The sequence below is a fragment of the Heterodontus francisci genome, chromosome 34 (assembly GCF_036365525.1).
Source record: "Heterodontus francisci isolate sHetFra1 chromosome 34, sHetFra1.hap1, whole genome shotgun sequence".
NCBI classification, from domain to species: Eukaryota; Metazoa; Chordata; class Chondrichthyes; order Heterodontiformes; family Heterodontidae; genus Heterodontus; species Heterodontus francisci.
In genome coordinates this window covers 47,515,750-47,584,233 of record NC_090404.1, presented here as the reverse complement: position 1 = coordinate 47,584,233, position 68,484 = coordinate 47,515,750, and the positions used below count along the sequence as shown (strand labels likewise).

Below are 68,484 nucleotides of genomic sequence, written 5' to 3'. Positions count from 1 at the left end.
CCCGCGTGACAAGCAGGGATACTCACCACTATACTAACGAGGAAGCACACAGAGACACTTTCTACAGTTTGCCAGAGATTGCCAGCTACCTTTGGGCTTCATAGATGTTGTGTCAGCTTGGAGGGGGGCACGTTTCCATCACCATTTAGGCTTCTACTTTGGAGCCAGGTAGCCGACGCAGTACCACCGCTAAAGCTCTTGACTCAATCAATTCAATTTTATCCCTCATCCCACATCATTGATGTTACATCGCACAGTGATTTGCCTCCTCTCTGTGATGGCATACATTCAACACTTTCATCCAGTTCAGTCCTGTGACAGCTGCAGAGATCTGGACGGCGGAATCGCACTTTTGCGGGCTTGATATTGCACATCATCGGCCACTACAGGCAAGCAGGAAACGCATATGATTTTTTTTGCTTGTTTGTTTGTTTGTTTCTTTCTTTCTTTACTTGTTTGTTTTTCTCTCTTTTCCTGGCTTTGCAACAGAAGCAAGCACGATATGCAAAGTACTTGGAGTTCAATGTTTTGGCCCACGCTGCATTATTCTTTTCCCCTTTCCCTACACCACACTTTAGAAACAAATCCTTCGTGTGGGTATCGAGAAGGATTGGCACCATGGGCTCGCCGTGGATGACTTCAGGTACACGGTGTGCAAAAGTGCAAGATGGGCGTTGTTCTCTCGTGCTCACAGAAGTTTTGATCTTGGTGTTCCAAACAAGGACTGTTTTGAGCGAGAAAGCTTTTTTGTGGCAGGAGGGAAGGGTTAACCAGAGGACAAGAAGATAAGGTGATTCGCATTCGAAGCAGACGTACAAGGCAAGAAGGATTAGTTTAGGCAGCATGTTGTTGTGTGAGCTGACTGAAAGTCGTGTGCTTTCAGATTGAATGTTAACATTCAAGAGAGAATGGCAGGATGCTGCAAGGGAATTAAAAAAAAATCAGGGCCGAGGGCTGATCACTCGAATACGTTGAGTAGCTCTTGCAAAGGGATCGCACAGGCTATGTGTATTGGGCATGTAGCATTCCCAACACTTTCTTCAGTGCCTCTGAGCACCTTGTCTCGTTGCGCTTGTTACTGAGCCATTCGAGCTTATTAACCTTTGCCACCTTTCACTTCTTTCCGTCCAGGTGGCCCTTGCTGAAGTTTGATGGCGTACAAGGTGTGTGACCTTCCTCCTCAGATTGTCTATCTGCCTTGAACAGGTGGTGGTGTGTGGCTGCTAGAGGGTTATTTTGCTGTCAGACTATGAACGCAATGGTGTTGCTGCCGCGTGAAAGATGTAGTGAAATGTGTTGCGTCGTGGCTTATAAAGCATGTTGGTTGTAGAAAGCGTCGCGGTTTAATGAAGCAATGAAATGTGCCAAGGAAAATGTGTTTAGTGCATTTTGAATGAGCCGCTTTGTGAATGCAAAGAAGAGAAAGTGGCCAGTCTGATGAGTAAAGAGCGGATGTTGTGCGGTGATTGTGATAGGCGGATGTGTGGAACATGTTTGCTGTTGATAGTTTTGATAAAACGGGTGGCGGGCTGCGGACGTGTTGTGGATGAGAGTCTCCATGCGGCAGTGCAAAGAGATTTGGAATTCAAAAAGTTTTCTTTTCCCGCTGTTAGGTGGCCTCAGCAATACGCACGCCTCCCCGTCGGGGAATTGAACCCCGGTCGCCCGCGTGACAGGCGGGGATAATCACCACTATACTAACGAGGAAGCACACAGAGACGTTTCCTACAGTTTGCCAGAGATTGCCAGCTACCTTTGGGCTTCATAGATGTTGTGTCAGCTTGGAGGGGGGCACGTTTCCATCACCATTTAGGCTTCTACTTTGGAGCCAGGCAGCCGACGCAGTACCACCGCTAAAGCTCTTGACTCAATCAATTCAATTTTATCCCTCATCCCACATCATTGATGTTACATCGCACAGTGATTTGCCTCCTCTCTGTGATGGCATACATTCAACACTTTCATCCAGTTCATTCCTGTGACAGCTGCAGAGATCTGGAGGGCGGATTCGCACTTTTGCGGGCTTGATATTGCACATCATCGGCCACTACAGGCAAGCAGGAAACGCATATGATTTTTTTTTGCTTGTTTGCTTGTTTGTTTCTTTCTTTCTTTACTTGTTTGTTTTTATCTCTTTTCCTGGCTTTGCAACAGAAGCAAGCACGATATGCAAAATACTTGGAGTTCAATGTTTTGGCCCACGCTGCATTATTCATTTCCCCTTTCCCGACACCACACTTTAGAAAGAAATCCTTCGTGTGGGTATCGAGAAGGATTGGCACCATGGGATCGCCGTGGATGACTTCAGGTACACGGTGTGCAAAAGTGCAAGATGGGCGTTGTTCTCTCGTGCCCACAGAAGTTTTGATCTTGGTGTTCCAAACAAGGACTGTTTTGAGCGAGAAAGCTTTTTTGTGGCTGGAGGGAAGGGTTAACAGAGGACAAGAAGATAAGGTGATTCGCATTCGAAGCAGACGTACAAGGAAAGAAGGAGTAGTTTAGGCAGCATGTTGTTGTGTGAGCTGACTGAAAGTCGTGTGCTTTCAGATTGAATGTTAACATTCAAGAGAGAATGGCAGGATGCTGCAAGGGAATTTAAAAAAAAATCAGGGCCGAGGGCTGATCACTCGAATACGTTGAGTAGCTCTTGCAAAGTGATCGCACAGGCTATGTGTATTGGGCATGTCGCATTCCCAACACTTTCTTCAGTGCCTCTGAGCACCTTGTCTCGTTGCGCTTGTTACTGAGCCATTCGAGGTTATTAGCCTTTGCCACCTTTCACTTCTTTCCGTCCAGGTGGCCCTTGCTGAAGTTTGATGGCGTACAAGGTGTGTGACCTTCTTCCTCAGATTGTCTATCTGCCTTGAACAGGTGGTGGTGTGTGGCTGCTAGAGGGTTATTTTGCTGTCAGACTATGAACGCAATGGTGTTGCTGCCGCGTGAAAGATGTAGTGAAATGTGTTGCGTCGTGGCTTATAAAGCATGTTGGTTGTAGAAAGCGTCGCGGTTTAATGAAGCAATGAAATGTGCCAAGGAAAATGTGTTTAGTGCATTTTGAATGAGCCGCTTTGTGAATGCAAAGAAGAGAAAGTGGCCAGTCTGATGAGTAAAGAGCGGATGTTGTGCGGTGATTGTGATAGGCGGATGTGTGGAACATGTTTGCTGTTGATAGTTTTGATAAAACGGGCGGCGGGCCGCGTATGTGTTGTGGATGAGAGTCTCCATGCGGCAGTGCAAAGCGATTTGGAATTCAAGAAGTTTTCACTTCCTGCTCTGAGGTGGCCTCAGCAACACTCACGCTTCCCCATCTGGGAATTGAACCCCAGTCGTTCGCGTGACAGGCAGGGATACTCACCACTATACTAACGAGGAAGCACACAGAGACGCTTTCTTCAGTTTGCCAGAGATTGCCAGCTACCTTTGGGCTTCATAGATGTTGTGTCAGCTTGGAGGGGGCACGTTTCCATCACCATTTAGGCTTCTACTTTGGAGCCAGGCAGCCGACGCAGTACCACCGCTAAAGCTCTTGACTCAATCAATTCAATTTTTTCCCTCATCCCACATCATTGATCTTACATCGCACAGTGATTTGCCTCCTCGCTGTGATGGCATACATTCAACACTTTCATCCAGTTCAGTCCTGTGACAGCTGCAGAGATCTGGACGGCGGATTCGTACTTTTGCGGGCTTGATATTGCACATCATCGGCCACTACAGGCAAGCAGGAAACGCATATGATTTTTTTTGCTTGTTTGTTTGTTTGTTTCTTTCTTTCTTTACTTGTTTGTTTTTCTCTCTTTTCCTGGCTTTGCAACAGAAGCAAGCACGATATGCAAAATATTTGGAGTTCAATGTTTTGGCCCACGCTGCATTATTCTTTTCCCCTTTCCCGACACCACACCTTAGAAAGAAATCCTTCGTGTGGGTATCGAGAAGGATTGGCACCATGGGCTCGCCGTGGATGACTTCAGGTACACGGTGTGCAAAAGTGCAAGATGGGCGTTGTTCTCTCGTGCTCACAGAAGTTTTGATCTTGGTGTTCCAAACAAGGACTGTTTTGAGCGAGAAAGCTTTTTTGTGGCAGGAGGGAAGGGTTAACCAGAGGACAAGAAGATAAGGTGATTCGCATTCGAAGCAGACGTACAAGGAAAGAAGGATTAGTTTAGGCAGCATGTTGTTGTGTGAGCTGACTGAAAGTCGTGTGCTTTCAGATTGAATGTTAACATTCAAGAGAGAATGGCAGGATGCTGCAAGGGAATTTAAAAAAAAATCAGGGCCGAGGGCTGATCACTCGAATACGTTGAGTAGCTCTTGCAAAGGGATCGCACAGGCTATGTGTATTGGGCATGTAGCATTCCCAACACTTTCTTCAGTGCCTCTGAGCACCTTGTCTCGTTGCGCTTGTTACTGAGCCATTCGAGGTTATTAACCTTTGCCACCTTTCACTTCTTTCCGTCCAGGTGGCCCTTGCTGAAGTTTGATGGCGTGCAAGGTGTGTGACTTTCTTCCTCAGATTGTCTATCTGCCTTGAACAGGTGGTGGTGTGTGGCTGCTAGAGGGTTATTTTGCTGTCAGACTATGAACGCAATGGTGTTGATGCCGCGTGAAAGATGTAGTGAAATGTGTTGCGTCGTGGCTTATAAAGCATGTTGGTTGTAGAAAGAGTCGCGGTTTAATGAAGCAATGACATGTGCCAAGGAAAATGTGTTTAGTGCATTTTGAATGAGCCGCTTTGTGAATGCAAAGAAGAGAAAGTGGCCAGTCTGATGAGTAAAGAGCGGATGTTGTGCGGTGATTGTGATAGGCGGATGTGTGGAACATGTTTGCTGTTGATAGTTTTGATAAAACGGGTGGCGGGCCGCGTACGTGTTGTGGATGAGAGTCCCCATGCGGCAGTGCAAAGCGATTTGGAATTCAAAAAGTTTTCCCTTCCCGCTCTCAGGTGGCCTCAGCAATACTCACGCCTCCCCGTCGGGGAATTGAATCCCGGTCGCCCGCGTGACAGGCGGGGATACTCACCACTATACTAACGAGGAAGCACACAGAGACGTTTTCTACAGTTTGCCAGAGATTGCCAGCTACCTTTGGGCTTCATAGATGTTGTGTCAGCTTGGAGGGGGCACGTTTCCATCACCATTTCGGCTTCTACTTTGGAGCCAGGCAGCCGACGCAGTACCACCGCTAAAGCTCTTGACTCAATCAATTCAATTTTATCCCTCATCCCACATCATTGATGTTACATCGAACAGTGATTTGCCTCCTCTCTGTGATGGCATACATTCAACACTTTCATCCAGTTCAGTCCTGTGACAGCTGCAGAGATCTGGACGGCGGATTCGCACTTTTGCGGGCTTGATATTGCACATCATCGGCCACTACAGGCAAGCAGGAAACGCATATGATTTTTTTTTTGCTTGTTTGCTTGTTTGTTTCTTTCTTTCTTGACTTGTTTGTTTTTCTCTCTTTTCCTGGCTTTGCAACAGAAGCAAGCACGATATGCAAAATACTTGGAGTTCAATGTTTTGGCCCACGCTGCATTATTCTTTTCCCCTTTCCCGACACCACACTTTAGAAAGAAATCCTTCGTGTGGGTATCGAGAAGGATTGGCACCATGGGCTCGCCGTGGATGACTTCAGGTACACGGTGTGCAAAAGTGCAAGATGGGCGTTGTTCTATCGTGCTCACAGACGTTTTGATCTTGGTGTTCCAAACAAGGACTGTTTTGAGCGAGAAAGCTTTTTTGTGGCAGGAAGGAAGGGTTAACCAGAGGACAAGAAGATAAGGTGATTCGCATTAGAAGCAGACGTACAAGGAAAGAAGGATTAGTTTAGGCATCATGTTGTTGTGTGAGCTGACTGAAAGTCGTGTGCTTTCAGATTGAATGTTAACATTCAAGAGAGAATGGCAGGATGCTGCAAGGGAATTTAAAAAAAAATCAGGGCCGAGGGCTGATCACTCGAATACGTTGAGTAGCTCTTGCAAAGGGATTGCGCAGGCTATGTGTATTGGGCATGTAGCATTCCCAACACTTTCTTCAGTGCCTCTGAGCACCTTGTCTCGTTGCGCTTGTTACTGAGCCATTGGAGGTTATTAACCTTTGCCACCTTTCACTTCTTTCCGTCCAGGTGGCCCTTGCTGAAGTTTGATGGCGTACAAGGTGTGTGACCTTCCTCCTCAGATTGTCTATCTGCCTTGAACAGGTGGTGGTGTGTGGCTGCTGGAGGGTCATTTTGCTGTCAGACTATGAACGCAATGGTGTTGCTGCCGCGTGAAAGATGTAGTGAAATGTGTTGCGTCGTGGCTTATAAAGCATGTTGGTTGTAGAAAGCGTCGCCGTTTAATGAAGCAATGAAATGTGCCAAGGAAAATGTGTTTAGTGCATTTTGAATGAGCCGCTTTGTGAATGCAAAGAAGAGAAAGTGGCCAGTCTGATGAGTAAAGAGCGGATGTTGTGCGGTGATTGTGATAGGCGGATGTGTGGAACATGTTTGCTGTTGATAGTTTTGATAAAACGGGTGGCGGGCCGCGTACGTGTTGTGGATGAGAGTCTCCATGCGGCAGTGCAAAGCGATTTGGAATTCAAAACGTTTTCTCTTCCCGCTCTCGGGTGGCCTCAGCAACGCTCACGCCTCCCCGTCGGGGAATTGAACCCCAGTCGCCCGCGTGATAGGCGAGGATACTCACCGCTCTGCTAACGAGGAAGCACATGAAGCCGCTCTCTCCAGTTTTCCAGAGATTGCCAGCCACCTTTGGGTTTCATAGAAGTTGTGTCAGCTTGGAGGGGGGCACGTTTCCATCACCATTTAGGCTTCTACTTTGGAGCCAGGCAGCCGACGCAGTACCACCGCTAAAGCTCTTGACTCAATCAATTCAATTTTATCCCTCATCCCACATCATTGATGTTACATCGCACAGTGATTTGCCTCCTCTCTGTGATGGCATACATTCAACACTTTCATCCAGTTCAGTCCTGTGACAGCTGCAGAGATCTGGACGGCGGATTCGCACTTTTGCGGGCTTGATATTGCACATCATCGGCCACTACAGGCAAGCAGGAAACGCATATGGTTTTTTTTTGCTTGTTTGCTTGTTTGTTTCTTTCTTTCTTTACTTGTTTGTTTTTCTCTCTTTTCCTGGCTTTGCAACAGAAGCAAGCACGATATGCAAAATACTTGGAGTTCAATGTTTTGGCCCACGCTGCATTATTCTTTTCCCCTTTCCCGACACCACACTTTAGAAAGAAATCCTTCGTGTGGGGATCGAGAAGGATTGGCACCATGGGCTCGCCGTGGATGACTTCAGGTACACGGTGTGCAAAAGTGCAAGATGGGCGTTGTTCTCTCGTGCTCACAGAAGTTTTGATCTTGGTGTTCCAAACAAGGACTGTTTTGAGCGAGAAAGCTTTTTTGTGGCAGGAGGGAAGGGTTAACCAGAGGACAAGAAGATAAGGTGATTCGCATTCGAAGCAGACGTACAAGGAAAGAAGGATTAGTTTAGGCAGCATGTTGTTGTGTGAGCTGAATGATAGTCGTGTGCTTTCAGATTGAATGTTAACATTCAAGAGGGAATGGCAGGATGCTGCAAGGGAACTAAAAAAAAAATCAGGGCCGAGGGCTGATCACTCGAATACGTTGAGTCGCTCTTGCAAAGGGATCGCACAGGCTATGTGTATTGGGCATGTAGCATTCCCAACACTTTCTTCAGTGCCTCTGAGCACCTTGTCTCGTTGTGCTTGTTACTGAGCCATTCGAGGTTATTAACCTTTGCCACCTTTCACTTCTTTCCGTCCAGGTGGCCCTTGCTGAAGTTTGATGGCGTACAAGGTGTGTGACCTTCCTCCTCAGATTGTCTATCTGCCTTGAACAGGTGGTGGTGTGTGGCTGCAAGAGGGTCATTTTGCTGTCAGACTATGAACGCAATGGTGTTGCTGCCGCGTGAAAGATGTAGTGAAATGTGTTGCGTCGTGGCTTATAAAGCATGTTGGTTGTAGAAAGCGTCGCGGTTTAATGAAGCAATGAAATGTGCCAAGGAAAATGTGTTTAGTGCATTTTGAATGAGCCGCTTTGAGAATGCAAAGAAGAGAAAGTGGCCAGTCTGATGAGTAAAGAGCGGATGTTGTGCAGTGATTGTGATAGGCGGATGTGTGGAACATGTTTGCTGTTGATAGTTTTGATAAAACGGGTGGCAGGCCGCGTACGTGTTGTGGATGAGAGTCTCCATGCGGCAGTGCAAAGCGATTTGGAATTCAAAAAGTTACCCCTAACAGCTCTCGGGTGGCCTCAGCAACGCTCACGCCTCCCCGTCGGGGAATTGAACCCCGGTCTCCCGCGTGATAGGCGGGGATACTCACTACTATACTAACGAAGAAGCACGCAGAAAATCTTCCTACAGTTTGCCAGAGATTGCCAGCCACCTTTGGGCTTCAGAGATGTTGTGTCAGCTTGGAGGGGGCACGTTTCCATCACCATTTAGGCTTCTACTTTGGAGCCAGGCAGCCGACGCAGTACCACCACTAAAGCTCTTGACTCAATCAATTCAATTTTATCCCTCATCCCACATCATTGATGTTACATCGCACAGTAATTTTCCTCCTCTCTGTGATGGCATACATTCAACACTTTCATCCAGTTCAGTCCTGTGACAGCTGCAGAGATCTGGACGGCGGATTCGCACTTTTGCGGGCTTGATATTGCGCATCATCGGCCACTACAGGCAAACAGGAAACGCATATGATTTTTTTTTTGCTTGTTTGTTTGTTTGTTTCTTTCTTTCTTTACTTGTTTGTTTTTCTCTCTTTTCCTGGCTTTGCAACAGAAGCAAGCACGATATGCAAAATACTTGGAGTTCAATCTTTTGGCCCACGCTGCATTATTCTTTTCCCCTTTCCCGACACCACACTTTAGAAAGAAATCCTTCGTGTGGGTATCGAGAAGGATTGGCACCATGGGCTCGCCGTGGATGACTTCAGGTACACGGTGTGCAAAAGTGCAAGATGGGCGTTGTTCTCTCGTGCTCACAGAAGTTTTGATCTTGGTGTTCCAAACAAGGACTGTTTTGAGCGAGAAAGCTTTTTTGTGGCAGGAGGGAAGGGTTAACCAGAGGACAAGAAGATAAGGTGATTCGCATTCGAAGCAGACGTACAAGGAAAGAAGGATTAGTTTAGGCAGCATGTTGTTGTGTGAGCTGACTGAAAGTCGTGTGCTTTCAGATTGAATGTTAACATTCAAGAGAGAATGGCAGGATGCTGCAAGGGAATTAAAAAAAAAATCAGGGCCGAGGGCTGATCACTCGAATACGTTGAGTAGCTCTTGCAAAGGGATCGCACAGGCTATGTGTATTGGGCATGTAGCATTCCCAACACTTTCTTCAGTGCCTCTGAGCACCTTGTCTCGTTGCGCTTGTTACTGAGCCATTCGAGGTTATTAACCTTTGCCACCTTTCACTTCTTTCCGTCCAGGTGGCCCTTGCTGAAGTTTGATGGCGTACAAGGTGTGTGACCTTCCTCCTCAGATTGTCTATCTGCCTTGAACAGGTGGTGGTGTGTGACTGCTAGAGGGTCATTTTGCTGTCAGACTATGAACGCAATGGTGTTGCTGCCGCGTGAAAGATGTAGTGAAATGTGTTGCGTCGTGGCTTATAAAGCATGTTGGTTGTAGAAAGCGTCGCGGTTTAATGAAGCAATGAAATGTGCCAAGGAAAATGTGTTTAGTGCATTTTGAATGAGCCGCTTTGAGAATGCAAAGAAGAGAAAGTGGCCAGTCTGATGAGTAAAGAGCGGATGTTGTGCAGTGATTGTGATAGGCGGATGTGTGGAACATGTTTGCTGTTGATAGTTTTGATAAAACGGGTGGCGGGCCGCGTACGTGTTGTGGATGAGAGTCTCCATGCGGCAGTGCAAAGCGATTTGGAATTCAAAAAGTTACCCCTAACAGCTCTTCGGGTGGCCTCAGCAACGCTCACGCCTCCCCGTCGGGGAATTGAACCCCGGTCTCCAGCGTGACAGGCGGGGATACTCACCACTATACTAACGAAGAAGCACGCAGAAAACCTTTCTACAGTTTGCCAGAGATAGCCAGCCACCTTTGGGCTTCAGAGATGTTGTGTCAGCTTGGAGGGGGCACGTTTCCATCACCATTTAGGCTTCTACTTTGGAGCCAGGCAGCCGACGCAGTACCACCACTAAAGCTCTTGACTCAATCAATTCAATTTTATCCCTCATCCCACATCATTGATGTTACATCGCACAGTAATTTTCCTCCTCTCTGTGATGGCATACATTCAACACTTTCATCCAGTTCAGTCCTGTGACAGCTGCAGAGATCTGGACGGCGGATTCGCACTTTTGCGGGCTTGATATTGCACATCATCGGCCACTACAGGCAAACAGGAAACGCATATGATTTTTTTTTTGCTTGTTTGTTTGTTTGTTTCTTTCTTTCTTTACTTGTTTGTTTTTCTCTCTTTTCCTGGCTTTGCAACAGAAGCAAGCACGATATGCAAAATACTTGGAGTTCAATGTTTTGGCCCACGCTGCATTATTCTTTTCCCCTTTCCCGACACCACACTTTAGAAAGAAATCCTTCGTGTGGGTATCGAGAAGGATTGGCACCATGGGCTCGCCGTGGATGACTTCAGGTACACGGTGTGCAAAAGTGCAAGATGGGCGTTGTTCTCTCGTGCTCACAGAAGTTTTGATCTTGGTGTTCCAAACAAGGACTGTTTTGAGCGAGAAAGCTTTTTTGTGGCAGGAGGGAAGGGTTAACCAGAGGACAAGAAGATAAGGTGATTCGCATTCGAAGCAGACGTACAAGGAAAGAAGGATTAGTTTAGGCAGCATGTTGTTGTGTGAGCTGACTGAAAGTCGTGAGCTTTCAGATTGAATGTTAACATTCAAGAGAGAATGGCAGGATGCTGCAAGGGAATTAAAAAAAAATCAGGGCCGAGGGCTGATCACTCGAATACGTTGAGTAGCTCTTGCAAAGGGATCACACAGGCTATGTGTATTGGGCATGTAGCATTCCCAACACTTTCTTCAGTGCCTCTGAGCACCTTGTCTCGTTGCGCTTGTTACTGAGCCATTCGAGGTTATTAACCTTTGCCACCTTTCACTTCTTTCCGTCCAGGTGGCCCTTGCTGAAGTTTGATGGCGTACAAGGTGTGTGACCTTCCTCCTCAGATTGTCTATCTGCCTTGAACAGGTGGTGGTGTGTGACTGCTAGAGGGTCATTTTGCTGTCAGACTATGAACGAAATGGTGTTGCTGCCGCGTGAAAGATGTAGTGAAATGTGTTGCGTCGTGGCTTATAAAGCATGTTGGTTGTAGAAAGCGTCGCGGTTTAATGAAGCAATGAAATGTGCCAAGGAAAATGTGGTTAGTGCATTTTGAATGAGCGGATTTGAGAATGCAAAGAAGAGAAAGTGGCCAGTCTGATGAGTAAAGAGCGGATGTTGTGCGGTGATTGTGATAGGCGGATGTGTGGAACATGTTTGCTGTTGATAGTTTTGATAAAACGGGTGGAGGGCCGCGTACGTGTTGTGGATGAGAGTCTCCATGCGGCAGTGCAAAGCGATTTGGAATTGAAAAAGTTTCCCCTAACAGCTCTCGGGTGGCTTCAGCAACGCTCACGCCTCCCCGTCGGGGAACTGAACCTCGGTCTCCCGCGTGACAGGCGGGGATACTCACCACTATACAAACGAAGAAGCACACAGAAAGGTTTCCTCCAGTTTGCCAGAGATTGCCAGCCACCTTTGGGCTTCAGAGATGTTGTGTCAGCTTGGAGGGGGCACGTTTCCATCACCATTTAGGCTTCTACTTTGGAGCCAGGCAGCCGACGCAGGATCTCCGCTAAAGCTCTTGACTCAATCAATTCAATTTTATCCCTCATCCCACATCATTGATGTTACATCGCACAGTGATTTGCCTCCTCTCTGTGATGGCATACATTCAACACTTTCATCCAGTTCAGTCCTGTGACAGCTGCAGAGATCTGGACGGCGGATTCGCACTTTTGCAGGCTTGATATTGCACATCATCGGCCACTACAGGCAAGCAGGAAACGCATATGTTTTTTTTTTGCTTGTTTGCTTGTTTGTTTCTTTCTATCTTTACTTGTTTGTTTTTCTCTCTTTTCCTGGCTTTGCAACAGAAGCAAGCACGATATGCAAAATACTTGGAGTTCAATGTTTTGGCCCACGCTGCATTATTCTTTTCCCCTTTCCCGACACCACACTTTAGAAAGAAATCCTTCGTGTGGGTATCGAGAAGGATTGGCACCATGGGCTCGCCGTGGATGACTTCAGGTACACGGTGTGCAAAAGTGCAAGATGGGCGTTGTTCTCTCGTGCTCACAGAAGTTTTGATCTTGGTGTTCCAAACAAGGACTGTTTTGAGCGAGAAAGCTTTTTTGTGGCAGGAGGGAAGGGTTAACCAGAGGACAAGAAGATAAGGTGATTCGCATTCGAAGCAGACGTACAAGGAAAGAAGGATTAGTTTAGGCATCATGTTGTTGTGTGAGCTGACTGAAAGTCGTGTGCTTTCAGATTGAATGTTAACATTCAAGAGAGAATGGCAGGATGCTGCAAGGGAATTAAAAAAAAAATCAGGGCCGAGGGCTGATCACTCGAATATGTTGAGTAGCTCTTGCAAAGGGATCGCACAGGCTATGTGTATTGGGCATGTAGCATTCCCAACACTTTCTTCAGTGCCTCTGAGCACCTTGTCTCGTTGTGCTTGTTACTGAGCCATTCGAGGTTATTAACCTTTGCCACCTTTCACTTCTTTCCGTCCAGGTGGCCCTTGCTGAAGTTTGATGGCTTACAAGGTGTGTGACCTTCCTCCTCAGATTGTCTATCTGCCTTGAACAGGTGGTGGTGTGTGGCTGCTAGAGGGTCATTTTGCTGTCAAACTATGAACGCAATGGTGTTGCTGCCGCGTGAAAGATGTAGTGAAATGTGTTGCGTCGTGGCTTATAAAGCATGTTGGTTGTAGAAAGCATCGCGGTTTAATGAAGCAATGAAATGTGCCAAGGAAAATGTGTTCAGTGCATTTTGAATGAGCCGCTTTGAGAATGCAAAGAAGAGAAAGTGGCCAGTCTGATGAGTAAAGAGCGGATATTGTGCGGTGATTGTGATAGGCGGATGTGTGGAACATGTTTGCTGTTGATAGTTTTGATAAAACGGGTGGCGGGCCGCGTACGTGTTGTGGATGAGAGTCTCCATGCGGCAGTGCAAAGCGATTTGGAATTCAAAAAGTTACCCCTAACAGCTCTCGGGTGGCCTCAGCAACGCTCACGCCTCCCCGTCGGGGAATTGAACCCCGGTCTCCCGCGTGACAGGCGGGGATATTCACCACTATACTAACGAAGAAGCACGCTGAAAGGCCTCTTACAGTTTGCCAGAGGTTGCCAGCCACCTTTGGGCTTCAGAGATGTTGTGTCAGATTGGAGGGGGCACGTTTCCATCACCATTTAGGCTTCTACTTTGGAGCCAGGCAGCCGACGCAGTACCACCACTAAAGCTCATGACTCAATCAATTCAATTTTATCCCTCATCCCACATCATTGATGTTACATCGCACAGTAATTTTCCTCCTCTCTGTGATGGCATACATTCAACACTTTCATCCAGTTCAGTCCTGTGACAGCTGCAGAGATCTGGACGGCGGATTCGCACTTTTGCGGGCTTGATATTGCACATCATCGGCCACTACAGGCAAACAGGAAACGCATATGATTTTTTTTTTTCTTGTTTGTTTGTTTGTTTCTTTCTTTCTTTACTTGTTTGTTTTTCTCTCTTTTCCTGGCTTTGCAACAGAAGCAAGCACGATATGCAAAATATTTGGAGTTCAATGTTTTGGCCCACGCTGCATTATTCTTTTCCCCTTTCCCGACACCACACTTTAGAAAGAAATCCTTCGTGTGGGTATCGAGAAGGATTGGCACCATGGGCTCGCCGTGGATGACTTCAGGTACACGGTGTGCAAAAGTGCAAGATGGGCGTTGTTCTCTCGTGCTCACAGAAGTTTTCATCTTGGTGTTCCAAACAAGGACTGTTTTGAGCGAGAAAGCTTTTTTGTGGCAGGAGGGAAGGGTTAACCAGAGGACAAGAAGATAAGGTGATTCGCATTCGAAGCAGACGTACAAGGAAAGAAGGATTAGTTTAGGCAGCATGTTGTTGTGTGAGCTGACTGAAAGTCGTGTGCTTTCAGATTGAATGTTAACATTCAAGAGAGAATGGCAGGATGCTGCAAGGGAATTAAAAAGAAATCAGTTCCGAGGGCTGATCACTCGAATATGTTGAGTAGCTCTTGCAAAGGGATCGCACAGGCTATGTGTATTGGGCATGTAGCATTCCCAACACTTTCTTCAGTGCCTCTGAGCACCTTGTCTCGTTGTGCTTGTTACTGAGCCATTCGAGGTTATTAACCTTTGCCACCTTTCACTTCTTTCCGTCCAGGTGGCCCTTGCTGAAGTTTGCTGGCGTACAAGGTGTGTGACCTTCCTCCTCAGATTGTCTATCTGCCTTGAACAGGTGGTGGTGTGTGGCTGCTAGAGGGCTATTTTGCTGTCAGACTATCAACGCAATGGTGTTGCTGCCGCGTGAAAGATGTAGTGAAATGTGTTGCGTCGTGGCTTATAAAGCATGTTGGTTGTGGAAAGCGTCGCGGTTTAATGAAGCAATGAAATGTGCCAAGGAAAATGTGTTTAGTGCATTTTGAATGAGCCGCTTTGTGAATGCAAAGAAGAGAAAGTGGCCAGTCTGATGAGTAAAGAGCGGATGTTGTGCGGTGATTGTGATAGGCGGATGTGTGGAACATGTTTGCTGTTGATAGTTTTGATAAAACGGGTGGCGGGCCGCGTACGTGTTGTGCATGAGAGTCTCCATGCGGCAGTGCAAAGCGATTTGGAATTCAAAAAGTTTCCCCTAACAGCTCTCGGGTGGCCTCAGCAACGCTCACGCCTCCCCGTCGGGGAATTGAACAGCGGTCCCCCGCGTGACAGGCGGGGATACTCACCACTATATTAACGAGGAAGCACACAGAAAGACTTCCGACAGTTTTCCAGAGATTGCCAGCCACCTTTGGGCTTCAGAGGTGTTGTGTCAGCTTGCAGGGGGCACGTTTCCATCACCATTTAGGCTTCTACTTTGGAGCCAGGCAGCCGACGCAGTACCACCGCTAAAGCTCTTGACTCAATCAATTCAATTTTATCCCTCATCCCACATCATTGATGTTACATCGCACAGTGATTTGCCTCCTCTCTGTGATGGCATACATTCAACACTTTCATCCAGTTCAGTCCTGTGACAGCTGCAGAGATCTGGACGGCGGATTCGCACTATTGCGGGCTTGATATTGCACATCATCGGCCACTACAGGCAAGCAGGAAACGCATATGGTTTTTTTTTTGCTTGTTTGCCTGTTTGTTTCTTTCTTTCTTTACTTGTTTGTTTTTCTCTCTTTTCCTGGCTTTGCAACAGAAGCAAGCACGATATGCAAAATACTTGGAGTTCAATGTTTTGGCCCACGCTGCATTATTCTTTTCCCCTTTCCCGACACCACACTTTAGGAAGAAATCCTTCGTGTGGGTATCGAGAAGTATTGGCACCATGGGCTCGCCGTGGATGACTTCAGGTACACGGTGTGCAAAAGTGCAAGATGGGCGTTGTTCTCTCGTGCTCACAGAACTTTTGATCTTGGTGTTCCAAACAAGGACTGTTTTGAGCGAGAAAGCTTTTTTGTGGCAGGAGGGAAGGGTTAACCAGAGGACAAGAAGATAAGGTGATTCGCATTCGAAGCAGACGTACAAGGAAAGAAGGATTAGTTTAGGCAGCATGTTGTTGTGTGAGCTGACTGAAAGTCGTGTGCTTTCAGATTGAATGTTAACATTCAAGAGAGAATGGCAGGATGCTGCAAGGGAATTAAAAAAAAAATCAGGGCCGAGGGCTGATCACTCGAATACGTTGAGTCGCTCTTGCAAAGGGATCGCACAGGCTATGTGTATTGGGCATGTAGCATTCCCAACACTTTCTTCAGTGCCTCTGAGCACCTTGTCTCGTTGCGCTTGTTACTGAGCCATTCGAGGTTATTAACCTTTGCCACCTTTCACTTCTTTCCGTCCAGGTGGCCCTTGCTGAAGTTTGATGGCGTACAAGGTGTGTGACCTTCCTCCTCAGATTGTCTATCTGCCATGAACAGGTGGTGGTGTGTGGCTGCTAGAGGGCTATTTTGCTGTCAGACTATGAACGCAATGGTGTTGCTGCCGCGTGAAAGATGTAGTGAAATGTGTTGCGTCGTGGCTTATAAAGCATGTTGGTTGTAGAAAGCGTCGCGGTTTAATGAAGCAATGAAAGGTGCCAAGGAAAATGTGTTTAGTGCATTTTGAATGAGCCGCTTTGTGAATGCAAAGAAGGGAAAGTGGCCAATCTGATGAGTAAAGAGCGGATGTTGTGCGGTGATTGTGATAGGCGGATGTGTGGAACATGTTTGCTGTTGATAGTTTTGATAAAACGGGTGGCGGGCCGCGTACGTGTTGTGGATGAGAGTCTCCATGCGGCAGTGCAAAGCGATTTGGAATTCAAAAAGTTTCCCCTAACAGCTCTCGGGTGGCCTCAGCAACGCTCACGCCTCCCCGTCGGGGAACTAAACCCCGGTCTCCCGCGTGACAGTTGGGGATACTCACCACTATACTAACGAGGAAGCAGACAGAAAGGCTTACTACAGTTTGCCAGAGATTGCCAGCCACCATTGGGCTTCAGAGATGTTGTGTCAGCTTGGAGGGGGCACGTTTCCATCACCATTTAGGCTTCTACTTTGGAGCCAGGCAGCCGACGCAGTATCTCCGCTAAAGCTCTTGACTCAATCAATTCAATTTTATCCCTCATCCCACATCATTGATGTTACATCGCACAGTGATTTGCCTCCTCTCTGTGATGGCATACATTCAACACTTTCATCCAGTTCAGTCCTGTGACAGCTGCAGAGATCTGGACGGCGGATTCGCACTTTTGCGGGCTTGATATTGCACATCATCGGCCACTACAGGCAAGCAGGAAACGCATATGATTTTTTTTTGCTTGTTTGCTTGTTTGTTTCTTTCTTTCTTTACTTGTTTGTTTTTCTCTCTTTTCCTGGATTTGCAACAGAAGCAAGCACGATATGCAAAATACTTGGAGTTCAATGTTTTGGCCCACGCTGCATTATTCTTTTCCCCTTTCCCGACACCACACTTTAGAAAGAAATCCTTCGTGTGGGTATCGAGAAGGATTGGCACCATGGGCTCGCCGTGGATGACTTCAGGTACACGGTGTGCAAAAGTGCAAGATGGGCGTTGTTCTCTCGTGCTCACAGAAGTTTTGATCTTGGTGTTCCAAACAAGGACTGTTTTGAGCGAGAAAGCTTTTTTGTGGCAGGAGGGAAGGGTTAACCAGAGGACAAGAAGATAAGGTGATTCGCATTCGAAGCAGACGTACAAGGAAAGAAGGATTAGTTACGGCAGCATGTTGTTGTGTGAGCTGACTGAAAGTCGTGTGCTTTCAGATTGAATGTTAACATTCAAGAGAGAATGGCAGGATGCTGCAAGGGAATTAAAAAAAAATCAGGGCCGAGGGCTGATCACTCGAATACGTTGAGTAGCTCTTGCAAAGGGATCGCACAGGCTATGTGTATTGGGCATGTAGCATTCCCAACACTTTCTTCAGTGCCTCTGAGCACGTTGTCTCATTGTGCTTGTTACTGAGCCATTCGAGGTTATTAACCTTTGCCACCTTTCACTTCTTTCCGTCCAGGTGGCCCTTGCTGAAGTTTGATGGCGTACAAGGTGTGTGACCTTCCTCCTCAGATTGTCTATCTGCCTTGAAAAGGTGGTGATGTGTGGCTGCTAGAGGGTTATTTTGCTGTCAGACTATGAACGCAATGGTGTTGCTGCCGCGTGAAAGATGTAGTGAAATGTGTTGCGTCGTGGCTTACAAAGCATGTTGGTTGTGGAAAGCGTCGCGGTTTAATGAAGCAATGAAATGTGCCAAGGAAAATGTGTTTAGTGCATTTTGAATGAGCCGCTTTGTGAATGCAAAGAAGAGAAAGTGGCCAGTCTGATGAGTAAAGAGCGGATGTTGTGCGGTGATTGTGATAGGCGGATGTGTGGAACATGTTTGCTGTTGATAGTTTTGATAAAACGGGTGGCGGGCCGCGTACGTGTTGTGGATGAGAGTCTCCATGCGGCAGTGCAAAGCGATTTGGAATTCAAAAAGTTTTCTATTCCCGCTCTGGGGTGGCCTCAGCAACGCTCACTCCTCCCCGTCGGGGAATTGAATCCCGGTCTCCCGCGTGACATGCAGGGATACTCACCACTATACTAACGAAGAAGCACACAGAACGGCTTTCTACAGTTTGCCAGAGATTGCCAGCCACCTTTGGGCTTCATAGATGTTGTGTCAGCTTGGAGGGGGCACGTTTCCATCACCATTTAAGCTTCTACTTTGGAGCCAGGCAGCCGACGCAGTACCACCGCTAAAGCTCTTGACTCAATCAATTCAATTTTATCCCTCATCCCACATCATTGATGTTACATCGCACAGTGATTTGCCTCCTCTCTGTGATGGCATACATTCAACACATTCATCCAGTTCAGTCCTGTGACCACTGCAGAGATCTGGACGGCGTTTTCGCACTTTTGCGGGCTTGATATTGCACATTATCGGCCACTACAGGCAAGCAGGAAACGCATATGATTTTTTTTTGCTTGTTTGCTTGTTTGTTTCTTTCTTTCTTTACTTGTTTGTTTTTCTCTCTTTTCCTGGCTTTGCAACAGAAGCAAGCACGATATGCAAAATACTTGGAGTTCAATGTTTTGGCCCACGCTGCATTATTCTTTTCCCCTTTCCCAACACCACACTTTAGAAAGAAATCCTTCGTGTGGGTATCGAGAAGGATTGGCACCATGGGCACGCCGTGGATGACTTCAGGTACACGGTGTGCAAAAGTGCAAGATGGGCGTTGTTCTCTCGTGCTCACAGAAGTTTTGATCTTGGTGTTCCAAACAAGGACTGTTTTGAGCGAGAAAGCTTTTTTGTGGCAGGAGGGAAGGGTTAACCAGAGGACAAGAAGATAAGGTGATTCGCATTCGAAGCAGACGTACAAGGAAAGAAGGATTAGTTTAGGCAGCATGTTGTTGTGTGAGCTGACTGAAAGTCGTGTGCTTTCAGATTGAATGTTAACATTCAAGAGAGAATGGCAGGATGCTGCAAGGGAATTAAAAAAAAATCAGGGCCGAGGGCTGATCACTCGAATACGTTGAGTAGCTCTTGCAAAGGGATCGCACAGGCTATGTGTATTGGGCATGTAGCATTCCCAACACTTTCTTCAGTGCCTCTGAGCACCTAGTCTCGTTGCGCTTGTTACTGAGCCATTCGAGGTTATTAACCTTTGCCACCTTTCACTTCTTTCCGTCCAGGTGGCCCTTGCTGAAGTTTGATGGCGTACAAGGTGTGTGACCTTCCTCCTCAGATTGTCTATCTGCCTTGAACAGGTGGTGGTGTGTGGCTGCTAGAGGGTTATTTTGCTGTCAGACTATGAACGCAATGGTGTTGCTGCCGCGTGAAAGATGTAGTGAAATGTGTTGCGTCGTGGCTTATAAAGCATGTTGGTTGTGGAAAGCGTCGCGGTTTAATGAAGCAATGAAATGTGCCAAGGAAAATGTGTTTAGTGCATTTTGAATGAGCCGCTTTGAGAATGCAAAGAAGAGAAAGTGGCCAGTCTGATGAGCAAAGAGCGGATGTTGTGCGGTGATTGTGATAGGCGGATGTGTGGAACATGTTTGCTGTTGATAGTTTTGATAAAACGGGTGGCGGGCCGCGTACGTGTTGTGGATGAGAGTCTCCATGCGGCAGTGCAAAGCGATTTGGAATTCAAAAAGTTTTCATTTCCCGCTTTCGGGTGGCCTCAGCAACGCTCACGCCTCCCCGTCGGAGAATTGAACCCCAGTGTCTCGCGTGACAGGCGGGGATACTCACCACTATACTAACGAGGAAGCACTCAGAGACGCTTTCTGCAGTTTGCCAGAGATTGCCAGCCACCTTTGGGCTTCATAGATGTTGTGTCAGCTTGGAGGGGGCACGTTTCCATCACCATTTAGGCTTCTACTTTGGAGCCAGGCATCCGACGCAGTACCACCGCTAAAGCTCTTGGCTCAATCAATTCAATTTTATCCCTCATCCCACATCATTGATGTTACATCGCACAGTGATTTGCCTCCTCTCTGTGATGGCATACATTCAACACTTTCATCCAGTTCAGTCCTGTGACAGCTGCAGAGATCTGGACGGCGGATTCGCACTTTTGCGGGCTTGATATTGCACATCATCGGCCACTACAGGCAAGCAGGAAACGCATATGATTTTTTTTTGCTTGTTTGTTTGTTTGTTTATTTCTTTCTTTACTTGTTTGTTTTTCTCTCTTTTCCTGGCTTTGCAACAGAAGCAAGCACGATATGCAAAATACTTGGAGTTCAATGTTTTGGCCCACGCTGCATTATTCTTTTCCCCTTTCCCGACACCACACTTTAGAAAGAAATCCTTCGTGTGGGTATCGAGAAGGATTGGCACCATGGGCTCGCCGTGGATGACTTCAGGTACACGGTGTGCAAAAGTGCAAGATGGGCGTTGTTCTCTCGTGCTCACAGAAGGTTTGATCTTGGAGTTCCAAACAAGGACTGTTTTGAGCGAGAAAGCCTTTTTGTGGCAGGAGGGAAGGGTTAACCAGAGGACAAGAAGATAAGGTGATTCGCATTCGAAGCAGACGTACAAGGAAAGAAGGATTAGTTTAGGCAGCATGTTGTTGTGTGAGCTGACTGAAAGTCGTGTGCTTTCAGATTGAATGTTAACATTCAAGAGAGAATGGCAGGATGCTGCAAGGGAATTAAAAAAAAATCAGGGCCGATGGCTGATCACTCGAATACGTTGAGTAGCTCTTGCAAAGGGATCGCACAGGCTATGTGTATTGGGCATGTAGCATTCCCAACACTTTCTTCAGTGCCTCTGAGCACCTTGTCTCGTTGCGCTTGTTACTGAGCCATTCGAGGTTATTAACCTTTGCCACCTTTCACTTCTTTCCGTCCAGGTGGCCCTTGCTGAAGTTTGATGGCGTACAAGGTGTGTGACCTTCCTCCTCAGATTGTCTATCTGCCATGAACAGGTGGTGGTGTGTGGCTGCTAGAGGGTTATTTTGCTGTCAGACTATGAACGCAATGGTGTTGCTGCCGCGTGAAAGATGTAGTGAAATGTGTTGCGTCGTGGCTTATAAAGCATGTTGGTTGTGGAAAGCGTCGCGGTTTAATGTAGCAATGAAATGTGCCAAGGAAAATGTGTTTAGTGCATTTTGAATGAGCCGCTTTGTGAATGCAAAGAAGAGAAAGTGGCCAGTCTGATGAGTAAAGAGCGGATGTTGTGCGGTGATTGTGATAGGCGGATGTGTGGAACATGTTTGCTGTTGATAGTTTTGATAAAACGGGTGGCGGGCCGCGTACGTGTTGTGGATGAGAGTCTCCATGCGGCAGTGCAAAGCGATTTGGAATTCAAAAAGTTTTCTCTTGCCGCTCTCGGGTGGCCTCAGCAACGCTCACGCCTCCCCGTCGGAGAATTGAACCCCAGTGTCCCGCGTGACAGGCGGGGATACTCACCACTATACTAACGAGGAAGCACACAGAGACGCTTTCCACAGTTTGCCAGAGATTGCCAGCCACCTTTGGGCTTCATAGATGTTGTGTCAGCTTGGAGGGGGCACGTTTCCATCACTATTTAGGCTTCTACTTTGGAGCCAGGCAGCCGACGCAGTACCACCGCTAAAGCTCTTGACTCAATCAATTCAATTTTATCCCTCATCCCACATCATTGATGTTACATCGCACAGTGATTTGCCTCCTCTCTGTGATGGCATACATTCAACACTTTCATCCAGTTCAGTCCTGTGACAGCTGCAGAGATCTGGACGGCGGATTCGCACTTTTGCGGGCTTGATATTGCACATCATCGGCCACTACAGGCAAGCAGGAAACCCATATGATTTTTTTTTGCTTGTTTGTTTGTTTGTTTGTTTCCTTCTTTACTTGTTTGTTTTTCTCTCTTTTCCTGGCTTTGCAACAGAAGCAAGCACGATATGCAAAATATTTGGAGTTCAATGTTTTGGCCCACGCTGCATTATTCTTTTCCCCTTTCCCGACACCACACTTTAGAAAGAAATCCTTCGTGTGGGTATCGAGAAGGATTGGCACCATGGGCTCGCCGTGGATGACTTCAGGTACACGGTGTGCAAAAGTGCAAGATGGGCGTTGTTCTCTCGTGCTCACAGAAGGTTTGATCTTGGTGTTCCAAACAAGGACTGTTTTGAGCGAGAAAGCCTTTTTGTGGCAGGAGGGAAGGGTTAACCAGAGGACAAGAAGATAAGGTGATTCGCATTCGAAGCAGACGTACAAGGAAAGAAGGATTAGTTTAGGCAGCATGTTGTTGTGTGAGCTGACTGAAAGTCGTGTGCTTTCAGATTGAATGTTAACATTCAAGAGAGAATGGCAGGATGCTGCAAGGGAATTAAAAAAAAATCAGGGCCGATGGCTGATCACTCGAATACGTTGAGTAGCTCTTGCAAAGGGATCGCACAGGCTATGTGTATTGGGCATGTAGCATTCCCAACACTTTCTTCAGTGCCTCTGAGCACCTTGTCTCGTTGCGCTTGTTACTGAGCCATTCGAGGTTATTAACCTTTGCCACCTTTCACTTCTTTCCGTCCAGGTGGCCCTTGCTGAAGTTTGATGGCGTACAAGGTGTGTGACCTTCCTCCTCAGATTGTCTATCTGCCATGAACAGGTGGTGGTGTGTGGCTGCTAGAGGGTTATTTTGCTGTCAGACTATGAACGCAATGGTGTTGCTGCCGCGTGAAAGATGTAGTGAAATGTGTTGCGTCGTGGCTTATAAAGCATGTTGGTTGTAGAAAGCGTCGCGGTTTAATGAAGCAATGAAATGTGCCAAGGAAAATGTGTTTAGTGCATTTTGAATGAGCCGCTTTGTGAATGCAAAGAAGAGAAAGTGGCCAGTCTGATGAGTAAAGAGCGGATGTTGTGCGGTGATTGTGATAGGCGGATGTGTGGAACATGTTTGCTGTTGATAGTTTTGATAAAACGGGTGGCGGGCCGCGTACGTGTTGTGGATGAGAGTCTCCATGCGGCAGTGCAAAGCGATTTGGAATTCAAAAAGTTTTCTCTTGCCGCTCTCGGGTGGCCTCAGCAACGCTCACGCCTCCCCGTCGGAGAATTGAACCCCAGTGTCCCGCGTGACAGGCGGGGATACTCACCACTATACTAACGAGGAAGCACACAGAGACGCTTTCTACAGTTTGCCAGAGATTGCCAGCCACCTTTGGGCTTCATAGATGTTGTGTCAGCTTGGAGGGGGCACGTTTCCATCACTATTTAGGCTTCTACTTTGGAGCCAGGCAGCCGACGCAGTACCACCGCTAAAGCTCTTGACTCAATCAATTCAATTTTATCCCTCATCCCACATCATTGATGTTACATCGCACAGTGATTTGCCTCCTCTCTGTGATGGCATACATTCAACACTTTCATCCAGTTCAGTCCTGTGACAGCTGCAGAGATCTGGACGGCGGATTCGCACTTTTGCGGGCTTGATATTGCACATCATCGGCCACTACAGGCAAGCAGGAAACACATATGATTTTTTTTTGCTTGTTTGTTTGTTTGTTTGTTTCCTTCTTTACTTGTTTGTTTTTCTCTCTTTTCCTGGCTTTGCAACAGAAGCAAGCACGATATGCAAAATATTTGGAGTTCAATGTTTTGGCCCACGCTGCATTATTCTTTTCCCCTTTCCCGACACCACACTTTAGAAAGAAATCCTTCGTGTGGGTATCGAGAAGGATTGGCACCATGGGCTCGCCGTGGATGACTTCAGGTACACGGTGTGCAAAAGTGCAAGATGGGCGTTGTTCTATCGTGCTCACAGACGTTTTGATCTTGGTGTTCCAAACAAGGACTGTTTTGAGCGAGAAAGCTTTTTTGTGGCAGGAGGGAAGGGTTAACCAGAGGACAAGAAGATAAGGTGATTCGCATTCGAAGCAGACGTACAAGGAAAGAAGGATTAGTTTAGGCAGCATGTTGTTGTGTGAGCAGACTGAAAGTCGTGTGCTTTCAGATTGAATGTTAACATTCAAGAGAGAATGGCAGGATGCTGCAAGGGAATTAAAAAAAATATCAGGGCCGAGGGCTGATCTCTCGAATACGTTGAGTAGCTTTTGCAAAGGGATCGCACAGGCTATGTGTATTGGGCATGTAGCATTCCCAACACTTTCTTCAGTGCCTCTGAGCACCTTGTCTCGTTGCGCTTGTTACTGAGCCATTCGAGGTTATTAACCTTTGCCACCTTTCACTTCTTTCCGTCCAGGTGGCCCTTGCTGAGGTTTGATGGCGTACAAGGTGTGTGACCTTCCTCCTCAGATTGTCTATCTGCCTTGAACAGGTGGTGGTGTGTGGCTGCTAGAGGGTCATTTTGCTGTCAGACTATGAACGCAATGGTGTTGCTGCCGCGTGAAAGATGTAGTGAAAAGTGTTGCGTCGTGGCTTATAAAGCATGTTGGTTGTCGAAAGCGCCGCGGTTTAATGAAGCAATGAAATGTGCCAAGGAAAATGTGTTTAGTGCATTTTGAATGAGCCGCTTTGTGAATGCAAAGAAGAGAAAGTGGTCAGTCTGATGAGTAAAGAGCGGATGTTGTGCGGTGATTGTGATAGGCGGATGTGTGGAACATGTTTGCTGTTGATAGTTTTGATAAAACGGGTGCCGGGCCGCGTCCCTGTTGTGGATGAGAGTCTCCATGCGGCAGTGCAAAGCGATTTGGAATTCAAAAAGTTTTCCCTAACAGCTCTCGGGTGGCCTCAGCAACGCTCACGCCTCCCCGTCGAGGAATTGAACCCCTTCTCCCGCGTGACAGGCGGGGATACTCACCACTATACTAACGAGGAAGCACACAGATACGCTTTCTACAGTTTGCCAGAGATTGCCAGCCACCTTTGGGCTTCATAGATGTTGTGTCAGCTTGGAGGGGGCACATTTCCATCACCATTTAGGCTTCTACTTTGGAGCCAGGCAGCCGACACAGTACCACCGCTAAAGCTCTTGACTCAATCAATTCAATTTTATCCCTCATCCCACATCATTGATGTTACATCGCACAGTGATTTGCCTCCTCTCTGTGATGGCATACATTCAACACTTTCATCCTGTTCAGTCCTGAGACAGCTGCAGAGATCTGGACGGCGGATTCGCACTTTTGCGGGCTTGATATTGCACATCATCGGCCACTACAGGCAAGCAGGAAACGCATATGATTTTTTTTTGCTTGTTTGCTTGTTTCTTTCTTTCTTTCTTTACTTGTTTGTTTTTCTCTCTTTTCCTGGCTTTGCAACAGAAGCAAGCACGATATGCAAAATACTTGGAGTTCAATGTTTTGGCCCACGCTGCATTATTCTTTTCCCCTTTCCCGACACCACACTTTAGAAAGAAATCCTTCGTGTGGGTATCGAGAAGGATTGGCACCATGGGCTCGCCGTGGATGACTTCAGGTGCACGGTGTGCAAAAGTGCAAGTTGGGCGTTGTTCCATCGTGCTCACAGAAGGTTTGGTCTTGGTGTTCCAAACAAGGACTGTTTTGAGCGAGAAAGCTTTTTTGTGGCAGGAGGGAAGGGTTAACCAGAGGACAAGAAGATAAGGTGATTCGCATTCGAAGCAGACGTACAAGGAAAGAAGGATTAGTTTAGGCAGCATGTTGTTGTGTGAGCTGACTGAAAGTCGTGTGCTTTCAGATTGAATGTTAAAATTCAAGAGAGAATGGCAGGATGCTGCAAGGGATTTTAAAAAAAAAATCAGGGCCGAGGGCTGATCACTCGAATACGTTGAGTAGCTCTTGCAAAGGGATCGCACAGGCTATGTGTATTGGGCATGTAGCATTCCCAACACTTTCTTCAGTGCCTCTGAGCACCTTGTCTCGTTGTGCTTGTTACTGAGCCATTCGAGGTTATTAACCTTTGCCACCTTTCACTTCTTTCCGTCCAGGTGGCCCTTGCTGAAGTTTGATGGCGTACAAGGTGTGTGACCTTCCTCCTCAGATTGTCTATCTGCCATGAACAGGTGGTGGTGTGTGGCTGCTAGAGGGTTATTTTGCTGTCAGACTATGAACGCAATGGTGTTGCTGCCGCGTGAAAGATGTAGTGAAATGTGTTGCGTCGTGGCTTATAAAGCATGTTGGTTGTAGAAAGCGTCGCGGTTTAATGAAGCAATGAAATGTGCCAAGGAAAATGTGTTTAGTGCATTTTGAATGAGCCGCTTTGTGAATGCAAAGAAGAGAAAGTGGCCAGTCTGATGAGTAAAGAGCGGATGTTGTGCGGTGATTGTGATAGGCGGATGTGTGGAACATGTTTGCTGTTGATAGTTTTGATAAAACGGGTGGCGGGCCGCGTACGTGTTGTGGATGAGAGTCTCCATGCGGCAGTGCAAAGCGATTTGGAATTCAAAAAGTTTTCTCTTGCCGCTCTCGGGTGGCCTCAGCAACGCTCACGCCTCCCCGTCGGAGAATTGAACCCCAGTGTCCCGCGTGACAGGCGGGGATACTCACCACTATACTAACGAGGAAGCACACAGAGACGCTTTCTACAGTTTGCCAGAGATTGCCAGCCACCTTTGGGCTTCATAGATGTTGTGTCAGCTTGGAGGGGGCACGTTTCCATCACTATTTAGGCTTCTACTTTGGAGCCAGGCAGCCGACGCAGTACCACCGCTAAAGCTCTTGACTCAATCAATTCAATTTTATCCCTCATCCCACATCATTGATGTTACATCGCACAGTGATTTGCCTCCTCTCTGTGATGGCATACATTCAACACTTTCATCCAGTTCAGTCCTGTGACAGCTGCAGAGATCTGGACGGCGGATTCGCACTTTTGCGGGCTTGATATTGCACATCATCGGCCACTACAGGCAAGCAGGAAACACATATGATTTTTTTTTGCTTGTTTGTTTGTTTGTTTGTTTCCTTCTTTACTTGTTTGTTTTTCTCTCTTTTCCTGGCTTTGCAACAGAAGCAAGCACGATATGCAAAATATTTGGAGTTCAATGTTTTGGCCCACGCTGCATTATTCTTTTCCCCTTTCCCGACACCACACTTTAGAAAGAAATCCTTCGTGTGGGTATCGAGAAGGATTGGCACCATGGGCTCGCCGTGGATGACTTCAGGTACACGGTGTGCAAAAGTGCAAGATGGGCGTTGTTCTATCGTGCTCACAGACGTTTTGATCTTGGTGTTCCAAACAAGGACTGTTTTGAGCGAGAAAGCTTTTTTGTGGCAGGAGGGAAGGGTTAACCAGAGGACAAGAAGATAAGGTGATTCGCATTCGAAGCAGACGTACAAGGAAAGAAGGATTAGTTTAGGCAGCATGTTGTTGTGTGAGCAGACTGAAAGTCGTGTGCTTTCAGATTGAATGTTAACATTCAAGAGAGAATGGCAGGATGCTGCAAGGGAATTAAAAAAAATATCAGGGCCGAGGGCTGATCTCTCGAATACGTTGAGTAGCTTTTGCAAAGGGATCGCACAGGCTATGTGTATTGGGCATGTAGCATTCCCAACACTTTCTTCAGTGCCTCTGAGCACCTTGTCTCGTTGCGCTTGTTACTGAGCCATTCGAGGTTATTAACCTTTGCCACCTTTCACTTCTTTCCGTCCAGGTGGCCCTTGCTGAGGTTTGATGGCGTACAAGGTGTGTGACCTTCCTCCTCAGATTGTCTATCTGCCTTGAACAGGTGGTGGTGTGTGGCTGCTAGAGGGTCATTTTGCTGTCAGACTATGAACGCAATGGTGTTGCTGCCGCGTGAAAGATGTAGTGAAAAGTGTTGCGTCGTGGCTTATAAAGCATGTTGGTTGTCGAAAGCGCCGCGGTTTAATGAAGCAATGAAATGTGCCAAGGAAAATGTGTTTAGTGCATTTTGAATGAGCCGCTTTGTGAATGCAAAGAAGAGAAAGTGGTCAGTCTGATGAGTAAAGAGCGGATGTTGTGCGGTGATTGTGATAGGCGGATGTGTGGAACATGTTTGCTGTTGATAGTTTTGATAAAACGGGTGCCGGGCCGCGTCCCTGTTGTGGATGAGAGTCTCCATGCGGCAGTGCAAAGCGATTTGGAATTCAAAAAGTTTTCCCTAACAGCTCTCGGGTGGCCTCAGCAACGCTCACGCCTCCCCGTCGAGGAATTGAACCCCTTCTCCCGCGTGACAGGCGGGGATACTCACCACTATACTAACGAGGAAGCACACAGAGACGCTTTCTACAGTTTGCCAGAGATTGCCAGCCACCTTTGGGCTTCATAGATGTTGTGTCAGCTTGGAGGGGGCACATTTCCATCACCATTTAGGCTTCTACTTTGGAGCCAGGCAGCCGACACAGTACCACCGCTAAAGCTCTTGACTCAATCAATTCAATTTTATCCCTCATCCCACATCATTGATGTTACATCGCACAGTGATTTGCCTCCTCTCTGTGATGGCATACATTCAACACTTTCATCCTGTTCAGTCCTGAGACAGCTGCAGAGATCTGGACGGCGGATTCGCACTTTTGCGGGCTTGATATTGCACATCATCGGCCACTACAGGCAAGCAGGAAACGCATATGATTTTTTTTTGCTTGTTTGCTTGTTTCTTTCTTTCTTTCTTTACTTGTTTGTTTTTCTCTCTTTTCCTGGCTTTGCAACAGAAGCAAGCACGATATGCAAAATACTTGGAGTTCAATGTTTTGGCCCACGCTGCATTATTCTTTTCCCCTTTCCCGACACCACACTTTAGAAAGAAATCCTTCGTGTGGGTATCGAGAAGGATTGGCACCATGGGCTCGCCGTGGATGACTTCAGGTGCACGGTGTGCAAAAGTGCAAGTTGGGCGTTGTTCCATCGTGCTCACAGAAGGTTTGGTCTTGGTGTTCCAAACAAGGACTGTTTTGAGCGAGAAAGCTTTTTTGTGGCAGGAGGGAAGGGTTAACCAGAGGACAAGAAGATAAGGTGATTCGCATTCGAAGCAGACGTACAAGGAAAGAAGGATTAGTTTAGGCAGCATGTTGTTGTGTGAGCTGACTGAAAGTCGTGTGCTTTCAGATTGAATGTTAAAATTCAAGAGAGAATGGCAGGATGCTGCAAGGGATTTTAAAAAAAAAATCAGGGCCGAGGGCTGATCACTCGAATACGTTGAGTAGCTCTTGCAAAGGGATCGCACAGGCTATGTGTATTGGGCATGTAGCATTCCCAACACTTTCTTCAGTGCCTCTGAGCACCTTGTCTCGTTGTGCTTGTTACTGAGCCATTCGAGGTTATTAACCTTTGCCACCTTTCACTTCTTTCCGTCCAGGTGGCCCTTGCTGAAGTTTGATGGCGTACAAGGTGTGTGACCTTCCTCCTCAGATTGTCTATCTGCCTTGAACAGGTGGTGGTGTGTGGCTGCTATAGGGTTGTTTTGCTGTCAGACTATGAACGCAATGGTTTTGCTGCCGCGTGAAAGATGTAGTGAAATCTGTTGCGTCGTGGCTTATAAAGCATGTTGGTTGTAGAAAGCGTCGCGGTTTAATGAAGCAATGAAATGTGCCAAGGAAAATGTGTTTAGTGCATTTTGAATGAGCCGCTTTGTGAATGCAAAGAAGAGAAAGTGGCCAGTCTGATGAGTAAAGAGCGGATGTTGTGCGGTGATTGTGATAGGCGGATGTGTGGAACATGTTTGCTGTTGATAGTTTTGATAAAACGGGTGGCGGGCCAAGTACGTGTTGAGGATGAGAGTCTCCATGCGGCAGTGCAAAGCGATTTGGAATTCAAAAAGTTTCCCCGAACAGCTCTCGGGTGGCATCAGCAACGCTCACGCCTCCCCGTCGGGGAATTGAACCCGGGTCTCCCGCGTGACAGGCGGGGATATTCACCACTATAATAACGAGGAAGCACACAGACACGCTTCCTACAGTTTGCCAGAGATTGCCAGCCACCTTTGGGCTTCATAGATGTTGTGTCAGCTTGGAGGGGGCACGTTTCCATCACCATTTAGGCTTCTACTTTGGAGCCAGGCAGCCGACACAGTACCACCGCTAAAGCTCTTGACTCAATCAATTCAATTTTATCCCTCATCCCACATCATTGATGTTACATCGCACAGTGATTTGCCTCCTCTCTGTGATGGCATACATTCAACACTTTCATCCTGTTCAGTCCTGTGACAGCTGCAGAGATCTGGACGGCGGATTCGCACTTTTGCGGGCTTGATATTGCACATCATCGGCCACTACAGGCAAGCAGGAAACGCATATGATTTTTTTTTGCTTGTTTGCTTGTTTCTTTCTTTCTTTCTTTACTTGTTTGTTTTTTTCTCTTTTCCTGGCTTTGCAACAGAAGCAAGCACGATATGCAAAATACTTGGAGTTCAATGTTTTGGCCCACGCTGCATTATTCTTTTCCCCTTTCCCGACACCACACTTTAGAAAGAAATCCTTCGTGTGGGTATCGAGAAGGATTGGCACCATGGGCTCGCCGTGGATGACTTCAGGTGCACGGTGTGCGAAAGTGCAAGTTGGGCGTTGTTCCATCGTGCTCACAGAAGGTTTGATCTTGGTGTTCCAAACAAGGACTGTTTTGAGCGAGAAAGCTTTTTTGTGGCAGGAGGGAAGGGTTAACCAGAGGACAAGAAGATAAGGTGATTCGCATTCGAAGCAGACGTACAAGGAAAGAAGGATTAGTTTAGGCAGCATGTTGTTGTGTGAGCTGACTGAAAGTCGTGTGCTTTCAGATTGAATGTTAACATTCAAGAGAGAATGGCAGGATGCTGCAAGGGATTTAAAAAAAAAAATCAGGGCCGAGGGCTGATCACTCGAATACGTTGAGTAGCTCTTGCAAAGGGATCGCACAGGCTATGTGTATTGGGCATGTAGCATTCCCAACACTTTCTTCAGTGCCTCTGAGCACCTTGTCTCGTTGTGCTTGTTACTGAGCCATTCGAGGTTATTAACCTTTGCCACCTTTCACTTCTTTCCGTCCAGGTGGCCCTTGCTGAAGTTTGATGGCGTACAAGGTGTGTGACCTTCCTCCTCAGATTGTCTATCTGCCTTGAACAGGTGGTGGTGTGTGGCTGCTATAGGGTTGTTTTGCTGTCAGACTATGAACGCAATGGTTTTGCTGCCGCGTGAAAGATGTAGTGAAATGTGTTGCGTCGTGGCTTATAAAGCATGTTGGTCGTAGAAAGCGTCGCGGTTTAATGAAGCAATGAAATGAGCCAAGGAAAATGTGTTTAGTGCATTTTGAATGTGCCGCTTTGTGAATGCAAAGAAGAGAAAGTGGCCAGTCTGATGAGTAAAGAGCGGATGTTGTGCGGTGATTGTGATAGGCGGATGTGTGGAACATGTTTGCTGTTGATAGTTTTGATAAAACGGGTGGCGGGCCGCGTACGTGTTGTGGATGAGAGTCTCCATGCGGCAGTGCAAAGCGATTTGGAATTCAAAAAGTTTTCTTTTCCTGCTCTCGGGTGGCCTCAGCAACGCTCACGCCTCCCCGTCGGGAAATTGAACCCCGGTCTCCCGCGTGACAGGCGGGGATACTCACCACTATACTAACGAGGAAGCACACAGAGACGCTTTCTACAGTTTGCCAGAGATTGCCAGGCACCTTTGGGCTTCATAGATGTTGTGTCAGCTTGGAGGGGGCACGTTTCCATCACCATTTAGGCTTCTACTTTGGAGCCAGGCAGCCGACACAGTACCACCGCTAAAGCTCTTGACTCAATCAATTCAATTTTATCCCTCATCCCACATCATTGATGTTACATCGCACAGTGATTTGCTCCTCTCTGTGATGGCATACATGCAACACTTTCATCCAGTTCAGTCCTGTGACAGCTGCAGAGATCTGGACGGCGGATTCGCACTTTAGCGGGCTTGATATTGCACATCATCGGCCACTACAGGCAAGCAGGAAACGCATATGATTTGTTTTTGCTTGTTTGCTTGTTTGTTTCTTTCTTTCTTTACTTGTTTGTTTTTCTCTCTTTTCCTGGCTTTGCAACAGAAGCAAGCACGATATGCAAAATACTTGGAGTTCAATGTTTTGGCCCACGCTGCATTATTCTTTTCCCCATTCCCGACACCACACTTTGGAAAGAAATCCTTCGTGTGGGTATCGAGAAGGATTGGCACCATGGGCTCGCCGTGGATGACTTCAGGTACACGGTGTGCAAAAGTGCAAGATGGGCGTTGTTCACTCGTGCTCACAGAAGTTTTGATCTTGGTGTTCCAAACAAGGACTGTTTTGAGCGAGAAAGCTTTTTTGTGGCAGGAGGGAAGGGTTAACTAGAGGACAAGAAGATAAGGTGATTCGCATTCGAAGCAGACGTACAAGGAAAGAAGGATTAGTTTAGGCAGCATGTTGTTGTGTGAGCTGACTGAAAGTCGTGTGCTTTCAGATTGAATGTTAACATTCAAGAGAGAATGGCAGGATGCTGCAAGGGAATTAAAAAAAAATCAGGGCCGAGGGCTGATCACTCGAATACGTTGAGTAGCTCTTGCAAAGGGATCGCACAGGCTATGTGTATTGGGCATGTAGCATTCCCAACACTTTCTTCAGTGCCTCTGAGCACCTTGTCTCGTTGCGCTTGTTACTGAGCCATTCGAGGTTATTAACCTTTGCCACCTTTCACTTCTTTCCGTCCAGGTGGCCCTTGCTGAAGTTTGATGGCGTACAAGGTGTGTGACCTTCCTCCTCAGATTGTCTATCTGCCTTGAACAGGTGGTGGTGTGTGGCTGCTAGAGGGTTATTTTGCTGTCAGACTATGAACGCAATGGTGTTGCTGCCGCGTGAAAGAAGTAGTGAAATGTGTTGCGTCGTGGCTTATAAAGCATGTTGGTTGTAGAAAGCGTCGCGGTTTAATGAAGCAATGAAATGTGCCAAGGAAAATGTGTTTAGTGCATTTTGAATGAGCCGCTTTGTGAATGCAAAGAAGAGAAAGTGGCCAGTCTGATGAGTAAAGAGCGGATGTTGTGCGGTGATTGTGATAGGCGGATGTGTGGAACATGTTTGCTGTTGATAGTTTTGATAAAACGGGTGGAGGGCCGCGTCCGTGTTGTGGATGAGAGTCTCCATGCGGCAGTGCAAAGCGATTTGGAATTCAATAAGGTTTTCTCTTCCCGCTCTCGGGTGGTCACAGCAACGCTTACGCCTCCCCGTCGGGGAATTGAACCCCGGTCTCCCGCGTGACAGGCGGGGATACTCACCACTATACTAACGAGGAAGCACATGCAACTGTTCCTTCCAGTTTTCCAGAGATTGCCAGCCACCTTTGGGCTTCATAGATGTTGTGTCAGCTTGGAGGGGGGCACGTTTCCATCACCATTTAGGCTTCTACTTTGGAGCCAGGCAGCCGACGCAGTACCACCGCTAAAGCTCTTGACACAATCAATTCAATTTTATCCCTCATCCCACATCATTGATGTTACATCGCACAGTGATTTGCCTCCTCTCTGTGATGGCATACATTCAACACTTTCATCCAGTTCAGTCCTGTGACAGCTGCAGAGATCTGGACGGCGGATTCGCACTTTTGTGGGCTTGATATTGCACATCATCGGCCACTACAGGCAAGCAGGAAAAGCATATGATTTTTTTTGCTTGTTTGTTTGTTTGTTTCTTTCTTTCTTTACTTGTTTGTTTTTCTCTCTTTTCCTGGCTTTGCAACAGAAGCAAGCACGATATGCAAAATGTTTGGAGTTCAATGTTTTGGCCCACGCTGCATTATTCTTTTCCCCTTTCCCGACACCACACTTTAGAAAGAAATCCTTCGTGTGGGTATCGAGAAGGATTGGCACCATGGGCTCGCCGTGGATGACTTCAGCTGCACGGTGTGTAAAAGTGCAAGATGGGCGTTGTTCTATCGTGCTCACAGACGTTTTGATCTTGGTGTTCCAAACAAGGACTGTTTTGAGCGAGAAAGCTTTTTGTAGCAGGAGGGAAGGGTGAACCAGAGGACAAGAAGATAAGGTGATTCGCATTCGAAGCAGACGTACAAGGAAAGAAGGATTAGTTTAGGCAGCATGTTGTTGTGTGAGCTGACTGAAAGTCGTGTGCTTTCAGATTGAATGTTAACATTCAAGAGAGAATGGCAGGATGCTGCAAGGGAATTAAAAAAAAAATCAGGGCCGAGGGCTGATCACTCGAATACGTTGAGTAGCTCTTGCAAAGGGATCGCACAGGCTATGTAGCATTCCCAACACTTTCTTCAGTGCCTCTGAGCACCTTGTCTCGTTGCGCTTGTTACTGAGCCATTCGAGGTTATTAACCTTTGCCACCTTTCACTTCTTTCCGTCCAGGTGGCCCTTGCTGAAGTTTGATGGCGTACAAGGTGTGTGACCTTCCTCCTCAGATTGTCTATCTGCCTTGAACAGGTGGTGGTGTGTGGCTGCTCGAGGGCTATTTTGCTGTCAGACTATGAACGCAATGGTGTTGCTGCCGCGTGAAAGATGTAGTGAAATGTGTTGCGTCGTGGCTTATAAAGCATGTTGGTTGTAGAAAGCGTCGCGGTTTAATGAAGCAATGAAATGTGCCAAGGAAAATGTGTTTAGTGCATTTTGAATGAGCCGCTTTGTGAATGCAATGAGGAGAAAGTGGCCAGTCTGATGAGTAAAGAGCGGATGTTGTGCGGTGGTTGTGATAGGCGGATGTGTGGAACATGTTTGCTGTTGATAGTTTTGATAAAACGGGTGGCGGGCCACGTACGTGTTGTGGATGAGAGTCTCCATGCGGCAGTGCAAAGCGATTTGAAATTCAAAATGTTTTCCCTTCCCGCTCTCGGGTGGCCTCAGCAACGCTCACGCCTCCCCGTCGGGGAGTTGAACCCTGGTCTCCCGCGTAACAGGCGGATGTACTCATCACTATACTAACGAGAAAGCACACAGAAAAGCTTCCTACAGTTTGCCAGAGATTGCCAGCCACCTTTGGGCTTCAGAGATGTTGTGTCAGCTTGGAGGGGGCACGTTTCCATCACCATTTTGGCTTCTACTTTGGAGCCAGGCAGCCGACGCAGTACCACCGCTAAAGCTCTTGACTCAATCAATTCAATTTTATCCCTCATCCCACATCATTGATGTTACATCGCACAGTGATTTGCCTCCTCTCTGTGATGGCATACATTCAAGACTTTCATCCAGTTCAGTCCTGTGACAGCTGCAGAGATCTGGACGGCAATTCGCACTTTTGCGGGCTTGATATTGCACATCATCGGCCACTACAGGCAAGCAGGAAACGCATATGGTTTTTTTTTGCTTGTTTGCTTGTTTGTTTCTTTCTTTCTTTACTTGTTTGTTTTTCTCTCTTTTCCTGGCTTTGCAACAGAAGCAAGCACGATATGCAAAATACTTGGAGTTCAATGTTTTGGCCCACGCTGCATTATTCTTTTCCCCTTTCCCGACACCACACTTTAGAAAGAAATCCTTCGTGTGGGTATCGAGAAAGATTGGCACCATGGGCTCGCCGTGGATGACTTCAGGTACACGGTGTGCAAAAGTGCAAGATGGGCGTTGTTCTCTCGTGCTCACAGAAGTTTTGATCTTGGTGTTCCAAACAAGGACTGTTTTGAGAGAGAAAGCTTTTTTGTGGCAGGAGGGAAGGGTTAACCAGAGGACAAGAAGATAAGGTGATTCGCATTCGAAGCAGACATACAAGGCAAGAAGCATTAGTTTAGGCAGCATGTTGTTGTGTGAGCTGACTGATAGTCGTGTGCTTTCAGATTGAATGTTAACATTCAAGAGAGAATGGCAGGATGCTGCAAGGGAATTAAAAAGAAAACAGGGCCGAGGGCTGATCACTCGAATACGTTGAGTAGCTCTTGCAAAGGGATCGCACAGGCTATGTGTATTGGGCATGTAGCATTCCCAACACTTTCTTCAGTGCCTCTGAGCACCTTGTCTGGTTGCGCTTGTTACTGAGCCATTCGAGGTTATTAACCTTTGCCACCTTTCACTTCTTTCCGTCCAGGTGGCCCTTGCTGAAGTTTGATGGCGTACAAGGTGTGTGACCTTCCTCCTCAGATTGTCTATCTGCCTTGAACAGGTGGTGGTGTGTGGCTGCTAGAGGGTCATTTTGCTGTCAGACTATGAACGCAATGGTGTTGCTGCCGCGTGAAAGATGTAGTGAAATGTGTTGCGTCGTGGCTTATAAAGCATGTTGGTTGCAGAAAGCGTCGCGGTTTAATGAAGCAATGAAATGTGCCAAGGAAAATGTGTTTAGTGCATTTTGAATGAGCCGCTTTGAGAATGCAAAGAAGAGAAAGTGGCCTGTCTGATGAGTAAAGAGCGGATGTTGTGCGGTGATTGTGATAGGCGGATGTGTGGAACATGTTTGCTGTTGATAGTTTTGATAAAACGGGTGGCGGGCCGCGTACGTGTTGTGGATGTGAGTCTCCATGCGGCAGTGCAAAGCGATTTGGAATTCAAAAAGTTTCCCCTAACAGCTCTCGGGTGGCCTCAGCAACGCACACGCCTCCCCGTCGGGGAATTGAACCCCGGTCTCCCGCGTGACAGGCGGGGATACTCACCACTATAATAGCGAGGAAGCACACAGCGTCGCTTTCTACAGTTTGCCAGAGATTGCCAGCCACCTTTGGGCATCATAGATGTTGTGTCAGCTTGGAGGGGGGCACGTTTCCATCACCATTTAGGCTTCTACTTTGGAGCCAGGCAGCCGACGCAGTACCACCGCTAAAGCTCTTGACTCAATCAATTCAATTTTATCCCTCATCCCACATCATTGATGTTACATCGCACAGTGATTTGCCTCCTCTCTGTGATGGCATACATTCAACACTTTCATCCAGTTCAGTCCTGTGACAGCTGCAGAGATCTGGACGGCGGATTCGCACTTTTGCGGGCTTGATATTGCACATCATCGGCCACTACAGGCAAGCAGGAAACGCATATGATTTTTTTTGCTTGTTTGTTTGTTTGTTTCTTTCTTTCTTTACTTGTTTGTTTTTCTCTCTTTTCCTGGCTTTGCAACAGAAGCAAGCACGATATGAAAAATACTTGGAGTTCAATGTTTTGGCCCACGCTGCATTATTCTTTTCCCCTTTCCCGACACCACACTTTAGAAAGAAATCCTTCGTGTGGGTATCGAGAAGGATTGGCACCATGGGCTCGCCGTGGATGACTTCAGGTACACGGTGTGCAAAAGTGCAAGATGGGCGTTGTTCTCTCGTGCTCACAGAAGTTTTGATCTTGGTGTTCCAAACAAGGACTGTTTTGAGCGAGAAAGCTTTTTTGTGGCAGGAGGGAAGGGTTAACCAGAGGACAAGAAGATAAGGTGATTCGCATTCGAAGCAGACGTACAAGGCAAGAAGGATTAGTTTAGGCAGCATGTTGTTGTGTGAGCTGACTGAAAGTCGTGTGCTTTCAGATTGAATGTTAACATTCAAGAGAGAATGGCAGGATGCTGCAAGGGAATTAAAAAAAAATCAGGGCCGAGGGCTGATCACTCGAATACGTTGAGTAGCTCTTGCAAAGGGATCGCACAGGCTATGTGTATTGGGCATGTAGCATTCCCAACACTTTCTTCAGTGCCTCTGAGCACCTTGTCTCTTTGCGCTTGTTACTGAGCCATTCGAGGTTATTAACCTTTGCCACCTTTCACTTCTTTCCGTCCAGGTGGCCCTTGCTGAAGTTTGATGGCGTACAAGGTGTGTGAGCTTCCTCCTCAGATTGTCTATCTGCCTTGAACAGGTGGTGGTGTGTGGCTGCTAGAGGGTTATTTTGCTGTCAGACTATGAACGCAATGGTGTTGCTGTCGCGTGAAAGATGTAGTGAAATGTGTTGCGTCGTGGCTTATAAAGCATGTTGGTTGTAGAAAGCGTCGCGGTTTAATGAAGCAATGAAATGTGCCAAGGAAAATGTGTTTAGTGCATTTTGAATGAGCCGCTTTGTGAATGCAAAGAAGAGAAAGTGGCCAGTCTGATGAGTAAAGAGCGGATGTTGTGCGGTGATTATGATAGCCGGATGTGTGGAACATGTTTGCTGTTGATAGTTTTGATAAAACGGGTGGCGGGCCGCGTACGTGTTGTGGATGAGAGTCTCCATGCGGCAGTGCAAAGCGATTTGGAATTCAAAAAGTTTCCCTTAACAGCTCTCGGGTGGCCTCAGCAACGCTCACGCCTCCCCGTCGGGGAATTGTACCCCGTTCTCCCGCGAGATAGGCGGGGCTACTCACCACTATACTAACGAGGAAGCGCATGGATCCGCTCCCTACAGTTTGCCAGAGATTGCCAGCCACCTTTGTGCTTCAAAGATTTTTTGTCAGCTTGGAGGGGGGCACGTTTCCATCACCATTTGGGCTTCTACTTTGGAGCCAGGCAGCCGACGCAGTACCACCGCTAAAGCTCTTGACTCAATCAATTCAATTTTATCCCTCATCCCACATCACTGATGTTACATTGCACAGTGATTTGCCTCCTCTCTGTGATGGCATACATTCAACACTTTCATCCAGTTCAGTCCTGTGACAGCTGCAGAGATCTGGACGGCGGATTCGCACTTTTGTGGGCTTGATATTGCACATCATCAGCCACTACAGGCAAGCAGGAAACGCATATGATTTTTTTTTGCTTGTTTGTTTGTTTCTTTCTTTCTTTCTTTACTTGTTTGTTTTTCTCTCTTTTCCTGGCTTTGCAACAGAAGCAAGCACGATATGCAAAATAATTGGAGTTCAATGTTTTGGCCCACGCTGCATTATTCTTTTCCCCTTTCCCGACACCACACTTTAGAAAGAAATCCTTCGAGTGGGTATCGAGAAGGATTGGCACCATGGGCTCGCCGTGGATGACTTCAGGTACACGGTGTGCAAAAGTGCAAGATGGGCGTTGTTCTATCGTGCTCACAGAAGTTTTGATCTTGGTGTTCCAAACACGGACTGTTTTGAGCGAGCAAGCTTTTTTGTGGCAGGAGGGAAGGGTTAACCAGAGGACAAGAAGATAAGGTGATTCGCATTCGAAGCAGACGTACAAGGCAAGAAGGATTAGTTACGGCAGCATGTTGTTGTGTGAGCTGACTGAAAGTCGTGTGCTTTCAGATTGAATGTTAACATTCAAGAGAGAATGGCAGGATGCTGCAAGGGAATTAAAAAAAAAATCAGGGCCGAGGGCTGATCACTCGAATACGTTGAGTAGCTCTTGCAAAGGGATCGCACAGGCTATGTAGCATTCCCAACACTTTCTTCAGTGCCTCTGAGCACCTTGTCTCGTTGCGCTTGTTACTGAGCCATTCGAGGTTATTAACCTTTGCCACCTTTCACTTCTTTCCGTCCAGGTGGCCCTTGCTGAAGTTTGATGGCGTACAAGGTGTGTGACCTTCCTCCTCAGATTGTCTATCTGCCTTGAACAGGTGGTGGTGTGTGGCTGCTAGAGGGTCATTTTGCTGTCAGACTATGAACGCAATGGTGTTGCTGCCGCGTGAAAGATGTAGTGAAATGTGTTGCGTCGTGGCTTATAAAGCATGTTGGTTGCAGAAAGCGTCGCGGTTTAATGAAGCAATGAAATGTGCCAAGGAAAATGTGTTTAGTGCATTTTGAATGAGCCGCTTTGAGAATGCAAAGAAGAGAAAGTGGCCTGTCTGATGAGTAAAGAGCGGATGTTGTGCGGTGATTGTGATAGGCGGATGTGTGGAACATGTTTGCTGTTGATAGTTTTGATAAAACGGGTGGCGGGCCGCGTACGTGTTGTGGATGTGAGTCTCCATGCGGCAGTGCAAAGCGATTTGGAATTCAAAAAGTTTCCCCTAACAGCTCTCGGGTGGCCTCAGCAACGCACACGCCTCCCCGTCGGGGAATTGAACCCCGGTCTCCCGCGTGATAGGTGGGGATACTCACCACTATAATAGCGAGGAAGCACACAGCGTCGCTTTCTACAGTTTGCCAGAGATTGCCAGCCACCTTTGGGCTTCATAGATGTTGTGTCAGCTTGGAGGGGGGCACGTTTCCATCACCATTTAGGCTTCTACTTTGGAGCCAGGCAGCCGACGCAGTACCACCGCTAAAGCTCTTGACTCAATCAATTCAATTTTATCCCTCATCCCACATCATTGATGTTACATCGCACAGTGATTTGCCTCCTCTCTGTGATGGCATACATTCAACACTTTCATCCAGTTCAGTCCTGTGACAGCTGCAGAGATCTGGACGGCGGATTCGCACTTTTGCGGGCTTGATATTGCACATCATCGGCCACTACAGGCAAGCAGGAAACGCATATGATTTTTTTTGCTTGTTTGTTTGTTTGTTTCTTTCTTTCTTTACTTGTTTGTTTTTCTCTCTTTTTCTGGCTTTGCAACAGAAGCAAGCACGATATGCAAAATATTTGGAGTTCAATGTTTTGGCCCACGCTGCATTATTCTTTTCCCCTTTCCCGACACCACACTTTAGAAAGAAATCCTTCGTGTGGGTATCGAGAAGGATTGGCACCATGGGCTCGCCGTGGATGACTTCAGGTACACGGTGTGCAAAAGTGCAAGATGGGCGTTGTTCTATCGTGCTCACAGACTTTTTGATCTTGGTGTTCCAAACAAGGACTGTTTTGAGCGAGAAAGCTTTTTTGTGGCAGGAGGGAAGGGTTAACCAGAGGACAAGAAGATCAGGTGATTCGCATTCGAAGCAGACGTACAAGGAAAGAAGGATTAGTTTAGGCAGCATGTTGTTGCGTGAGCTGACTGAAAGTCGTGTGCTTTCAGATTGAATGTTAACATTCAAGAGAGAATGGCAGGATGCTGCAAGGGAATTAAAAAAAAAGTCAGGGCCGAGGGCTGATCACTCGTATACGTTGAGTAGCTCTTGCAAAGGGATCGCACAGGCTATGTGTATTGGGCATGTAGCATTCCCAACACTTTCTTCAGTGCCTCTGAGCACCTTGTCTCGTTGCGCTTGTTCCTGAGCCATTCGAGGTTATTAACCTTTGCCACCTTTCACTTCTTTCCGTCCAGGTGGCCCTTGCTGAAGTTTGATGGCGTACAAGGTGTGTGACCTTCCTCCTCAGATTGTCTATCTGCCTTGAACAGGTGTTGGTGTGTGGCTGCTAGAGGGTTATTTTGCTGTCAGACTATGAACGCAATGGTGTTGCTGCTGCGTGAAAGATGTAGTGAAATGTGTTGCGTCGTGGCTTATAAAGCATGTTGGTTGTAGAAAGCGTCGCGGTTTAATGAAGCAATGAAATGTGCCAAGGAAAATGTGTTTAGTGCATTTTGAATGAGCCGCTTTGTGAATGCAAAGAAGAGAAAGTGGCCAGTCTGATGAGTAAAGAGCGGATGTTGTGCGGTGATTGTGATAGGCGGATGTGTGGAACATGTTTGCTGTTGATAGTTTTGATAAAACGGCTGGCGGGCCGCGTACGTGTTGTGGATGAGAGTCTCCCTGCGGCAGTGCAAAGCGATTTGTAATTCAAAAAGTTTTTCCTTCCCGATCTGGGTGGCCTCAGCAACACTCACGCCTCCCCGTCGGGGAATTGAACAGCGGTCTCCCGCGTGACAGGCGAGGTACTCACCACTATACTAACGAGGAAGCACACGGAAACGCTTTCTACAGTTTGCCAGAGATTGCCAGCTACCTTTGGGCTTCATAGATGTTGTGTCAGCTTGGAGGGGGGCTCGTTTCCATCACCATTTAGGCTTCTACTTTGGAGCCAGGCAGCCGACGCAGTACCACCGCTAAAGCTCTTGACTCAATCAATTCAATTTTATCCCTCATCCCACATCATTGATGTTACATTGCACAGTGATTTGCCTCCTCTCTGTGATGGCAGACATTCAACACTTTCATCCAGTTCAGTCCTGTGACAGCTGCAGAGATCTGGATGGCGGATTCGCACTTTTGCGGGCTTGATATTGCACATCATCGGCCACTACAGGCAAGCAGGAAACGCATATGATTTTTTTTGCTTGTTTGTTTGTTTGTTTCTTTCTTTCTTTACTTGTTTGTTTTTCTCTCTTTTCCTGGCTTTGCAACAGAAGCAAGCACGATATGCAAAATATTTGGAGTTCAATGTTTTGGCCCACGCTGCATTATTCTTTTCCCCTTTCCCGAACCACACTTTAGAAAGAAATCCTTCGTGTGGGTATCGAGAAGGATTGGCACCATGGGCTCGCCGTGGATGACTTCAGGTACACGGTGTGCAAAAGTGCAAGATGGGCGTTGTTCTCTCGTGCTCACAGACGTTTTGATCTTGGTGTTCCAAACAAGGACTGTTTTGAGCGAGAAAGCTTTTTTGTGGCAGGAGGGAAGGGTTAACCAGAGGACAAGAAGATAAGGTGATTCGCATTCGAAGCAGACGTACAAGGAAGGAAGGATTAGTTTAGGCAGCATGTTGCTGTGTGAGCTGACTGAAAGTCGTGTGCTTTCAGATTGAATGTTAACATTCAAGAGAGAATGGCAGGATGCTGCAAGGGAATGAAAAAAAAAATCAGGGCCGAGGGCTGATCACTCGAATACGTTGAGTAGCTCTTGCAAAGGGATCGCACAGGCTATGTGTATTGGGCATGTAGCATTCCCAACACTTTCTTCAGTGCCTCTGAGCACCTTGTCTCGTTGCGCTTGTTACTGAGCCATTCGAGGTTATCAACCTTTGCCACCTTTCACTTCTTTCCGTCCAGGTGGCCCTTGCTGAAGTTTGATGGCGTACAAGGTGTGTGACCTTCCTCCTCAGATTGTCTATCTGCCTTGAACAGGTGGTGGTGTGTGGCTGCTAGAGGGTTATTTTGCTGTCAGACTATGAACGCAATGGTGTTGCTGCCGCGTGAAAGATGTAATGAAAAGTGTTGCGTCGTGGCTTATAAAGCATGTTGGTTGTCGAAAGCGCCGCGGTTTAATGAAGCAATGAAATGTGCCAAGGAAAATGTGTTTAGTGCATTTTGAATGAGCCGCTTTGTGAATGCAAAGAAGAGAAAGTGGCCAGTCTGATGAGTCAAGAGCGGATGTTGTGCGGTGATTGTGATAGGCGTATGTGTGGAACATGTTTGCTGTTGATAGTTTTGATAAAACGGGTGGCGGGCCGCGTACGTGTTGTGGATGAGAGTCGCCATGCGGCAGTGCAAAGCGATTTGGAATTCAAAAAGTTTCCTGTAACAGCTTTCGGGTGGCCTGAGCAACGCTCACACCTCCCCGTTGGGGAATTGAACCCCGGTCTCCCGCGTGATGGGCGGGGATACTCACCGCTACACTAGCGAGGAAGCACACAGAAACGCTTTTTACAGTTTGCCAGAGATTGCCAGCCACCTTTGGGCTTCATAGATGTTGTGTCAGCTTGGAGGGGGCACGTTTCCGTCACCATTTGGGCTTCTACTTTGGAGCCAGGCAGCCGACGCAGTACCACCGCTAAAGCTCTTGGCTCAATCAATTCAATTTTATCCCTCATCCCACATCATTGATGTTACATCGCACAGTGATTTGCCTCCTCTCTGTGATGGCATACATTCAACACTTTCATCCAGTTCTGTCCTGTGACAGCTGCAGAGATCTGGACGGCGGATTCGCACTTTTGCGGGCTTGATATTGCACATCATCGGCCACTACAGGCAAGCAGGAAACGCATATGATTTTTTTTTGCTTTTTTGCTTGTTTGTTTCTTTCTTTCTTTACTTGTTTGTTTTTCTCTCCTTTCCTGGCTTTGCAACAGAAGCAAGCTCGATATGCAAAATACTTGGAGTTCAATGTTTTGGCCCACGCTGTATTATTCTTTTCCCCTTTCCCGACACCACACTTTAGAAAGAAATCCTTCGTGTGGGTATCGAGAAGGATTGGCACCATGGGCTCGCCGTGGATGACTTCAGGTACACGGTGTGCAAAAGTGCAAGATGGGCGTTGTTCTCTCGTGCTCACAGAAGTTTTGATCCTGGTGTTCCAAACAAGGACTGTTTTGAGCGAGAAAGCTTTTTTGTGGCAGGAGGGAAGGGTTAACCAGAGGACAAGAAGATAAGGTGATTCGCATTCGAAGCAGACGGACAAGGAAAGAAGGATTAGTTTAGGCAGCATGTTGTTGTGTGAGCTGACTGAAAGTCGTGTGCTTTCAGATTGAATGTTAACATTCAAGAGAGAATGGCAGGATGCTGCAAGGGAATTAAAAAAAAATCAGGGCCGAGGGCTGATCACTCGAATACGTTGAGTAGCTCTTGCAAAGGGATCGCACAGGCTATGTGTATTGGGCATGTAGCATTCCCAACACTTTCTTCAGTGCCTCTGAGCACCTTGTCTCGTTGCACTTGTTACTGAGCCATTCGAGGTTATTAACCTTTGCCACCTTTCACTTCTTTCCGTCCAGGTGTCCCTTGCTAAAGTTTGATGGCGTACAAGGTGTGTGACCTTCCTCCTCAGATTGTCTATCTGCCTTGAACAGGTGGTGGTGTGTGGCTGCTCGAGGGTTATTTTGCTGTCAGACTATGAACGCAATGGTGTTGCTGCCGCGTAAAAGATGTAGTGAAATGTGTTGCGTCGTGGCTTATAAAGCATGTTGGTTGTCGAAAGCGTCGCGGTTTAATGAAGCAGTGAAATGTGCCAAGGAAAATGTGTTTAGTGCATTTTGAATGAGCCGCTTTGTGAATGCAAAGAAGAGAAAGTGGCCAGTCTGATGAGTAAAGAGCGGATGTTGTGCGGTGATTGTGATAGGCGGATGTGTGGAACATGTTTGCTGTTGATAGTTTTGATAAAACGGGTGGCGGGCCGCGTACGTGTTGTGGATGAGAGTCTCCATGCGGCAGTGCAAAGCGATTTGGAATTCAAAAAGTTTTCCCTAACAGCTCTAAGGTGGCCTCAGCAAGGCTTACGCCTCCCTGTCGGGGAATTGAACCCCGGTCTCCCGCGTGACAGGCGGGGATACTCACCACTATACTAACGAGGAAGCACACAGAAAGGATTCCTACAGTTTGCCAGAGATTGCCACCCACCTTTGGGCTTCAGAGATGTTGTGTCAGCTTGGAGGGGGCACGTTTCCATCACCATTTAGGCTTCTACTTTGGAGCCAGGCAGGCGACGCAGTACCACCGCTAAAGCTCTTGACTCAATCAATTCAATTTTATCCCTCATCCCACATCATTGATGTTACATCGCACAGTGATTTGCCTCCTCTCTGTGATGGCATACATTCAACACTTTCATCCAGTTCAGTCCTGTGACAGCTGCAGAGATCTGGACGGCGGATTCGCACTTTTGCGGGCTTGATATTGTACATCATCGGCCACTGCAGGCAAGCAGGAAACGCATATGGTTTTTTTTTGCTTGTTTGCTTGTTTGTTTCTTTCTTTCTTTACTTGTTTGTTTTTCTCTCTTTTCCTGGCTTTGCAACAGAAGCAAGCACGATATGCAAAATACTTGGAGTTCAATGTTTTGGCCCACGCTGCATTATTCTTTTCCCCATTCCCGACACCACACTTTGGAAAGAAATCCTTCGTGTGGGTATCGAGAAGGATTGGCACCATGGGCTCGCCGTGGATGTCTTCAGGTACACGGTGTGCAAAAGTGCAAGATGGGCGTTGTTCTCTCGTGCTCACAGAAGTTTTGATCTTGGTGTTCCAAACAAGGACTGTTTTGAGCGAGAAAGCTTTTTTGTGGCAGGAGGGAAGGGTTAACCAGAGGACAAGAAGATAAGGTGATTCGCATTCGAAGCAGACGTAAAAGGAAAGAAGGATTAGTTCAGGCAGCATGTTGTTGTGTGAGCTGACTGAAAGTCGTGTGCTTTCAGATTGAATGTTAACATTCAAGAGAGAATGGCAGGATGCTGCAAGGGAATTAAAAAAAAAGTCAGGGCCGAGGGCTGATCACTCGTATACGTTGAGTAGCTCTTGCAAAGGGATCGCACAGGCTATGTGTATTGGGCATGTAGCATTCCCAACACTTTCTTCAGTGCCTCTGAGCACCTTGTCTCGTTGCGCTTGTTCCTGAGCCATTCGAGGTTATTAACCTTTGCCACCTTTCACTTCTTTCCGTCCAGGTGGCCCTTGCTGAAGTTTGATGGCGTACAAGGTGTGTGACCTTCCTCCTCAGATTGTCTATCTGCCTTGAACAGGTGTTGGTGTGTGGCTGCTAGAGGGTTATTTTGCTGTCAGACTATGAACGCAATGGTGTTGCTGCTGCGTGAAAGATGTAGTGAAATGTGTTGCGTCGTGGCTTATAAAGCATGTTGGTTGTAGAAAGCGTCGCGGTTTAATGAAGCAATGAAATGTGCCAAGGAAAATGTGTTTAGTGCATTTTGAATGAGCCGCTTTGTGAATGCAAAGAAGAGAAAGTGGCCAGTCTGATGAGTAAAGAGCGGATGTTGTGCGGTGATTGTGATAGGCGGATGTGTGGAACATGTTTGCTGTTGATAGTTTTGATAAAACGGGTGGCGGGCCGCGTACGTGTTGTGGATGAGAGTCTCCCTGCGGCAGTGCAAAGCGATTTGGAATTCAAAAAGTTTTCCCTTCCCGATCTGGGTGGCCTCAGCAACACTCACGCTTCCCCGTCGGGGAATTGAACAGCGGTCTCCCGCGTGACAGGCGAGGTACTCACCACTATACTAACGAGGAAGCTCACGGAAACGCTTTCTACAGTTTGCCAGAGATTGCCAGCTACCTTTGGGCTTCATAGATGTTGTGTCAGCTTGGAGGGGGGCTCGTTTCCATCACCATTTAGGCTTCTACTTTGGAGCCAGGCAGCCGACGCAGTACCACCGCTAAAGCTCTTGACTCAATCAATTCAATTTTATCCCTCATCCCACATCATTGATGTTACATTGCACAGTGATTTGCCTCCTCTCTGTGATGGCAGACATTCAACACTTTCATCCAGTTCAGTCCTGTGACAGCTGCAGAGATCTGGATGGCGGATTCGCACTTTTGCGGGCTTGATATTGCACATCATCGGCCACTACAGGCAAGCAGGAAACGCATATGATTTTTTTTGCTTGTTTGTTTGTTTGTTTCTTTCTTTCTTTACTTGTTTGTTTTTCTCTCTTTTCCTGGCTTTGCAACAGAAGCAAGCACGATATGCAAAATATTTGGAGTTCAATGTTTTGGCCCACGCTGCATTATTCTTTTCCCCTTTCCCGAACCACACTTTAGAAAGAAATCCTTCGTGTGGGTATCGAGAAGGATTGGCACCATGGGCTCGCCGTGGATGACTTCAGGTACACGGTGTGCAAAAGTGCAAGATGGGCGTTGTTCTCTCGTGCTCACAGACGTTTTGATCTTGGTGTTCCAAACAAGGACTGTTTTGAGCGAGAAAGCTTTTTTGTGGCAGGAGGGAAGGGTTAACCAGAGGACAAGAAGATAAGGTGATTCGCATTCGAAGCAGACGTACAAGGAAGGAAGGATTAGTTTAGGCAGCATGTTGCTGTGTGAGCTGACTGAAAGTCGTGTGCTTTCAGATTGAATGTTAACATTCAAGAGAGAATGGCAGGATGCTGCAAGGGAATGAAAAAAAAATCAGGGCCGAGGGCTGATCACTCGAATACGTTGAGTAGCTCTTGCAAAGGGATCGCACAGGCTATGTGTATTGGGCATGTAGCATTCCCAACACTTTCTTCAGTGCCTCTGAGCACCTTGTCTCGTTGCGCTTGTTACTGAGCCATTCGAGGTTATCAACCTTTGCCACCTTTCACTTCTTTCCGTCCAGGTGGCCCTTGCTGAAGTTTGATGGCGTACAAGGTGTGTGACCTTCCTCCTCAGATTGTCTATCTGCCTTGAACAGGTGTTGGTGTGTGGCTGCTAGAGGGTTATTTTGCTGTCAGACTATGAACGCAATGGTGTTGCTGCCGCGTGAAAGATGTAATGAAAAGTGTTGCGTCGTGGCTTATAAAGCATGTTGGTTGTCGAAAGCGCCGCGGTTTAATGAAGCAATGAAATGTGCCAAGGAAAATGTGTTTAGTGCATTTTGAATGAGCCGCTTTGTGAATGCAAAGAAGAGAAAGTGGCCAGTCTGATGAGTCAAGAGCGGATGTTGTGCGGTGATTGTGATAGGCGTATGTGTGGAACATGTTTGCTGTTGATAGTTTTGATAAAACGGGTGGCGGGCCGCGTACGTGTTGTGGATGAGAGTCGCCATGCGGCAGTGCAAAGCGATTTGGAATTCAAAAAGTTTCCTGTATCAGCTTTCGGGTGGCCTGAGCAACGCTCACACCTCCCCGTTGGGGAATTGAACCCCGGTCTCCCGCGTGATGGGCGGGGATACTCACCGCTACACTAGCGAGGAAGCACACAGAAACGCTTTTTACAGTTTGCCAGAGATTGCCAGCCACCTTTGGGCTTCATAGATGTTGTGTCAGCTTGGAGGGGGCACGTTTCCGTCACCATTTGGGCTTCTACTTTGGAGCCAGGCAGCCGACGCAGTACCACCGCTAAAGCTCTTGGCTCAATCAATTCAATTTTATCCCTCATCCCACATCATTGATGTTACATCGCACAGTGATTTGCCTCCTCTCTGTGATGGCATACATTCAACACTTTCATCCAGTTCTGTCCTGTGACAGCTGCAGAGATCTGGACGGCGGATTCGCACTTTTGCGGGCTTGATATTGCACATCATCGGCCACTACAGGCAAGCAGGAAACGCATATGATTTTTTTTTGCTTTTTTGCTTGTTTGTTTCTTTCTTTCTTTACTTGTTTGTTTTTCTCTCCTTTCCTGGCTTTGCAACAGAAGCAAGCTCGATATGCAAAATACTTGGAGTTCAATGTTTTGGCCCACGCTGTATTATTCTTTTCCCCTTTCCCGACACCACACTTTAGAAAGAAATCCTTCGTGTGGGTATCGAGAAGGATTGGCACCATGGGCTCGCCGTGGATGACTTCAGGTACACGGTGTGCAAAAGTGCAAGATGGGCGTTGTTCTCTCGTGCTCACAGAAGTTTTGATCCTGGTGTTCCAAACAAGGACTGTTTTGAGCGAGAAAGCTTTTTTGTGGCAGGAGGGAAGGGTTAACCAGAGGACAAGAAGATAAGGTGATTCGCATTCGAAGCAGACGTAAAAGGAAAGAAGGATTAGTTCAGGCAGCATGTTGTTGTGTGAGCTGACTGAAAGTCGTGTGCTTTCAGATTGAATGTTAACATTCAAGAGAGAATGGCAGGATGCTGCAAGGGAATTAAAAAAAAAGTCAGGGCCGAGGGCTGATCACTCGTATACGTTGAGTAGCTCTTGCAAAGGGATCGCACAGGCTATGTGTATTGGGCATGTAGCATTCCCAACACTTTCTTCAGTGCCTCTGAGCACCTTGTCTCGTTGCGCTTGTTCCTGAGCCATTCGAGGTTATTAACCTTTGCCACCTTTCACTTCTTTCCGTCCAGGTGGCCCTTGCTGAAGTTTGATGGCGTACAAGGTGTGTGACCTTCCTCCTCAGATTGTCTATCTGCCTTGAACAGGTGTTGGTGTGTGGCTGCTAGAGGGTTATTTTGCTGTCAGACTATGAACGCAATGGTGTTGCTGCTGCGTGAAAGATGTAGTGAAATGTGTTGCGTCGTGGCTTATAAAGCATGTTGGTTGTAGAAAGCATCGCGGTTTAATGAAGCAATGAAATGTGCCAAGGAAAATGTGTTTAGTGCATTTTGAATGAGCCGCTTTGTGAATGCAAAGAAGAGAAAGTGGCCAGTCTGATGAGTAAAGAGCGGATGTTGTGCGGTGATTGTGATAGGCGGATGTGTGGAACATGTTTGCTGTTGATAGTTTTGATAAAACGGGTGGCGGGCCGCGTACGTGTTGTGGATGAGAGTCTCCCTGCGGCAGTGCAAAGCGATTTGGAATTCAAAAAGTTTTCCTTTCCCGATCTGGGTGGCCTCAGCAACACTCACGCCTCCCCGTCGGGGAATTGAACAGCGGTCTCCCGCGTGACAGGCGAGGTACTCACCACTATACTAACGAGGAAGCACACGGAAACGCTTTCTACAGTTTGCCAGAGATTGCCAGCTACCTTTGGGCTTCATAGATGTTGTGTCAGCTTGGAGGGGGGCTCGTTTCCATCACCATTTAGGCTTCTACTTTGGAGCCAGGCAGCCGACGCAGTACCACCGCTAAAGCTCTTGACTCAATCAATTCAATTTTATCCCTCATCCCACATCATTGATGTTACATTGCACAGTGATTTGCCTCCTCTCTGTGATGGCAGACATTCAACACTTTCATCCAGTTCAGTCCTGTGACAGCTGCAGAGATCTGGATGGCGGATTCGCACTTTTGCGGGCTTGATATTGCACATCATCGGCCACTACAGGCAAGCAGGAAACGCATATGATTTTTTTTGCTTGTTTGTTTGTTTGTTTCTTTCTTTCTTTACTTGTTTGTTTTTCTCTCTTTTCCTGGCTTTGCAACAGAAGCAAGTACGATATGCAAAATATTTGGAGTTCAATGTTTTGGCCCACGCTGCATTATTCTTTTCCCCTTTCCCGAACCACACTTTAGAAAGAAATCCTTCGTGTGGGTATCGAGAAGGATTGGCACCATGGGCTCGCCGTGGATGACTTCAGGTACACGGTGTGCAAAAGTGCAAGATGGGCGTTGTTCTCTCGTGCTCACAGACGTTTTGATCTTGGTGTTCCAAACAAGGACTGTTTTGAGCGAGAAAGCTTTTTTGTGGCAGGAGGGAAGGGTTAACCAGAGGACAAGAAGATAAGGTGATTCGCATTCGAAGCAGACGTACAAGGAAGGAAGGATTAGTTTAGGCAGCATGTTGCTGTGTGAGCTGACTGAAAGTCGTGTGCTTTCAGATTGAATGTTAACATTCAAGAGAGAATGGCAGGATGCTGCAAGGGAATGAAAAAAAAAATCAGGGCCGAGGGCTGATCACTCGAATACGTTGAGTAGCTCTTGCAAAGGGATCGCACAGGCTATGTGTATTGGGCATGTAGCATTCCCAACACTTTCTTCAGTGCCTCTGAGCACCTTGTCTCGTTGCGCTTGTTACTGAGCCATTCGAGGTTATCAACCTTTGCCACCTTTCACTTCTTTCCGTCCAGGTGGCCCTTGCTGAAGTTTGATGGCGTACAAGGTGTGTGACCTTCCTCCTCAGATTGTCTATCTGCCTTGAACAGGTGGTGGTGTGTGGCTGCTAGAGGGTTATTTTGCTGTCAGACTATGAACGCAATGGTGTTGCTGCCGCGTGAAAGATGTAATGAAAAGTGTTGCGTCGTGGCTTATAAAGCATGTTGGTTGTCGAAAGCGCCGCGGTTTAATGAAGCAATGAAATGTGCCAAGGAAAATGTGTTTAGTGCATTTTGAATGAGCCGCTTTGTGAATGCAAAGAAGAGAAAGTGGCCAGTCTGATGAGTCAAGAGCGGATGTTGTGCGGTGATTGTGATAGGCGTATGTGTGGAACATGTTTGCTGTTGATAGTTTTGATAAAACGGGTGGCGGGCCGCGTACGTGTTGTGGATGAGAGTCGCCATGCGGCAGTGCAAAGCGATTTGGAATTCAAAAAGTTTCCTGTATCAGCTTTCGGGTGGCCTGAGCAACGCTCACACCTCCCCGTTGGGGAATTGAACCCCGGTCTCCCGCGTGATGGGCGGGGATACTCACCGCTACACTAGCGAGGAAGCACACAGAAACGCTTTTTACAGTTTGCCAGAGATTGCCAGCCACCTTTGGGCTTCATAGATGTTGTGTCAGCTTGGAGGGGGCACGTTTCCGTCACCATTTGGGCTTCTACTTTGGAGCCAGGCAGCCGACGCAGTACCACCGCTAAAGCTCTTGGCTCAATCAATTCAATTTTATCCCTCATCCCACATCATTGATGTTACATCGCACAGTGATTTGCCTCCTCTCTGTGATGGCATACATTCAACACTTTCATCCAGTTCTGTCCTGTGACAGCTGCAGAGATCTGGACGGCGGATTCGCACTTTTGCGGGCTTGATATTGCACATCATCGGCCACTACAGGCAAGCAGGAAACGCATATGATTTTTTTTTGCTTTTTTGCTTGTTTGTTTCTTTCTTTCTTTACTTGTTTGTTTTTCTCTCCTTTCCTGGCTTTGCAACAGAAGCAAGCTCGATATGCAAAATACTTGGAGTTCAATGTTTTGGCCCACGCTGTATTATTCTTTTCCCCTTTCCCGACACCACACTTTAGAAAGAAATCCTTCGTGTGGGTATCGAGAAGGATTGGCACCATGGGCTCGCCGTGGATGACTTCAGGTACACGGTGTGCAAAAGTGCAAGATGGGCGTTGTTCTCTCGTGCTCACAGAAGTTTTGATCCTGGTGTTCCAAACAAGGACTGTTTTGAGCGAGAAAGCTTTTTTGTGGCAGGAGGGAAGGGTTAACCAGAGGACAAGAAGATAAGGTGATTCGTATTCGAAGCAGACGGACAAGGAAAGAAGGATTAGTTTAGGCAGCATGTTGTTGTGTGAGCTGACTGAAAGTCGTGTGCTTTCAGATTGAATGTTAACATTCAAGAGAGAATGGCAGGATGCTGCAAGGGAATTAAAAAAAAATCAGGGCCGAGGGCTGATCACTCGAATACGTTGAGTAGCTCTTGCAAAGGGATCGCACAGGCTATGTGTATTGGGCATGTAGCATTCCCAACACTTTCTTCAGTGCCTCTGAGCACCTTGTCTCGTTGCACTTGTTACTGAGCCATTCGAGGTTATTAACCTTTGCCACCTTTCACTTCTTTCCATCCAGGTGTCCCTTGCTAAAGTTTGATGGCGTACAAGGTGTGTGACCTTCCTCCTCAGATTGTCTATCTGCCTTGAACAGGTGGTGGTGTGTGGCTGCTCGAGGGTTATTTTGCTGTCAGACTATGAACGCAATGGTGTTGCTGCCGCGTGAAAGATGTAGTGAAATGTGTTGCGTCGTGGCTTATAAAGCATGTTGGTTGTCGAAAGCGTCGCGGTTTAATGATGCAGTGAAATGTGCCAAGGAAAATGTGTTTAGTGCATTTTGAATAAGCCGCTTTGTGAATGCAAAGAAGAGAAAGTGGCCAGTCTGATGAGTAAAGAGCGGATGTTGTGCGGTGATTGTGATAGGCGGATGTGTGGAACATGTTTGCTGTTGATAGTTTTGATAAAACGGGTGGCGGGCCGCGTACGTGTTGTGGATGAGAGTCTCCATGCGGCAGTGCAAAGCGATTTGGAATTCAAAAAGTTTCCCCTAACAGCTCTCGGGTGGCCTCAGCAAGGCTTACGCCTCCCTGTCGGGGAATTGAACCCCGGTCTCCCGCGTGACAGGCGGGGATACTCACCACTATACTAACGAGGAAGCACACTGAAAGGATTCCTACAGTTTGCCAGAGATTGCCACCCACCTTTGGGCTTCAGAGATGTTGTGTCAGCTTGGAGGGGGCACGTTTCCATCACCATTTAGGCTTCTACTTTGGAGCCAGGCAGGCGACGCAGTACCACCGCTAAAGCTCTTGACTCAATCAATTCAATTTTATCCCTCATCCCACATCATTGATGTTACATCGCACAGTGATTTGCCTCCTCTCTGTGATGGCATACATTCAAAACTTTCATCCAGTTCAGTCCTGTGACAGCTGCAGAGATCTGGACGGCGGATTCGCACTTTTGCGGGCTTGATATTGTACATCATCGGCCACTGCAGGCAAGCAGGAAACGCATATGGTTTTTTTTTGCTTGTTTGCTTGTTTGTTTCTTTCTTTCTTTACTTGTTTGTTTTTCTCTCTTTTCCTGGCTTTGCAACAGAAGCAAGCACGATATGCAAAATACTTGGAGTTCAATGTTTTGGCCCATGCTGCATTATTCTTTTCCCCTTTCCCGATACCACACTTTAGAAAGAAATCCTTCGTGTGGGTATCGAGAAGGATTGGCACCATGGGCTCGCCGTGGATGTCTTCAGGTACACGGTGTGCAAAAGTGCAAGATGGGCGTTGTTCTCTCGTGCTCACAGAAGTTTTGATCTTGGTGTTCCAAACAAGGACTGTTTTGAGCGAGAAAGCTTTTTTGTGGCAGGAGGGAAGGGTTAACCAGAGGACAAGAAGATAAGGTGATTCGCATTCGAAGCAGACGTAAAAGGAAAGAAGGATTAGTTCAGGCAGCATGTTGTTGTGTGAGCTGACTGAAAGTCGTGTGCTTTCAGATTGAATGTTAACATTCAAGAGAGAATGGCAGGATGCTGCAAGGGAATTAAAAAAAAATCAGGGCCGAGGGCTGATCACTCGAATACGTTGAGTAGCTCTTGCAAAGGGATCGCACAGGCTATGTGTATTGGGCATGTAGCATTCCCAACACTTTCTTCAGTGCCTCTGAGCACCTTGTCTCGTTGCGCTTGTTACTGAGCCATTCGAGGTTATTAACCTTTGCCACCTTTCACTTCTTTCCGTCCAGGTGGCCCTTGCTGAAGTTTGATGGCGTACAAGGTGTGTGACCTTCCTCCTCAGATTGTCTATCTGCCTTGAACAGGTGGTGGTGTGTGGCTGCTAGAGGGTTATTTTGCTGTCAGACTATGAACGCAATGGTGTTGCTGCCGCGTGAAAGATGTAATGAAAAGTGTTGCGTCGTGGCTTATAAAGCATGTTGGTTGTCGAAAGCGCCGCGGTTTAATGAAGCAATGAAATGTGCCAAGGAAAATGTGTTTAGTGCATTTTGAATGAGCCGCTTTGTGAATGCAAAGAAGAGAAAGTGGCCAGTCTGATGAGTCAAGAGCGGATGTTGTGCGGTGATTGTGATAGGCGTATGTGTGGAACATGTTTGCTGTTGATAGTTTTGATAAAACGGGTGGCGGGTCGCGTACGTGTTGTGGATGAGAGTCGCCATGCGGCAGTGCAAAGCGATTTGGAATTCAAAAAGTTTCCTGTAACAGCTTTCGGGTGTCCTGAGCAACGCTCGCACCTCCCCGTTGGGGAATTGAACCCCGGTCTCCCGCGTGATGGGCGGGGATACTCACCGCTACACTTGCGAGGAAGCACACAGAAACGCTTTTTACAGTTTGCCAGAGATTGCCAGCCACCTTTGGGCTTCATAGATGTTGTGTCAGCTTGGAGGGGGCACGTTTCCGTCACCATTTGGGCTTCTACTTTGGAGCCAGGCAGCCGACGCAGTACCACCGCTAAAGCTCTTGGCTCAATCAATTCAATTTTATCCCTCATCCCACATCATTGATGTTACATCGCACAGTGATTTGCCTCCTCTCTGTGATGGCATACATTCAACACTTTCATCCAGTTCTGTCCTGTGACAGCTGCAGAGATCTGGACGGCGGATTCGCACTTTTGCGGGCTTGATATTGCACATCATCGGCCACTACAGGCAAGCAGGAAACGCATATGATTTTTTTTTGCTTTTTTGCTTGTTTGTTTCTTTCTTTCTTTACTTGTTTGTTTTTCTCTCCTTTCCTGGCTTTGCAACAGAAGCAAGCTCGATATGCAAAATACTTGGAGTTCAATGTTTTGGCCCACGCTGTATTATTCTTTTCCCCTTTCCCGACACCACACTTTAGAAAGAAATCCTTCGTGTGGGTATCGAGAAGGATTGGCACCATGGGCTCGCCGTGGATGACTTCAGGTACACGGTGTGCAAAAGTGCAAGATGGGCGTTGTTCTCTCGTGCTCACAGAAGTTTTGATCCTGGTGTTCCAAACAAGGACTGTTTTGAGCGAGAAAGCTTTTTTGTGGCAGGAGGGAAGGGTTAACCAGAGGACAAGAAGATAAGGTGATTCGCATTCGAAGCAGACGGACAAGGAAAGAAGGATTAGTTGAGGCAGCATGTTGTTGTGTGAGCTGACTGAAAGTCGTGTGCTTTCAGATTGAATGTTAACATTCAAGAGAGAATGGCAGGATGCTGCAAGGGAATTAAAAAAAAATCAGGGCCGAGGGCTGATCACTCGAATACGTTGAGTAGCTCTTGCAAAGGGATCGCACAGGCTATGTGTATTGGGCATGTAGCATTCCCAACACTTTCTTCAGTGCCTCTGAGCACCTTGTCTCGTTGCACTTGTTACTGAGCCATTCGAGGTTATTAACCTTTGCCACCTTTCACTTCTTTCCATCCAGGTGTCCCTTGCTAAAGTTTGATGGCGTACAAGGTGTGTGACCTTCCTCCTCAGATTGTCTATCTGCCTTGAACAGGTGGTGGTGTGTGGCTGCTCGAGGGTTATTTTGCTGTCAGACTATGAACGCAATGGTGTTGCTGCCGCGTGAAAGATGTAGTGAAATGTGTTGCGTCGTGGCTTATAAAGCATGTTGGTTGTCGAAAGCGTCGCGGTTTAATGAAGCAGTGAAATGTGCCAAGGAAAATGTGTTTAGTGCATTTTGAATGAGCCGCTTTGTGAATGCAAACAAGAGAAAGTGGCCAGTCTGATGAGTAAAGAGCGGATGTTGTGCGGTGATTGTGATAGGCGGATGTGTGGAACATGTTTGCTGTTGATAGTTTTGATAAAACGGGTGGCGGGCCGCGTACGTGTTGTGGATGAGAGTCTCCATGCGGCAGTGCAAAGCGATTTGGAATTCAAAAAGTTTCCCCTAACAGCTCTCGGGTGGCCTCAGCAAGGCTTACGCCTCCCTGTCGGGGAATTGAACCCCGGTCTCCCGCGTGACAGGCGGGGATACTCACCACTATACTAACGAGGAAGCACACAGAAAGGATTCCTACAGTTTGCCAGAGATTGCCACCCACCTTTGGGCTTCAGAGATGTTGTGTCAGCTTGGAGGGGGCACGTTTCCATCACCATTTAGGCTTCTACTTTGGAGCCAGGCAGGCGACGCAGTACCACCGCTAAAGCTCTTGACTCAATCAATTCAATTTTATCCCTCATCCCACATCATTGATGTTACATCGCACAGTGATTTGCCTCCTCTCTGTGATGGCATACATTCAACACTTTCATCCAGTTCAGTCCTGTGACAGCTGCAGAGATCTGGACGGCGGATTCGCACTTTTGCGGGCTTGATATTGTACATCATCGGCCACTGCAGGCAAGCAGGAAACGCATATGGTTTTTTTTTGCTTGTTTGCTTGTTTGTTTCTTTCTTTCTTTACTTGTTTGTTTTTCTCTCTTTTCCTGGCTTTGCAACAGAAGCAAGCACGATATGCAAAATACTTGGAGTTCAATGTTTTGGCCCACGCTGCATTATTCTTTTCCCCTTTCCCGATACCACACTTTAGAAAGAAATCCTTCGTGTGGGTATCGAGAAGGATTGGCACCATGGGCACGCCGTGGATGTCTTCAGGTACACGGTGTGCAAAAGTGCAAGATGGGCGTTGTTCTCTCGTGCTCACAGAAGTTTTGATCTTGGTGTTCCAAACAAGGACTGTTTTGAGCGAGAAAGCTTTTTTGTGGCAGGAGGGAAGGGTTAACCAGAGGACAAGAAGATAAGGTGATTCGCATTCGAAGCAGACGTAAAAGGAAAGAAGGATTAGTTCAGGCAGCATGTTGTTGTGTGAGCTGACTGAAAGTCGTGTGCTTTCAGATTGAATGTTAACATTCAAGAGAGAATGGCAGGATGCTGCAAGGGAATTAAAAAAAAATCAGGGCCGAGGGCTGATCACTCGAATACGTTGAGTAGCTCTTGCAAAGGGATCGCACAGGCTATGTGTATTGGGCATGTAGCATTCCCAACACTTTCTTCAGTGCCTCTGAGCACCTTGTCTCGTTGCGCTTGTTACTGAGCCATTCGAGGTTATTAACCTTTGCCACCTTTCACTTCTTTCCGTCCAGGTGGCCCTTGCTGAAGTTTGATGGCGTACAAGGTGTGTGACCTTCCTCCTCAGATTGTCTATCTGCCTTGAACAGGTGGTGGTGTGTGGCAGCCAGAGGGTCATTTTGCTGTCAGACTATGAACGCAATGGTGATGCTGCCGCGTGAAAGATGTAGTGAAATGTGTTGCGTCGTGGCTTATAAAGCATGTAGGTTGTAGAAAGCATCGCGGTTTAATGAAGCAATGAAATGTGCCAAGGAAAATGTGTTTAGTGCATTTTGAATGAGCCGCTTTGAGAATGCAAAGAAGAGAAAGTGGCCAGTCTGATGAGTAAAGAGCGGATGTTGTGCGGTGATTGTGATAGGCGGATGTGCGGAACATGTTTGCTGTTGATAGTTTTGATAAAACGGGTGGCGGGCCGCGTACGTGTTGTGGATGAGAGTCTCCATGCGGCAGTGCAAAGCGATTTGGAATTCAAAAAGTTTCCCTTAACAGCTCTCGGGTGGCCTCAGCAAGGCTTACGCCTCCCCGTCGGGGAATTGAACCCCGGTCTCCCGCGTGACAGGCGGGGACACTCACCACTATACTAACGAGGAAGCACACAGAAAGGATTCCTACAGTTTGCCAGAGATTGCCACCCACCTTTGGGCTTCAGAGATGTTGTGTCAGCTTGGAGGGGGCACGTTTCCATCACCATTTAGGCTTCTACTTTGGAGCCAGGCAGCCGACGCAGTACCACCGCTAAAGCTCTTGACTCAATCAATTCAATTTTATCCCTCATCCCACATCATTGATGTTACATCGCACAGTGATTTGCCTCCTCTCTGTGATGGCATACATTCAACACTTTCATCCAGTTCAGTCCTGTGACAGCTGCAGAGATCTGGACGGCGGATTCGCACTTTTGCGGGCTTGATATTGCACATCATCGGCCACTACAGGCAAGCAGGAAACGCATATGTTTTTTTTTTGCTTGTTTGCTTGTTTGTTTCTGTCTTTCTTTACTTGTTTGTTTTTCTCTCTTTTCCTGGCTTTGTAACAGAAGCAAGCACGATATGCAAAATACTTGGAGTTCAATGTTTTGGCCCACGCTGCATTATTCTTTTCCCCTTTCCCGACACCACACTTTAGAAAGAAATCCTTCGTGTGGGTATCGAGAAGGATTGGCACCATGGGCTCGCCGTGGATGACTTCAGGTACACGGTGTGCAAAAGAGCAAGATGTGCGTTGTTCTCTCGTGCTCACAGAAGTTTTGATCTTGGTGTTCCAAACAAGGACTGTTTTGAGCGAGAAAGCTTTTTTGTGGCAGGAGGGAAGGGTTAACCAGAGGACAAGAAGATAAGGTGATTCGCATTCGAAGCAGACGTACAAGGAAAGAAGGATTAGTTTAGGCAGCATGTTGTTGTGTGAGCTGACTGAAAGTCGTGTGCTTTCAGATTGAATGTTAACATTCAAGAGAGAATGGCAGGATGCTGCAAGGGAATTAAAAAAAAAGTCAGGGCCGAGGGCTGATCACTCGAATACGTTGAGTAGCTCTTGCAAAGGGATCGCACAGGCTATGTGTATTGGGCATGTAGCATTCCCAACACTTTCTTCAGTGCCTCTGAGCACCTTGTCTCGTTGCGCTTGTTACGGAGCCATTCGAGGTTATTAACCTTTGCCACCTTTCACTTCTTTCCGTCCAGGTGGCCCTTGCTGAAGTTTGATGGCGTACAAGGTGTGTGACCTTCCTCCTCAGATTATCTATCTGCCTTGAACAGGTGGTGGTGTGTGGCTGCTGGAGGGTCATTTTGCTGTCAGACTATGAACGCAATGGTGTTGCTGCCGCGTGAAAGATGTAGTGAAATGTGTTGCGTCGTGGCTTATAAAGCATGTTGGTTGTAGAAATCGTCGCGGTTTAATGAAGCAATGAAATGTGCCAAGGAAAATGTGTTTAGTGCATTTTGAATGAGCCGCTTTGAGAATGCAAAGAAGAGAAAGTGGCCAGTCTGATGAGTAAAGAGCGGATGTTGTGCGGTGATTGTGATATGCGGATGTGTGGAACATGTTTGCTGTTGATAGTTTTGATAAAACGGGTGGCGGGCCGCGTACGTGTTGTGGATGAGAGTCTCCATGCGGCAGTGCAAAGCGATTTGGAATTCAAAAAGTTTCCCCGAACAGCTCTCGGGTGGCCTCATCAACGCTCACGCCTCCCCGTCGGGGAATTGAACCCCGGTCTCCCGCGTGACAGGCGGGGATACTCACCACTATACTAACGAGGAAGCACACAGAAAGGTTTCCGACAGTTTGCCAGAGATTGCCAGCCACCTTTGGGCTTCAGAGATGTTGTGTCAGCTTGGAGGGGGCACGTTTCCATCACCATTTAGGCTTCTCCTTTGGAGCCAGGCAGCCGACGCAGTACCACCGCTAAAGCTCTTGACTCAATCAATTCAATTTTATCCCTCATCCCACATCATTGATGTTACATCGCACAGTGATTTGCCTCCTCTCTGTGATGGCATACATTCAACACTTTCATCCAGTTCAGTCCTGTGACAGCTGCAGAGATCTGGACGGCGGATTCGCACTTTTGCGGGCTTGATATTGCACATCATCGGCCACTACAGGCAAGCAGGAAACGCATATGTTTTTTTTTTGCTTGTTTGCTTGTTTGTTTCTGTCTTTCTTTACTTGTTTGTTTTTCTCTCTTTTCCTGGCTTTGTAACAGAAGCAAGCACGATATGCAAAATACTTGGAGTTCAATGTTTTGGCCCACGCTGCATTATTCTTTTCCCCTTTCCCGACACCACACTTTAGAAAGAAATCCTTCGTGTGGGTATCGAGAAGGATTGGCACCATGGGCTCGCCGTGGATGACTTCAGGTACACGGTGTGCAAAAGAGCAAGATGTGCGTTGTTCTCTCGTGCTCACAGAAGTTTTGATCTTGGTGTTCCAAACAAGGACTGTTTTGAGCGAGAAAGCTTTTTTGTGGCAGGAGGGAAGGGTTAACCAGAGGACAAGAAGATAAGGTGATTCGCATTCGAAGCAGACGTACAAGGAAAGAAGGATTAGTTTAGGCAGCATGTTGTTGTGTGAGCTGACTGAAAGTCGTGTGCTTTCAGATTGAATGTTAACATTCAAGAGAGAATGGCAGGATGCTGCAAGGGAATTAAAAAAAAAATCAGGGCCGAGGGCTGATCACTCGAATACGTTGAGTAGCTCTTGCAAAGGGATCGCACAGGCTATGTGTATTGGGCATGTAGCATTCCCAACACTTTCTTCAGTGCCTCTGAGCACCTTGTCTCGTTGCGCTTGTTACGGAGCCATTCGAGGTTATTAACCTTTGCCACCTTTCACTTCTTTCCGTCCAGGTGGCCCTTGCTGAAGTTTGATGGCGTACAAGGTGTGTGACCTTCCTCCTCAGATTATCTATCTGCCTTGAACAGGTGGTGGTGTGTGGCTGCTGGAGGGTCATTTTGCTGTCAGACTATGAACGCAATGGTGTTGCTGCCGCGTGAAAGATGTAGTGAAATGTGTTGCGTCGTGGCTTATAAAGCATGTTGGTTGTAGAAATCGTCGCGGTTTAATGAAGCAATGAAATGTGCCAAGGAAAATGTGTTTAGTGCATTTTGAATGAGCCGCTTTGAGAATGCAAAGAAGAGAAAGTGGCCAGTCTGATGAGTAAAGAGCGGATGTTGTGCGGTGATTGTGATATGCGGATGTGTGGAACATGTTTGCTGTTGATAGTTTTGATAAAACGGGTGGCGGGCCGCGTACGTGTTGTGGATGAGAGTCTCCATGCGGCAGTGCAAAGCGATTTGGAATTCAAACAGTTTCCCCGAACAGCTCTCGGGTGGCCTCATCAACGCTCACGCCTCCCCGTCGGGGAATTGAACCCCGGTCTCCCGCGTGACAGGCGGGGATACTCACCACAATACTAACGAGGAAGCACACAGAAAGGTTTCCGACAGTTTGCCAGAGATTGCCAGCCACCTTTGGGCTTCAGAGATGTTGTGTCAGCTTGGAGGGGGCACGTTTCCATCACCATTTAGGCTTCTCCTTTGGAGCCAGGCAGCCGACGCAGTACCACCGCTAAAGCTCTTGACTCAATCAATTCAATTTTATCCCTCATCCCACATCATTGATGTTACATCGCACAGTGATTTGCCTCCTCTCTGTGATGGCATACATTCAACACTTTCATCCAGTTCAGTCCTGTGACAGCTGCAGAGATCTGGACGGCGGATTCGCACTTTTGCGGGCTTGATATTGCACATCATCGGCCACTACAGGCAAGCAGGAAACGCATATGTTTTTTTTTTGCTTGTTTGCTTGTTTGTTTCTTTCTTTCTTTCTTTACTTGTTTGTTTTTCTCTCTTTTCCTGACTTTGCAACAGAAGCAAGCACGATATGCTAAATACTTGGAGTTCAATGTTTTGGCCCACGCTGCATTATTCTTTTCCCCTTTCCCGACACCACACTTTAGAAAGAAATCCTTCGTGTGGGTATCGAGAAGGATTGGCACCATGGGCTCGCCGTGGATGACTTCAGGTACACGTTGTGCAAAAGTGCAAGATGGGCGTTGTTCTCTCGTGCTCACAGAAGTTTTGATCTTGGTGTTCCAAACAAGGACTGTTTTGAGCGAGAAAGCTTTTTTGTGGCAGGAGGGAAGGGTTAACCAGAGGACAAGAAGATAAGGTGATTCGCATTCGAAGCAGACGTACAAGGAAAGAAGGATTAGTTTAGGCAGCATGTTGTTGTGTGAGCTGACTGAAAGTCGTGTGCTTTCAGATTGAATGTTAACATTCAAGAGAGAATGGCAGGATGCTGCAAGGGAATTAAAAAAAAATCAGGGCCGAGGGCTGATCACTCGAATACGTTGAGCAGCTCTTGCAAAGGGATCGCACAGGCTATGTGTATTGGGCATGTAGCATTCCCAACACTTTCTTCAGTGCCTCTGAGCACCTTGTCTCGTTGCGCTTGTTACTGAGCCATTCGAGGTTATTAACCTTTGCCACCTTTCACTTCTTTCCGTCCAGGTGGCCCTTGCTGAAGTTTGATGGCGTACCAGGTGTGTGACCTTCCTCCTCAGATTGTCTATCTGCCTTGAACAGGTGGTGGTGTGTGGCTGCTAGAGGGTCATTTTGCTGTCAGACTATGAACGCAATGGTGTTGCTGCCGCGTGAAAGATGTAGTGAAATGTGTTGCGTCGTGGCTTATAAAGCATGTTGGTTGCAGAAAGCGTCGCGGTTTAATGAAGCAATGAAATGTGCCAAGGAAAATGAGTTTAGTGCATTTTGAATGAGCCGCTTTGAGAATGCAAAGAAGAGAAAGTGGCCAGTCTGATGAGTCAAGAGCGGATGTTGTGCGGTGATTGTGATAGGCGGATGTGTGGAACATGTTTGCTGTTGATAGTTTTGATAAAACGGGAGGCGGGCCGCGGACGTGTTGTGGATGAGAGTCTCCATGCGGCAGTGCAAAGCGATTTGGAATTCAAAAAGTTTCCCCTAACAGCTCTCGGGTGGCCTCAGCAACGCTCACGCCTCCCCGTCGGGGAATTGAACCCCGGTCACCCGCGTGACAGGCGGGGATATTCACCACTATACTAACGAGGAATCACACAGAAATGCTTCCGACAGTTTGCCAGAGATTGCCAGCCACCTTTGGGCTTCAGAGATGTTGTGTCAGCTTGGAGGGGGCACGTTTCCATCACCATTTAGGCTTCTCCTTTGGAGCCAGGCAGCCGACGCAGTACCACCGCTAAAGCTCTTGACTCAATCAATTCAATTTTATCCCTCATCCCACATCATTGATGTTACATCGCACAGTGATTTGCCTCCTCTCTGTGATGGCATACATTCAACACTTTCATCCAGTTCAGTCCTGTGACAGCTGCAGAGATCTGGACGGCGGATTCGCACTTTTGCGGGCTTGATATTGCACATCATCGGCCACTACAGGCAAGCAGGAAACGCATATGTTTTTATTTTGCTTGTTTGCTTGTTTGTTTCTTTCTTTCTTTACTTGTTTGTTTTTCTCTCTTTTCCTGACTTTGCAACAGAAGCAAGCACGATATGCTAAATACTTGGAGTTCAATGTTTTGGCCCACGCTGCATTATTCTTTTCCCCTTTCCCGACACCACACTTTAGAAAGAAATCCTTCGTGTGGGTATCGAGAAGGATTGGCACCATGGGCTCGCCGTGGATGACTTCAGGTACACGGTGTGCAAAAGAGCAAGATGGGCGTTGCTCTCTCGTGCTCACAGAAGTTTTGATCTTGGTGTTCCAAACAAGGACTGTTTTGAGCGAGAAAGCTTTTTTGTGGCAGGAGGGAAGGGTTAACCAGAGGACAAGAAGATAAGGTGATTCGCATTCGAAGCAGACGGACAAGGAAAGAAGGATTAGTTTAGGCAGCATGTTGTTGTGTGAGCTGACTGAAAGTCGTGTGCTTTCAGATTGAATGTGTTAACATTCAAGAGAGAATGGCAGGATGCTGCAAGGGAATTAAAAAGAAATCAGGGCCGAGGGCTGATCACTCGAATACGTTGAGTAGCTCTTGCAAAGGGATCGCACTGGCTATGTGTATTGGGCATGTAGCATTCCCAACACTTTCTTCAGTGCCTCTGAGCACCTTGTCTCGTTGCGCTTGTTACTGAGCCATTCGAGGTTATTAACCTTTGCCACCTTTCACTTCTTTCCGTCCAGGTGGCCCTTGCTGAAGTTTGATGGCGTACAAGGTGTGTGACCTTCCTCCTCAGATTATCTATCTGCCTTGAACAGGTGGTGGTGTGTGGCTGCTGGAGGGTCATTTTGCTGTCAGACTATGAACGCAATGGTGTTGCTGCCGCGTGAAAGATGTAGTGAAATGTGTTGCGTCGTGGCTTATAAAGCATGTTGGTTGTAGAAAGCGTCGCGGTTTAATGAAGCAATGAAATGTGCCAAGGAAAATGTGTTTAGTGCATTTTGAATGAGCCGCTTTGAGAATGCAAAGAAGAGAAAGTGGCCAGTCTGATGAGTAAAGAGCGGATGTTGTGCGGTGATTGTGATAGGCGGATGTGTGGAACATGTTTGCTGTTGATAGTTTTGATAAAACGGGTGGCGGGCCGCGTACGTGTTGTGGATGAGAGTCTCCATGCGGCAGTGCAAAGCGATTTGGAATTCAAAAAGTTTCCCCTAACAGCTCTCGGGTGGCCTCAGCAACGCTCACGCCTCCCCGTCCGGGAATTGAATCCCCAGTCTTCCGCGTGACAGGCGGGGATACTCACCACTATACTAACGAGGAAGCACACAGAAAAGCTTCCTACAGTTTGCCAGAGATTGCCAGCCACCTTTGGGCTTCAGAGATGTTGTGTCAGCTTGGAGGGGGCACGTTTCCATCACCATTTAGGCTTCTACTTTGGAGCCAGGCAGCCGACGCAGTACCACCGCTAAAGCTCTTGACTCAATCAATTCAATTTTATCCCTCATCCCACATCATTGATGTTACATCGCACAGTGATTTGCCTCCTCTCTGTGATGGCATACATTCAACACTTTCATCCAGTTCAGTCCTGTGACAGCTGCAGAGATCTGGACGGCGGATTCGCACTTTTGCGGGCTTGATATTGCACATCATCGGCCACTGCAGGCAAGCAGGAAACGCATATGGTTTTTTTTTTGCTTGTTTGCTTGTTTGTTTCTTTCTTTCTTAACTTGTTTGTTTTTCTCTCTTTTCCTGGCTTTGCAACAGAAGCAAGCACGATATGCAAAATACTTGGAGTTCAATGTTTTGGCCCACGCTGCATTATTCTTTTCCCCTTTCTCGCCACCACACTTTAGAAAGAAATCCTTCGTGTGGGTATCGAGAAGGATTGGCACCATGGGCTCGCCGTGGATGACTTCAGGTACACGGTGTGCAAAAGAGCAAGACGTGCGTTGTTCTCTCGTGCTCACAGAAGTTTTGATCTTGGTGTTCCAAACAAGGACTGTTTTGAGCGAGAAAGCTTTTTTGTGGCAGGAGGGAAGGGTTAACCAGAGGAAAAGAAGATAAGGTGATTCGCATTCGAAGCAGACGTACAAGGAAAGAAGGATTAGTTTAGGCAGCATGTTGTTGTGTGAGCTGACTGAAAGTCGTGTGCTTTCAGATTGAATGTTAACATTCAAGAGAGAATGGCAGGATGCTGCAAGGGAATTAAAAAGAAATTAGGGCCGAGGGCTGATCACTCGAATACGTTGAGTAGCTCTTGCAAAGGGATCGCACAGGCTATGTGTATTGGGCATGTAGCATTCCCAACACTTTCTTCAGTGCCTCTGAGCACCTTGTCTCGTTGCGCTTGTTACTGAGCCATTCGAGGTTATTAACCTTTGCCACCTTTCACTTCTTTCCGTCCAGGTGGCCCTTGCTGAAGTTTGATGGCGTACAAGGTGTGTGACCTTCCTCCTCAGATTATCTATCTGCCTTGAACAGGTGGTGGTGTGTGGCTGCTGGAGGGTCATTTTGCTGTCAGACTATGAACGCAATGGTGTTGCTGCCGCGTGAAAGATGTAGTGAAATGTGTTGCGTCGTGGCTTATAAAGCATGTTGGTTGTAGAAAGCGTCGCGGTTTAATGAAGCAATGAAATGTGCCAAGGAAAATGTGTTTAGTGCATTTTGAATGAGCCGCTTTGAGAATGCAAAGAAGAGAAAGTGGCCAGTCTGATGAGTAAAGAGCGGATGTTGTGCGGTGATTGTGATAGGCGGATGTGTGGAACATGTTTGCTGTTGATAGTTTTGATAAAACGGGTGGCGGGCCGCGTACGTGTTGTGGATGAGAGTCTCCATGCGGCAGTGCAAAGCGATTTGGAATTCAAAAAGTTTCCCCTAACAGCTCTCGGGTGGCCTCAGCAACGCTCACGCCTCCCCGTCCGGGAATTGAATCCCCAGTCTCCCGCGTGACAGGCGGGGATACTCACCACTATACTAGCGAGGAAGCACACAGAAAGGCTTCCGACAGTTTGCCAGAGATTGCCAGCCACCTTTGGGCTTCAGAGATGTTGTGTCAGCTTGGAGGGGGCACGTTTCCATCACCATTTAGGCTTCTACTTTGGAGCCAGGCAGCCGACGCAGTACCACCGCTAAAGCTCTTGACTCAATCAATTCAATTTTATCCCTCATCCCACATCATTGATGTTACATCGCACAGTGATTTGCCTCCTCTCTGTGATGGCATACATTCAACACTTTCATCCAGTTCAGTCCTGTGACAGCTGCAGAGATCTGGACGGCGGATTCGCACTTTTGCGGGCTTGATATTGCACATCATCGGCCACTGCAGGCAAGCAGGAAACGCATATGGTTTTTTTTTGCTTGTTTGCTTGTTTGTTTCTTTCTTTCTTGACTTGTTTGTTTTTCTCTCTTTTCCTGGCTTTGCAACAGAAGCAAGCACGATATGCAAAATACTTGGAGTTCAATGTTTTGGCCCACGCTGCATTATTCTTTTCCCCTTTCCCGACACCACACTTTAGAAAGAAATCCTTCGTGTGGGTATCGAGAAGGATTGGCACCATGGGCTCGCCGTGGATGACTTCAGGTACACGGTGTGCAAAAGTGCAAGATCGGCGTTGTTCTCTCGTGCTCACAGAAGTTTTGATCTTGGTGTTCCAAACAAGGACTGTTTTGAGCGAGAAAGCTTTTTTGTGGCAGGAGGGAAGGGTTAACCAGAGGACAAGAAGATAAGGTGATTCGCATTCGAAGCAGACGTACAAGGAAAGAAGGATTAGTTTAGGCAGCATGTTGTTGTGTGAGCTGACTGAAAGTCGTGTGCTTTCAGATTGAATGTTAACATTCAAGAGAGAATGGCAGGATGCTGCAAGGGAATTAAAAAAAAAATCAGGGCCGAGGGCTGATCACTCGAATACGTTGAGTAGCTCTTGCAAAGGGATCGCACAGGCTATGTGTATTGGGCATGTAGCATTCCCAACACTTTCTTCAGTGCCTCTGAGCACCTTGTCTCGTTGCACTTGTTACTGAGCCATTCGAGGTTATTAACCTTTGCCACCTTTCACTTCTTTCCGTCCAGGTGGCCCTTGCTGAAGTTTGATGGCGTACAAGGTGTGTGACCTTCCTCCTCAGATTGTCTATCTGCCTTGAACAGGTGGTGGTGTGTGGCTGCTAGAGGGTCATTTTGCTGTCAGACTATGAACGCAATGGTGTTGCTGCCGCGTGAAAGATGTAGTGAAATGTGTTGCGTCGTGGCTTATAAAGCATGTTGGTTGCAGAAAGCGTCGCGGTTTAATGAAGCAATGAAATGTGCCAAGGAAAATGTGTTTAGTGCATTTTGAATGAGCCGCTTTGAGAATGCAAAGAAGAGAAAGTGGCCAGTCTGATGAGTCAAGAGCGGATGTTGTGCGGTGATTGTGATAGGCGGATGTGTGGAACATGTTTGCTGTTGATAGTTTTGATAAAACGGGTGGCGGGCCGCGTACGTCTTGTGGATGAGAGTCTCCATGCGGCAGTGCAAAGCGATTTGGAAATCAAAAAGATTCCCCTAACAGCTCTCGGGTGGCCTCAGCAACGCTCACGCCTCCCCGTCGAGGAACTGAACCCCGGTCTCCCGCGTGACAGGCAGGGATACTCACCACTATACTAACGAGGAAGCACACAGAGAGGCTTCCTACAGTTTGCCAGAGATTGCCAGCCACCTTTGGGCTTCAGAGATGTTGTGTCAGCTTGGAGGGGGCACGTTTCCATCACCATTTAGGCTTCTACTTTGGAGCCAGGCAGCCGACGCAGTACCACCGCTAAAGCTCTTGACTCAATCAGTTCAATTTTATCCCTCATCCCACATCATTGATGTTACATCGCACAGTG

At 47.3% G+C, this 68,484-nt stretch overlaps 12 non-coding genes across 12 annotated transcripts in view; all 12 read right to left on the bottom strand.

Moving 5' to 3' along the window:
• Positions 1–43, bottom strand: part of trnad-guc (transfer RNA aspartic acid (anticodon GUC)) — a 72-nt gene extending 29 nt beyond the window's left edge. The window contains exon 1 of the tRNA in view: positions 1–43. This exon is cut by the window's left edge and continues 29 nt beyond it. This is a non-coding gene — a tRNA (tRNA-Asp).
• A 1,592-nt stretch (positions 44–1,635) lies between these two features.
• On the bottom strand, positions 1,636–1,707 carry trnad-guc (transfer RNA aspartic acid (anticodon GUC)). The gene has a single exon. It is a non-coding gene; the product is annotated as a tRNA-Asp (tRNA).
• An 11,586-nt stretch (positions 1,708–13,293) lies between these two features.
• Positions 13,294–13,365, bottom strand: trnad-guc (transfer RNA aspartic acid (anticodon GUC)). Its single transcript has one exon. It is a non-coding gene; the product is annotated as a tRNA-Asp (tRNA).
• Positions 13,366–31,606: 18,241 nt separating this feature from the next.
• On the bottom strand, positions 31,607–31,678 carry trnad-guc (transfer RNA aspartic acid (anticodon GUC)). The gene has a single exon. It is a non-coding gene; the product is annotated as a tRNA-Asp (tRNA).
• A 1,592-nt stretch (positions 31,679–33,270) lies between these two features.
• Positions 33,271–33,342, bottom strand: trnad-guc (transfer RNA aspartic acid (anticodon GUC)). Its single transcript has one exon. It is a non-coding gene; the product is annotated as a tRNA-Asp (tRNA).
• Positions 33,343–44,892: 11,550 nt separating this feature from the next.
• trnad-guc (transfer RNA aspartic acid (anticodon GUC)) lies at positions 44,893–44,964 on the bottom strand. Its single transcript has one exon. It is a non-coding gene; the product is annotated as a tRNA-Asp (tRNA).
• Positions 44,965–53,209: 8,245 nt separating this feature from the next.
• trnad-guc (transfer RNA aspartic acid (anticodon GUC)) lies at positions 53,210–53,281 on the bottom strand. The gene has a single exon. It is a non-coding gene; the product is annotated as a tRNA-Asp (tRNA).
• Positions 53,282–56,537: 3,256 nt separating this feature from the next.
• On the bottom strand, positions 56,538–56,609 carry trnad-guc (transfer RNA aspartic acid (anticodon GUC)). The gene has a single exon. It is a non-coding gene; the product is annotated as a tRNA-Asp (tRNA).
• Positions 56,610–58,201: 1,592 nt separating this feature from the next.
• On the bottom strand, positions 58,202–58,273 carry trnad-guc (transfer RNA aspartic acid (anticodon GUC)). The gene has a single exon. It is a non-coding gene; the product is annotated as a tRNA-Asp (tRNA).
• Positions 58,274–59,866: 1,593 nt separating this feature from the next.
• trnad-guc (transfer RNA aspartic acid (anticodon GUC)) lies at positions 59,867–59,938 on the bottom strand. The gene has a single exon. It is a non-coding gene; the product is annotated as a tRNA-Asp (tRNA).
• A 1,593-nt stretch (positions 59,939–61,531) lies between these two features.
• On the bottom strand, positions 61,532–61,603 carry trnad-guc (transfer RNA aspartic acid (anticodon GUC)). Its single transcript has one exon. It is a non-coding gene; the product is annotated as a tRNA-Asp (tRNA).
• A 1,596-nt stretch (positions 61,604–63,199) lies between these two features.
• On the bottom strand, positions 63,200–63,271 carry trnad-guc (transfer RNA aspartic acid (anticodon GUC)). The gene has a single exon. It is a non-coding gene; the product is annotated as a tRNA-Asp (tRNA).
• Between the last annotated feature and the right edge of the window lie 5,213 nt (positions 63,272–68,484).